At 37.4% G+C, this 72,089-nt stretch overlaps 1 protein-coding gene across 1 annotated transcript; it reads left to right on the forward strand.

Moving 5' to 3' along the window:
* The first annotated feature begins 14,294 nt into the window (after positions 1-14,294).
* Positions 14,295-49,729, forward strand: Plppr4 (phospholipid phosphatase related 4). Its single transcript, XM_051185605.1, has 7 exons — positions 14,295-14,579; positions 34,829-35,014; positions 41,080-41,209; positions 43,740-43,935; positions 45,386-45,443; positions 46,161-46,334; positions 48,319-49,729. Exons 1-7 carry the CDS (start codon positions 14,358-14,360, stop codon positions 49,645-49,647), a joined length of 2,295 nt encoding a protein of 764 aa, XP_051041562.1. The 5' UTR covers positions 14,295-14,357; the 3' UTR covers positions 49,648-49,729.
* The last annotated feature ends 22,360 nt before the right edge of the window (positions 49,730-72,089 follow it).

The following is a 72,089-nucleotide window of genomic DNA, read 5'->3' on the forward strand; positions in this document are numbered from 1 at the left end:
ATGGGTGGACTCAGTTAATTGATATGGGATAACAAAGTATCAATAAAGGTATTGAATGTTTCTCAGTTAATAAAATGTTTTTAAAGAGTTACAATTTTCAGTTTTGTATATTTGCATTATATTATCACTTAGTTTTAACTTTTACAGGTATGCTTTCTGAAAATGAGATGTTATGAATCATTGATTATCCATATCTCTTTTCCCCTGACATCTGAAATGGGCATGCATTCCCATTAAATCTTCTACCTAAGTGAATGGGGGAAAACTGCATCTTAGGCTCAGATAGATTTTCTGCCAATACTTAAATACTACTCAGAATATTACTAAAAATTTCTCAAATAAAACATGCTCAAGAAATAAAATATTTCCCTTGACAAGACACATTGGCACAGACAAGGAGAAAGAAGTGTCTTTACTCAGTGCATATAGGGACACTAACTGGGGCAGCCTCTATAAAAACCATTATGAGAATGTCTCGAAAAACTGAAAATAGAACAACATGACCCTATAATTTCACTGCTCAGTATATGCCACTGAAGAACGTGTTAGTCAGAATACAAGAGATAGTTGGTAAGAGTGACAGTTTCCAGACAGAACCACACTGGACCTTCTGAGGCTGTGGAAATACTGTAGGTGTGGATCCTAATTATGATTTATACTGACCTAATTTTAGCTCTACAAATAGCTCCTCCTTAAACATCCCTGTTGTGAGTTACCAACCTTGTCACTAACCTGGAAAATCTTTTAGAACATACTAACAAAATCCTGTGTTCTACAAACCGAAAAGGTTTAGTGCATCTCAGACCTATAGCTGTGACTTGCTGGTTTTGTTGTAACCTGCCTGTGTCTTGTTTCCAACCATGTATTTAAAAGTTGGTTTAAAACTTTCTTAGCTATGTTTCTATCAGTCTTCCATCATATTCTTACCATGTTAGAACCTGTAATTTGGGGCAATCTGATTCTGTGCTCCTAGGCTGTGGCCACTCATATTTAGCTCAAGAATAAAGTATCTCTTATGAGCTTTGAGGTGAGAAATATGTTCTTACATTGACTTTGTTTCTGCTATAGTCAGTAGTCACAGTGGCCAAGTCATGCAATCAATATCAGTGAGTACAAAAAAATGGATAAGGGTGATGGGGAATGTTCTTCTGTACATATGTTGCTCTTATTGGCTGATGAATAAAGCACTGCCTGCCAATAGGGAAGCAAGATAGGTGGGATGAGGATATGAGAGGATCTGGGAAATGTAGCCAGAGAGGAGTTGTCCTGCGATCCCAGGAAATGACATGGCTGGTCAGAAACTGCGACTAGCTAACCATAGAGGTCTGGATGTCTGTATAGACAGGCAGGAGGTGATGTAGCTGGGCAGTAATAGTATATAAGCAGAACAAACAGGAAATCATGGTCTGCTCCATGGAGACGCTTTGGAGATAAGGTATGTAATGGCTTGCACCTTCTTTCTGATCTCAGCATTTCCCTCTATATCTGAATCTGGTCTTTTATAATCTAGACTAATTAAGGACTCCATTTACAAATTGGCGCCCATGAAGGGAGTATGGTTATGTAGATCCAATGGAGTTTTATATACCATAAAAGAATGAAGTTATGCCATTTGCAAGAAAACAAAAATGGTGATTATCATACAAAACAAGTAAAACTCAGAAAGACAAACAATACATCTTTTTTCTTATATGTACAACCCACATTTAAAATTACATGCATTCAAAACTATAAACATATATGTGTGCATGTGGGTATATTTATATGTGCGGATGATATAGTTTCCAAAAACTATAAAAGGGGTCAAGAAAAAGAAAGAGATTTTAATGCAGATGGAAAACACAGATGGTCTATTACTTTATATGCTCACCAGGTAAGAATAAGAATAAAAGACAAAAAAAACTAAAGACTGTTAGCTGAGTGTGGGGATGTATATCTTCAATACCAGTACTTGGGATTTGGGGCCAGTGTACCCTGCAAAATGAGTTGTCAGCCTGGCTTGGGCAATGCAGATAGATATAGATATAGATATAGATATAGATATAGATATAGATATAGATATAGATATAGATATAGATATAGATATAGATATAGATATAGATAGATACACACACACACACACACACACACAAGTTCACAGATTACCCACAAAATAAACTTGGTGGAAATAGTCAATTGCTTATTAAGAATAAAAAAAAATTGTGAATTTGGGGGGATAAAGCAATGTGCTCAGCTTGGAAACATCACTCCATATCCATTACAGTTTGGCCTTGGCCCTATTTGTAGATGAGAATGCTAGTGACTAATTCAACATTCGACTCAAAGTAAGAAATTAGGACTAAAATATGATGTATTTGCAGTGTGTGTGTGTGTGTGTGTCTGTGTGTGTGTGTGTGTGTGTGTCTGTGTGTGCTGTGTTGTGTCCTGAATGCACTTTTAGGATCATTGAAAAGCTGCTGGAGAGCTAAAGATAAATTATTAGGCCAAAATTAAAAGAGGAATAAGAACTCAGAGGCATACTTGAGTATAAGCACTACAGTACTTGTAGGGCACAGGCTGATACCAGAATTCAGACCTATTTAATGGAAGCCCATGACAGCAGAGAAAGACTCAAGTGAGGCTTACCATCCATCCCTCTCTCCCCCAAATCTCAGCTACAGGAGACTACATCCCCAGGGTCAACTTGAACCAGAAATAGAATGTCCTTGCATGTCATTGCAGACCTATTTTAAATTAATTGCCTAACAAAGAAATCTCAACTTGTAGTTCAGCTGAGAAGATTTCAAGTGAGCAGTGCTGCCCAGCAGAAGGAATAATACTTCCACGTGGCAGAACTTATCTTAAATATAAGCTTGTAAGTCTATTTCAAAAATGCCAGTATTTCAATTGCAGGGCCTAATACACTGAGACAACGGTTAGCTCAGTTGAGTCTGAACCACTACAAGGAGAGGACCACTCCAAACAGTAAGATTTTCTGCAGGGTTTCAAATGATGGGATTTTTTCAAGGCAGATTATAAAGTATCTGATTTTCAATATTTAATGAAATAAAGAGAAAATAAAATTACTAAAGGAATATTATTCTCCAACAATATGAAGAAAACAATAGCTAAGTCCTGAAGGCAATGGTGGTGGTGATGGTGGTGTGTGTGTGTGTGTGTGTGTGTGCGCGTGCGCACCTGTGCATGCTTGCGTCTACCACAGAACATATATTTTTTTCTGTTGTTTATACATAATGTCTTTTGAAAAGAGAAATGGATATATGTGGAGATTTTTGCGGGCAGGGATCTTTTGTGGGATGCGTTGAGTGGTTTTACTTATTTAATGCAGATTTCCCTGAATTTACTGACAATCCTCCTGCTTCAGCCTTATGATTCAGGACTACAGGAAAGAATGTATCTCCATGACTGCTGTCTTCTTCCACTGCTTGTAAGTCCAAAGCACTCACCTGGAGGATAATAACCAGCTATAACTCCTGGTCAGGGGAAACAGTGCTCACTGCTAACCTTCTGCAATACCAGAGACACACATAGTGCCATACATGCATGCAGGCAAACCACTAATACAAAATAAGATGAAAAAAATCTTTTTTAAAATTCAATGTTTTATAAAATTCTTTAAAATTTTACTTTATCCCAAATTTCATTAAATATGCAGATTTATACACACTGAAATGTAGATACCTCTTTCTTATATGTACCTGTATATTTATGTTTGAATATATGTTCACATATATCAAAAATACCTACTTTTAAAATTGCATTATGTTATAAGGGCTATCAATGCAAACCATTTTTATTTCCATAAATCAAATTTCCTTTCTCTGATCAATACAGCAGTTGGTTTCAGTATTCAGATTGCATGAAGACCAAGGTGCCATCTGCCTTTCTTGAAATATTGGTTAATTTACTCTGATTAACATGCCATTTTACATAACTTTCAAAGAACTCAGCACAGATTGAGCAAATTAAAGATATTTGTATAATGTGGCTTTTGCCATTTTATGACATTTTAAGGCTTAAAGAGTCTCTCTGAATAATATTTGCAAAGGCAAATAGATGCCTGAAATTTAAATGTCACATTATACATAGCACCCTATTCAATTTACAGCTTATTAGAGAATATTCTTTTATTTCCATCAACTTTGATAAAAAAAAAATAGCTTAGACTCTATCTTGTACCCATGTTGTTTCTATATGTCTGAAGTGGTGTCATAGTTTCACTGGGTTCAGTGAATTCATACCCAGAGAGTGCTTTAGTCAGGCCAAGCTCTAGACATCTAGACATCTAGACATAAGCTTAATTAAATGTTGCAGAAGACTTCAGTCACAACAGATATGTTAGAAATTGAGTATAAGGGAAAGGTAAGGATTCATTCTGGAGACAGTAAGATCAACCATAAGGGTGTAGAGTAAATTCAGAGTAAAATCAGAGAGGGCATCAGAGTAGCCATTCTAATTCTTGTGAGCTTGTAATCTGTGTCATAGCTATTTGACTTAGTTGTTAGTACCCAAACAGCCTTGGTCAGCACACACAGGAAGGTATAAATACAGTAGTGAGTGCTTAACAGTGCCATTGAAAAACCAAGAGCTTTGGTCTCTAGGCTGGTGCTAAAACATTGACCTTCCCAATAAGACCCCACAATAGCTTACTTACTTACTGCTCAAAGTGTTCACTTCCAAGACCAAAAAGAAAATAGAGTATTGAAAAGCTTCTCCCCACATATACTGCTCCTCCATGGTTCAGTAGAGGTTAGCTTGAAGCTGCTGTGACTCCCTTACTGACTTACAAGGCAACATGGGTTGCAGCATCAAGAATTCTTATCTTTTAGCTTAGAAATCTGTCATTTTATCATTCAACATGCAGAATAACAGATAAGCAATTTTGTTGTAATCAAAACTTCATGAAATCATTCCCAGAACATGGTGGAACCTGTTTAATCACATTCTCATTCATTCTCAACACATGACACGTCAAGGGGTCCAAGTGCAGAGAGCCATTAAACTCAGTTATATATTCTCCCAAAGCCAATCATTCCATGACTACCTACATCTTTGGATTGGGGTCCTTTCGCTGGTTAGATTTTTGTTAATTTGACACAAACTATGTCTTCTGGGAAGTAGGCTTTTCAACTGAGAAATTATCCCTATCAGATTGGTCTGTAGACAAGACTGTGGAGCATCTTCAAGATTAACGATTGGTGTGAGAGGATCCTTCCTACTATGGGAATGATATCCCCAAAGGGTTGGTCCTGGGATATATAAGAAAGCAGGCTGAATGGCCTACCAGGAGTAAGCCAGTAAGGACTGTCCCTTCATGGTCTCTGCTTCATTCTCCAGGTTCTTGCTTTGGCATACCCTGATAATGGACTGTAATATGGAAGTGTAAGCAAAATAAATCTTTTTCTTTCCAAGCTATTTTTGGTCATGGAACTTTAGTACAGTGATAGAAAGTAAACCAATATTGTCATCTTGACCCCCAAACCCCACCTCTGTTGTGGTTGTTTTTAGTGAGTTTTCCTTTTCAATAATTTGCCAGCTCTTCCCAGGAGACCTCTTGTTTCAGGCTTCATTAGATCATCTATGAATTCCTTTAGCTTTTCAATCAGTAAAATTAAGATTAGAGTCTGGGTCTTCTCCATAAAATGGTTAGCTTTTTATAAGACAAGTTCATCTCTCCACATACAGGGAAGATAAACAAATTCCTGGAATACACATAATGTGAAACCTTTTGGGAAAGTTTGAATGAGATACATATTCTATAGGCTCAGGTATTTGGACATGTGGTTTTCATCTGGTGGTCCTATTTGGGGATGTTATGATACATTTAGGAGGTGGAGATATGCTGAAGGAATCACATCTCTGGGGTGGATTGGAGTGCACATCATCTGCCCCATTTCCAGTCACTCTCAGCTTCTGGTATTATTAAATATGGCCAGATAATTTTCTGTTCCAGACACCTACTGATATGTCGTCCCATCATGAGAGACTCTAACGCTATGGTACTATAGACCAAAATAAATGTATTCCTTACCTTATTTTTGGTCATGATATTTTATCAAAGCAACAATCATGTAAGTGATACTCACTTCCTTAAAGATAGTAGGACCCAATTATTGTCATTTGACACTTTTATTATGATCTGCTCAAAGAATACTTATCTTTTAGCTGCTTAAAGGGTACTGTTATCCAGGTGCAGAGTCATCTTCTTCATATGCAAGAAGCCTTTTCTGGAAATGCTGAACATTCTAAATTCTAAGCTAAATTTTTCAAAATGTAAATGGAGTCAACACTTCCCATCTTGATTCCTTCAGATTGCTAGTGCTCAACTGATACATGTCCATCCTAGCACCACTTTTTTTTATGCTTATCCAACACACAGCGTGCACAATTCACAGATAAAACACAGCAACTACAGTTATCCCCACTAATTAGATGGAGTTCTATAGTTACTAAAGGCACATGTTTGATGGATATCCTTATCATCACTCTTGTCTGCAATTTGTAGGTGACACCAAATTAAGCACTAATATGTGACATGCATTGAGGCTTAATGTGCAGTCTAAGATGACACATCACAGAATGGGCTGTGGCTGGAAATCAGATGGCACTGACTGCCAATACCTCATATATTATTCGTACAGAGAAACCTTTACAAGTTCTTTAATGCTGCCTATATTTGTGTTTTTTACATATTGTACATTATACAGATATTCTTGGTGATGAGTGGCATGAAATCGAAAGATTGTAACATTAAAAATTGTTAATGGAAGAGTTTACTGATGCACACAGCTGAGCCTCAGGAGTATCTGTGTTGCAGCTCTGCTCATAAATAATTTTATTCAGGTGTTAAAACTGTGGTATCACACACCTCTTATCCATCCTTCCAGATTTATGACTATTTTCTTTTTCTTTTTCTTCTTCTTTTTTTTTTTTTACAAGTTTTATTCTTTTGGTGAAGAAAATATGACCAATGGGCAACTTAGTGGTAACAACTGCACAGTCTTGACACCAAAAATAGAAGACTGTTCTTCCCTTCTGATGACACTTGTGAGAGGCTACACTGATTTATTTTATTTACCTCCCAACGTGCAAGGTAGCCATGAATGGCTGGGAATGTTGCCAATGTCTGTCCTCTCTCATCCTGGTTTACTTAGCTATTGATTTCTGACGGTGGAGGTTACACTGATTTTATAGCCATCTCTGAACAAAGGCACATGTCCATTAGATATTGGCACTCCTATAAGAAGCCTCATTCAGTTATACTGGAGTCCATGAGCTCCCCCTTGTTCAGGTCAGCTGTTTCTGTGGGTTTCTCCAGCCTGGTCTTGACCCCTTTGCTCATCACTTCTCCTTTGTCTGCAAATGGATTCCAGGACTTTGGCTTGGTGTTTAGCTGTGGGTGTCTGCTTCTGCTTGCATTCAGGTCAGTGCTCATTCCCTTACTAGCTCTGTGAGTTCTAACAGTTGTCCCATTTTCTGGGACTTGTCACTCAGTATTTAGGAGCAAGTTCTTTCTACTCAAAAAGATTTTGTGAGTAAAAGTTTATTCAATTGCAAGTGTATTACACACAGTTCTGTGTGAGTGTGTGTCAATGAACCTGAGTTAAGTAATCACTGCCTCCACATTTGCAAAAAGACACAACAGATCCTAACTTATGTGACTTGACTTCCAACTGAAGTCAAATCTGTGCAGCTTTGGTCCATGAAAATAAGTCCTGCCAGCAGTTTCTTTTCACCTATAAATAAATTGCTATCAATGGAATAACTACAGATAAACAGTGCAAGCATATACTTCGAGGTATTTGATATCTTGTATTATTAAGTCATTAGGCTGTTGTATAATGAAGGTAGGTGATACTGACTTCAGAATGATCTTGTATCAGCTGCTTTCACAAGACCTTCTAGACTGTGAACATACAGCCCCAAATACACCTTACCACCCCAACAGACCTTCTAGGACATGCTGCAATAACAGAAGTGGATGAGCACCCACGAAACTTAAGCACTCCTGCTTTCCATTGCCGTAACATGGCCATAAGGTCATTCAATAGTACTTTCTGAAAACCAGCTGAACTCTCACCCCTGCTTTTTGTTAGAACTGGTTATGACACATAATGATTATCACCTTGACATTCCGGCAAAAAAATAAAACATGAATCATAATTTAGTGTAAAAACTAAAATAAGAGTTGCAGCTCAAAAAAGAGTGAAATGGTTAAGTAATCTACAGGTGGTAAGATGTTAGGAAAAGCTACATGTACACATGGATACAGAGATTAAAGGAACTAAATGACAAGTACACTAGAGAAATTATTTTAAACTCTCATACTTTGAAGACAACCCTGGAAACTTTCATAAAGCAAGTGAATCCTCAGTAGAATTTATGATAATTTTCATGACAATATTTAAGAAAAGATGTGATGGCTAGACACTAGGAAGTGAAGGGAGGGCACAGATGCACTTTATTACAACGTATTTCTCAGCAGTTCCAAAGAGATGCTCAGAACTTTCATGCAGGACTAATTATAATCCAACCTCTAACTACCAACCCATGGATAATTACTGAAAGATGGAGAGAACAGGAGCCACTCTGAGCTAATTAAAACAATTTCTCAGTTGCATATGTCAGGCTCTTACAATACTTCTTGTGGGAGTTAAAAATGCTCACAAAGACTTTTTGGGGGTTGGAAAAAGAAAGTACTTATCCCAAGAGAATAAAAATATATGAAAACCTAAATTAATCAATAATTGTTCCTTCAGAATTACGATGTTATACAAATCAATGTGACAATTCAGGCATGATCAACCTGTGGTATATGGTCAAATGCATCTAAGATAGCTATAAATGCAGCCCAACGCATTTGTAGAGGACAACATCTTATCCCAATGCCAAAGGTATTGATAGCATATCAGAGGGTAGAAATTATGGAGTTTATATATTCAATGAAATGTGGACTTAGAAAAAGTATTATGATAATGCTTCAAAAGAAAAAATGAATTAAATATTTTTCATATTGACAGGACACAAAACAAGGCAGAATGAAATAGAATTTACCAAAGAAATTTCTAAAGAAAACCTTAAATACCACAGAGGTATGAAAAACCAAAGAAAGTCTATAAGGAAGTTTATTTGGATTTGAAAGTTAGAACAGAAAAAAGAAAGAAAAAAAAGAGCTGATGAAAGTTTTTAGTTCAAGAGAATAAGGCTTTTTCAGTATCACTTCTGTCAGTCTGTGCTTGCAAACAGAACAGTTGATAAGATGCAAAGACTGGAGAAGGTTAGGCTATGGATAATCTTACATACCAAACTCCTGAAGTACAATATCCTAGGTAATATAAAGTCACAGCACATAGTATTTCATTGCACTTATGTTTGTGTATTATAAGAGATTTGCATTATGTGTTTGTGTGGTCATGTGGGTAAAGGTATGCATTCTTGTATATGCACTTGTATATGGAGGTCAAAGGTCAATGATGAATATCTTACTCTGTCACTCTTCATCCCAATTTTTTGAAACCCAGTCTCTTCAGTGAATCTAAAACTCACTGATTGGTTAGATAGACTCTTGCTCAGGGATCTACTGGGGGAGGGGGGTCTGCCTGTCTCCATATCCCCAGGGCCATATTACAGATCCATGTTGTGATGCCTAGCTTTTATGTTGGGTCTAAAGATCTGAACCCAACTCTTCAGGCTTATACAACAAATGGTTAACTCACGGAATCCTTTTTGAACATTTTGCTCAAAGAAGCAACCTGGTCATTACTGAGCCTTAGGGAAATGTTCCTGGTACAAAATTACAGGCTTGATCAGAAAAGGAAAAATTGAAATCAGGGGATTTAAATAAATAGTTCTTACAGTGTTATGGAGAAGATAACAAATCAATATGACAAGAAAGGAAATGGAAAAGATGAGTTAGACAAAACAAAAATGGCACTTATCATTTTTCTAACTATTTTTTAATTAGAAGTATAAGAATATATATGGTAAAATAAAACAGTTCATAGTCAAGTTCCAAAATGTACAGTTGAGAAAAAAAGATAGTTGTGTTTAGAGAGATTGGTCCCTGAGAGCTTGTACAGAATGAATAGAATTCATATATGTGACATCCCAGTGTACTTCTGAGAGAATGGCATGTGGAAACTCACTAAAGCAAAATAGACCTAGGACACATATGGCTCAAAGAAACTTAACAGAGGAAAGGACACACATATACAGAGTGAAAGACAAGGAGGTGGCTGAGACAGGAAAGTCTAGTGGAGGAACTTCACAAGGCGGTGAAAAGGCTTGGAGCTAGACTTCTGAAAAAGAAAACCAAGGACTTTTAGTTTGATTTTGCACTTTTGTAAATTTCTTGCACTAGAAATAATTTAACTCTTCTCCTTTTCCATTACAACTCTGCCTGTGCTCCCATCCCCCTCTCAATCTCATGAATGATCTCTTCTCTATTATTATTACACATACATACTCAATACTTTCACTCATAACGCAATATATATTTTATATTACACATATAATACCTATATATCACATGAATACAATACATATAATATATACTACATATATATATGTATATAATATATACATACTATGCATCCTACCTTCGCTCAGCAGCTTTTGATCTACTGTAGTGCTTTATCTAGGTATGGGCCTTGCAAAATTTCCCCTACCCATGTTAGCATGTCAGTTGATTCTGCCATTATGTTGGAAACCAAATTATAATTGATGCCCATGAAAATATAAAGAGGATAATTCATAAAGGCAACACTTTATTGATAAGTCAAAATATTTGTGAACTAAGTATGAGAAACATTACTAATGATGGGGTGTTTGAACTGGCTAGATGTGGCCATTTATTACTTTAATTAGCTTCTGTTTTCTCCTCTCCAGTAAGGTGTATGGAAAACATCTGCATAATGTAGCAAAAAAAGGAAAAAAATATAGACCATTTATGTGCTGTGTTTCCCAGCACTTTCAACCATGAAGTAATAAATTAACATAACATTTAACTGCAAACTAAAAGAAAATTAGGGCCAGATATATAGAACTTGGAAGAAAAAAAATGAAACCATTTTTACAAATCACCTTCAGCATTGAGGCCACTGGGAAATATTCTTATGTTAAGAACTATTCTCTACCTGTTGTCCCCATGTGAATAATTCACATCTGGGACAAGAGAAGTTGCTTGAAGTAAGCTAATTTGAGATCCTCATCATAATAGCTGTGTAGAAGAAGTTTAATAAGCTTCCCAGAACTTGAATGTTTTCAGTAGAGATTGTGTTCCATTGAAAAAGGGCACCCAATGCAAAAGCAATTCTCTGACATTTCCAGCCAGAATATTTCACAGAACCAATAACCTGGAAAAAATTTCTCAAAATGCACTTGACATCATTATTCAGTCTGTCAGCTTTTTCAGCTAACAAAGAAAAAAGTCATTTCTACATTGGTTTTGAGTTCCTATAGCCAAACACAAAACTGTAGACAGAAGTTTCTGTCCCACCTTGTCCTGCAGCCCCTTAGTCCCAAATGAACATAGAGAGGCTGTTTGGCTGATAGCTCAGGCTTCTTACTTGGCTAGCTCTCTCTTAATTATTAACCAATTCACATTAATCTATGTATCTCCACTTTGTCGTGGCTTACTGGTGGTGCCCAGTCCTCTTGCTCCCTTGGCAGCTACATGGTGTCTCTCTGGTGGCTCCTCTCTGCCTTCCTCTTCCCAGAATTCTCCTAATCTGGAGCCCCGCCTGTACTTCCTGCCTGGATACTTTCCAATCAGCATTTATTCATCAACCAATAAGAGAAACATATATTCACAGCATACAGAAGAACATCCCCCATCACCAAACACTTTCCCTTTCTTAATAAATATTCATGATGTATTTGTGTGGCACTTACCAGTAAGGTCATAAGGTTTATTTAATTTTTAATTAGAAATAATATTTCCAAGGCAGCAGCCTGCTCCACATCATTTGAAAAGACTGTGTGAGAATTGATTGCCTTTTTCTAAAAGAGAAAGTCTTAAAGAGAACTTGCCATATGGCTTTGGGAAGCAGGGTAGGTGCTGGCAGGAGAAAGTGCTCGGAGATGGAAATGAAATCCCCATGAAGTGTGGGAAGGGACATTTTAAATCAGTGACTCGGTTTCCTCATCTAAAAATGAAAACTTTAGGTGGGTGAAATATTGATCAATTACTAAAATAGTGGTAAGCTCTAAAAATGAAATAAAATAACAAAAGATTATAGAGGATTCTGCTCTTCCAGAGGTCCTGAGTTCAGTTCCCAGCAATCACATGGTGGCCTACAAACCATCTATAATAGGGTGCAATGCCATCTTCTGGTGTGAAGGCATATACATAAACAAAACATTCATATGGGTACAGAAATAAACCAGAAGAATAACAATAAGAACAAGAAGAGGAGGAATGAACGTCTTGGGTTTGTAACCATTACTTAGTACACCAAAGAAAAATTTGCCAAGCAACCACATTTTGAGAAGCATGATGTTCATGAGCAGATAACTGTACAAAGTTGATGGAACTGCATTTGTGAACAAATAGGTACTGTAAGTACAAAGGTTTTGAGTCAGTGAGAAGCTAAACTGGGTCCCCTCACCTTCAGTCTCAGAACAATTAGTGAAGCCCAATAAACAGAATGACCATCAAGCTTCAAGAGAAAATAAAGAAGGACAGTCATAGAAATGAAATGAGTGGTTACTTTTTAGAAAGTCAATTTTGGCTACTGTATGAGGGTAAAAAATGGCTTGAAATTATAGGGACTGATTTTTTTTTTCTGCCAATTAAACAAGACATGTTAGTGGCTGTGGGAGGTGGACAAGTACTCCATTTTGACAGATAATATTGTCTTTTTTTATACAGCTTCTATTTTCTGAGTAAGTTAAAGTCAATGGACTATGGTGGCCATTGATAAGGTAGATGGAAGTATTGATGGAACCATGGCCAATGAATGGAAACATGACTAACTAAGAAGGAAACATAATTGTGGGGTGAGGAGACTTAAAGCTATGTCCCAAGTCTCGATGAAGGCAAGATCACATTATATTTTCATTCTGCTGTAGTTCGCTGTTCAGACAGATACCTGGTTTACCTGGAGACAGAGTGTCACTTGAATATGGTGCATCTGGATGAGAAATGAGCAACTGCTACAGGACTCTTAAACCTAATTCTGGCAGAATGAGTAGGGGCACGACACTGCATGGGTAATGTAGCATGAACATCAGTGGATGTGGCCCCTAACTCACCAAAAGCCCCACTAGAGCAGCAATAGAAAAAGCCAGCTGAACACTAGGCTGGGGATTCAAAGTCATGTGACTGACTGATAAAGAGACTTTAGAGGTGTTGGAAATTACCAAGAATAGTTACCCAAATGGGTGATCATCTGCATAATGTGTTATTTTGTGTTCATTCGGCGTTTCTTTTCTTCTTTCTTCTCTGTCACTGATTCTAGTGGTTGCCAAAGGACTCACAAAGGTGAGACCAACCTTGGACACACTGTCAATCAAGTAAAGAGCTTTACATAGACCCTGGTGTTTGGAGTCATGCTTCCATGGTTATGGCTGTGACTCCCTCTGTTCTGGAGACTTAAGTGTGAGATTAGAGAGAAGAGGTGGGGAGGGGGGGTTGGGAGAGGGAATGGAAGAAGAAGAGAGAGGGGAAAACTGCTGTTGCAAAGTAAAATAAATGAATATTTTCTTAAAGAGTGAGGATAAACCCTTTCCTGACCTTTGTGGCTCCTGATGATGCCCCTTCACCTGGTCTCTTCCTTTGCAGGAAGCATTCACTTCGTTCCCCAGCTGATCCAAGCTTTTCTCAGTGCTTCCTGGGGGTTACCTCTCTAGAGATAGGCTGACTGAGCTATCTGGCTTGGGTAGCAGCAAGCTAGCAGCGGATTCCCTGCATGGCCTAGTTGAGTGTTAATTCTGCACAGGTTGAGGTAGCTTTCCTTGCTATGGGTCTTGGTGTTGGGGAGGTTTCTGCTCTCCAGGCGGCCAGGAGAACACCAGATAGGAGACCATCTGATACAGGGTGCACAGGCTTCTCAGCCTTGTTTCTGCAGAAACCAGGAGTACTCCCCCGTCCCCTCCACCCCCCACCCCTCTATTCTTGACGTCAAGCTCCTCCAACAGACAGCAGAGGAGCCTTTCGCCTGGGCGGTGAAGAGAGCGGGGAGAGTGACAAGGAGGGGAAGCCATAGCAGCAACAGCTTGGAGGAGGGAAGTAACTATCCCTTGCCAGCACAACCTGGGTAAACGGAACGGAACGCAGTGCTGAAGAAGGAGACCTGCGGGCTCAGGGAACTGCCGGTTTACTGCAAAGAGGGGCGGGGAGAAGGCGGGGGCGCTGCATGCAGCGCTCTGGCTCCAGCGGTGCCCGCGGGGAATGTGACATCAGCGGGGCCGGGCGCTTGCGGCTGGAGCAGGCAGCTCGCCTTGGCCGCACGGTGCACACCTCGCCTGGGGGAGGACCCAGAGCCAGGCAGGCAGCGGGGATGTCGGCGAAGGAGAGGCCAAAGGGTAAAGTGATCAAGGACAGCGTCACCCTCCTGCCCTGTTTTTATTTCGTTGAGGTGAGTTGGCCCAAGGCCCTGGCATAATGCAGATCTTTCCAGATAGCTCCGGAAAGAATTTGGGTCCTGGGTTAGATTGGTGAGCACACCAGAGGGGAGGGAGCACCAGGGCGTATTCTGTTTCTATCCCCAAATGCTGGACCCTCTCCCTTTCCCCTAACAGGTTTTTCTCCATATCTCCCCTGAGTCTGCCTGTGGACACCTGCCAGCACCAGCTGGTTATCATTAAGGGTGGCTTACTGGGTGGCCTTAGGGGAAGGGATACCTGTGAGAGTATAGGTCTAGTTTTGGCCCTGTAGCCCTTGTGTGTACAGCGTCCATAAGTGCCCTACAGGGACCATGATGCCTATATTTTAGAAATTTGTTATTTTAAATTTGTTGATGGGATCTAGAACGCTATAAGATTTTGGTGGGAATTTAAAAAACATACAACATTGCTTGAACTATAGACTGGAAATATTTATGTGGTTTTAGGATTACTGATGATGTCTGTTAACCCTCCCAAACCCTTCTCCTACTACAGTTGCTATGGTACTTCATCTGCTTCTAAAATTGGGTCATTTCTAGATGTCAATCATCAATCCACTGGTGTTTTGCCATGGGTTGTGTGGGTGTGTGCACAGACATATATTCAGATATATGTATACAACACAGTGTACATACATACAAAAATGTGTGAATATATATATATATATATATACACATATATATATATTTAAATGAATGACATCATCTGAGTTCACATGATTGGTATTTATGATTTTATTCTGCCCTGAGCACTATTACAGTTAAGAAATTAAGATGCTGTTGCACTCAAAATGAACCTCTCTGACTTACCTAATGCAGCATTTTAGGGAAGAATAGTTTATGGGAGGGGTGTAAAGATTGACAGGTACAGGATTCCATGTACTGTGATCCATTGCATTCGGAAGACATTTTAAGCAAGGGAGTTATTAAATTACAGGTGGAGAGGGGATGTACTGCATACATTTAGGAAAAAATCTAATAGTTTTAAGTGCAAACCTGTGCTTCTTGTAATTACATCTCAGGTTGAGTAGAGAATTTTGAAACTATTGCTGCATTATAATTAGTCTTCCTTCCTTGTCTTCTCAGCCAAACATGGAGGTTCTCACTTCTAAGTACAGATAGCAGATTCTGTATGTGATGACTTACATGAATTGGGCAATAGTCTTGAAACTTTGAGAAATTTTGTGTCAAGCCTGCTCTTAGAGATAACTATATATCTGGAAGTTTCTTTTATGTGCCATACAGTTTTTAAAGATTCCAGTGTTAAGGGAGGTGTATGTGACTTGCCTAAGTTTCAGAGATATGACCTGTGACTCCTCTATCTAGAACCTATAGAAAAGAAGCAGAGAGAGAGAGAGAGAGAGAGAGAGAGAGAGAGAGAACCCTGTTTGCTTAAAATCAGTTTCATTTATTGTCCTTCTTTTTACAAGGAATCTTGAAGCTATTACTTGGGCGACTGAAAACTGTGGGCCCAGAAGATTCCATGGACAGAATAAAGGAGTAGGCAACCAGGCTGCCTGACTTCCAAAATCACTGGCTAGACCACTTGTGGCATTGCTAACCCATTCAGTGGTGTTTCTTGCTAAAGCACTTTTAATCACATCTAAATTTATTATATTTATTGGGGAGAAATTAATGAATTGTTGGGTCTGTTTCCAGGAGATATTCACTTAAGAGCCCCTGGAAACTGACCACACGAGAATACAGCTGTATTGCTTCCAGAAACACTTTCTGAATGAGGGTATAAGCCAAAAAACTTAATTGTTCCCTTAAATAATAGAAATACAGAATTTTGAGAAAACTTTTAAGGAATACATGCCCTTTAGGATTTTAATGGTAAAAGTGTTTATAATTCATGGGAATACTGTCCCTGGGAACAAATATCTTATAAAGAAATCATTACTTTCACTTAACACATTTTGACATCCTGAATTCCTTAGCTGAACAAATTACAGAAAGATCACTTGAAGACAGTTGTTGAATTTATTTTAAGATTTGTTTTTTGTATTCATTTTCTTGTTTTTCTTTTTGTTTGTGTTTTGAAATGGGATTCCATAGAGCCCAACCAGTTTCAGACTAACTAGTAGCAAGACAGGCCTTGAATTCCTGACCCCCCTGCCTCTCTATCTTCCACATACTGGGGTAACAGGCATGTACCACTGTGCTTGCCTCATAGAGTTTAATTGAGCATCTATCTATAGCACTGTATTTGGAGGTAATAGATTTCTAATAGAGAGCTATAAACTTGCATTGTAAATTATCTCCCTCAATCTTAAATGCATGATGAACCTCCAAAGAGACTGCAGAAGATGGGAGAAAGCATCAGTCTCCCAACTATTTAGGAGTTGGCAGGAAGCACTACCCAGCTCCTTAGAAATGACTCATTTTGAAGCTAGTGGGATGAATCTTTGCAAGATGAGGCTCCTTTGTGAGATGAATAAACAGAGCTTGAATTAACATGTCAATAAAAAGCACTAGAATAATGGCACTTGACCTTGGAGCATAGTTCCCCAAGATCACAGGGATTAAGATAGAGTGGCAAAATACAAGTAAATCTCCTTCCCTTACATATTAGGCCCAGAGCCTAGATATCACAATTGAAGTAACAAAATGTGTATGAAAGGGCCAGTATTTGGGGTAGGGAGTATAAGAGTATTGTGATGGTGGGTACAAAGTTGTCACTCTTCAAGACATTTGACTGCTTTAGATTGTTATTTACAATGCCATGGGACACAAAATAACTTAATTGGGAAACTTTTGACTTGGACCAGTGAATGTTAAAATCAACTTAGATGCAATTCTGGCATGAAAATAGCAATATTTGGTTGATAGGGAACAAAGTAGACCTTAAAGATAGATTGACTTGGTTCAAGCATCAGTAGTGCTATGTAGTGGATAACTTTGACTGTGTTTGCTCTCCCGATCTACATCTATTTTAATGTGATAAAAAAAAAAAAAACATGTAGATGAAATGTATGAAAAGTATACATACATTCACTTATAAAAGAAAATAAGATTCCTATTTCTTAGCTATACAATATACTCTGGTTAAAGCAACAGGCCTGTGGACATATTGTGTTGATTCATTTCCTCTTTTACAATTGTCCTTGACCAGAAGTGTATTCTTTCACTGCTAGGCTGAACAAGAGCTCATTTATTCCCCCTCCCAAACCATCTCCTCCCAAGTTTCTAGAAGGGGTTTGAGTTTCACAGGGTCATTTTGGAATCAGTAGGGACAGTGGAGTGCTCTTAATTTTGTATAGGAAATATGACCATTAGTTATGAAGCATTTAGAAGAGGATGTGCCTTCTTGCTCAGTCTTCAGTGATTTCGTTGTAGAAAGAAGACAATAAGCCAGTGGCTCAAGCCCAGTTACCTGACTTCATTTTCTTTCCCAAAGCAATTAACAGCAACCTTACAGGGCTGGAAAGATGACTCAGCAGTTAAGAGCAGTGGCTGCTCTTGTTAACGTTTTAGGTTCAATTCCCAGCACCCCACATGGCAGCTCATAACTCCATTTCCCGGGGGATCTTTAACAACAGTTCCAGGGGATCTGACACACTGTTATAGCACACACATTGTACACAGACATTCATGCAGGCACAGACTTCAGTCCCTGGCAACCACATGGCAGAAGGGTTAGAAGGAGAGCATAGACTCACTCCCACATTTTGCCCATTAACCTTTATACCATAATATGTACCATATATACATACTGCATAAATACATATACACAAATGAATAAATTAACTTTTACATGAAATAGATCATTGTTACCTAGATTCTTAAAAAGAAATAGAAATAAATAGCATAGCCAACTTTACAAAGCAAAGGTTGAGGCAGAGTGTGTACAAATTCAGACTTCATTTCACCATCACCTTACTGAGAGAATACACATACAGACAAAATTACTCCTTCTGCTTCCTCTCTAGTAACACCAATAACGCACTTGGGAGGCTGGGGTGGGATAATTACTTGAGTTCAGGAGTCTGAAGACAGACTGACCAATATTTTTGAGACCCTGGCTCAGAAGGAAAACAGCAGATAAACAAACAGCAACCAAACAGGAAAATGTGGTAAGAGATGAGCACATTGTCAGAAGGAGAGCTCTCTCTGGAGGAAGACATGCTTCCTCAGCTCAGTAGTCCTCTGCTGGAAGACACTCAACAAAAGGCTTAGCAAATAGTGGTCAGTCCCCACTCTGTCTCACTAGACAGCTAGTGTCCCCAGGATAGACAAGGAGCAGGAATGCTCCAGCCCACTTACTCTGGCAAAGTAGCTTTATAGTCCTGTGGATATCAGCCACAGTTTTCACCTTCTAAATTCAAGAAATGCTGTACATATTAATTACCACACTCAACAGTGAATTAATGGGCAGAATGTTTCCTCTTTTATCTTTGGTTTAGTGGAGAAAGAAGATCATGGTTGACAGCAGCATCTTGCAAAACAAGATGGCTTCTAGAATAGCACCCTACTTTATGGATAAGTTGGATAAGTCAGGTTTTTTTGGTGTTCAATGTGAGAAAAAGGTCAGCTGTGGAAGGATTCGCACACAAGCATATATCCAAGGAAGCCTTATTTTAAACCAAAAGTAAACCAACGTTTTCTTGTGTTTTAATTTGCAAAGCCCTCTCCAAGTGATAAGTCTATGTTGGTAATTGCAGCTGGGAGCATAGCTATTATTAGCCAAAGGCTTTGGAGGCTTAATCACCCAGCATTACATTCAATGAGGCTTGTAGTATGGGTGCATCCCCTTTATGCTAAGCACTATAGCAAACCCCCTGTTCTCAGACTCATAATTTTTTTCTCATTAGTCACACTGCTTAAAGATCACTCAATATGTAGTATGAGCACATGATAAATCATTTGTAAAGTCCCAAAATTAGAAATTTTGAAAATGAAATAATTGTATCACTTATATCTTTTTATTTAAATGTTGTTCAAATTTGTATCATACTTTCCAATCCCTGAGATAATATTTACTTGTGAAAGTAGAAGAAATTATATCTTCACATGTTTTACAGGGATATCCGTAAAAACAGGTCTGAAATATTTTGTTTCATGTAAATACATACACATGCTCAAACCTCTGCACAGAGATGTATGTAAACAATGATGGTGTAAGAAAATCACAGTTCTCCAGTTGGCATATAAAACAGAATCGGAAACATTATGTAACCACAGAATTTTAACTTCAGAATATATGAAATTATTTGCTAAGATTATTTTCAAGTAATTTACATATTAATTTTACCATAAATTTTACGACATTTTTGTGTTCCCCATTATCTTTTCTCATGTTTATATAGATTATTTGATCTATCTGTGAAATCTGGATTTTTACATGAACATTAATATCAGCAAGAAAAATAACTTCACAACATTTCTGCATTTCTATGTTTCAAAATAGTAACTGTGAATTTTCCCTTCTTTTCTGGATTGGATAGAGACATTCCCTTCAAAAACTACTTTAAAACCTGCCAAGTGAGATGAGCTGGCAAATCTCCCCTCCCCAGTTAGTTATGATCCATAAAGGAAAAAGTCAAGAGACAAGAGAATAGATTTCTAGTTATAGAGACAGGGTTAATTGAGGACACTTCTGCAATCCCAAGTATGGATGGAGTACATAACCTCCTGTTAGTGACTCCTCCTCTTCTCTGAGACACAAGCTCTTTCTCCATGAGTAAATAACTCCTACATTTTTATATCAGGAAAAAAAGTAGTTCAGGGATTTGTAATGGCAGTGCTGATGATGGTGGTGACAGTAATCTTAGTCATAGTGATAATAAAGTATAGTGAATTTCAAGTGTTCTTTATGTGCCAGAAATTCTGGATACATTATCACTGGTCCCCAGAACTGCAGACCAAGGAGGTAGTTTATTCTTTTTTGTGTGTGTGTTGTTTTGTTTTGTTTTTGTTTTTCTATGGTTTTGTGACAGAGTCTCAAGGCCCAGACTTGCCTCAAACTTGGACCCTCCAGCCTTAGCCTCTCAAGTTCTGGAATTATACCTGCCCTTAAACAAGGCATTACTATCTTTCCATTTTGAACCAGAATGTTATAGCTCAGAAAGATATGTATCTTACTAGATACACATTACAATAAATGGATGAAGCCACGATTTGCTCACACACCGTATTGAACTGTGTGCATCAAGCATGCTTCCAGCAAATGCTGGATTTAGTGATGAAGTAGAATAGAGACCCTCCTCCCTTTCACGTGGCCAGCTTTGCAGTCTTGAATCTCATGTGCTTAGATAAGTCTGCTTGGTATTTTGTCAGAGCTGAAGAAGGATTTTGCTGTATATTTAACTGCCGAATTTGGCTTTGTTCATACATTCCTATTCAGTGGTAAGTGATTTCCTGTTGGCATGGATGTTTTATGAAACTATGATGGTTGTTCATGAATCATTTCCTTTTGTCAAGAACAAATGGCATTCATCAGGTGCCTGTGGAAATTAATGACGAGCTATGTACTAGGTGGAAGGGAAGCTTGGAGCTCAGAGTTTAAGGAAGTGAAATGGATGAGTTCATGGAGCTAGAGAAATGACTCTTGGTAAATAGAAACAAAGTGAGGTTAAGCCCAGCAGGCTTAGGAGAGACATCTTAAGAAAATTGAGTATAGGAATGAAGTGCACTTCAAATCATTGGAGACCTACTGTGTGAACAAAATTTGGAGACATTTTTGGGGACTGGACCTGTCCAAGATGTCTTGCATCTGGGGCACAATGTTTCTTTCTTGTCAGTAAAGTGTCACTAATGTCATTTACAGGAAATGTGGTCTCTTGGCATGAGTATGTATTACAATATGTAAAAGCCTAGACTTTCTCACAAGTAGGCATAAGTACAAAATTAAGGACTGTTATTATAAAAATTAACTCCATAAGCTAAGAACATCTTGTCTGAGTGGATGCTGTCAAGTAAAAGAAAACTGTTTTAAAAAGTTAGAGTTAACTACAATATGTATGGTTAAAATTAGAGGAATAGCAGCAGTTCTCCTGACTTCTGTTATAGTGATCTTTCATAATTTTTTTCTGATTTCTAGAATTCTTTTATTATATTTATTTTAATATAATAATAATTTATATTTTATTTCATACATGAATATAATATAATATAATATAATGTACTTTGATCATGCCCACCCCCACTACAATTCCTCCTAGCCACCTTCCACATCCCCTTCCTTACTTCATACCTTTAAAAAAAAAAAAACTGATTTAGTTTGTCTTATAAAGATTATAAGCAGCTTACTAGGGGCTACAACCTTAAAGAAAATTGACTAAAATTCCCTCAGTGACCATCAATAGTCAACACTCCCTCAGCTAGGACCTAGTGAGCAACTCCTACAACCATGCTGGGATTTTGGTTGTCTTGATCCTGTACAGATAACCACAGTTTTGGGAGCTCATGAGTGAATTGCCCTATAATGTCTAGAAGATACTTCCTCAGTAGATGTCCCCAACTTCTAGTTCATACACTCTCCCTGCCTCTTCTTCCACAGTGTTCCCATTCTTTGTAAGAGAATATTCTGACCTGAATAATAATCCATGCAGGTCATTCTAATTCAGCATGCAAATGAACTGTGCCTTTGGTTCATACCAGTTTCTCAGTGTCTTTCATGGTATCATGTTAAACAGCATGTTACAGCAGTCAGCATTGAAACTGTTGCTTTCCTAAATTGTTACCCTTTTTTGGAGAAGCATGTTTGACTTGAAAGTTACTAAGGATTATATTTTCACATCCTATTGCCAAACTGTTCATATATAATTTCACAGTTTCTTCACTTATGAATGAAGTCTCTTACAGAGAGGAAAGAAAACACTGGAAGAAATAAGAATGTGATTAAAAACCATATTTATAAAATATCTGAATTCTCCCATTATCCTTTAATGTAGTTTTTGAATATATTGTCATCTTATCTAACTTTTAAATACAAGTTAAGAGTAGATATTAACGCTTAATTACTAGTTAAGTAACTGACACTAGGAAATCTAGAAACCTGCTTAAAACCCAACTATAGGATCTGAAGAGATGACTCAGAAGTTGAAACATTTTTGCAGCAAGTGTGAAGATCAGAGTTGGATCCTCAGATGCCCAAACAAATGTCAGGTAGCATTGGTGGCCAGCCTATAAGGAATTCCCTAAAGCAAGCTGGCTAGCAAGACTTTCCATATCAGTGAGCTCTAGGAGTGTATGAGATCCTGCCTCAATTAATAAGGTTCAAGAACAGTGGAAGATGATTCTCAATAGCAACCTCTGGCTCCCACATGCAAACACACCAATACACATGCATCACACATGCACATGCATACATGCCTCACACACACACACTGGAAAAAGAAAGAAAAAATAACCAGTGATGTTCTCTCATCTTGTCATAAGGAAATATAAAGTTCATATTTAAACTATGAACTGACTTAATTATGAGATCCATGAGCATCTCAGCTTTCTAAGATACATTCCAGAATAGATAGGAACTGAAATTCCAGATAATTATACAATGAAATAATTTCTTTGTGGTTGAGAGATTTTTGAAAAGTTGAATGCCAAGTATAAAAATGCTAATCACGGCATAATTGATGCTGAGGTGTTTTTCTGTGAGCAATTAGACCTTGAAGTCCATTACTGTTTGCTTGTTTGTTTTTAAGTCAGATAACAACGTCAATCAACATATGGAAAGATAATTACTTATTTGTTATAACAAAATTGTTTCTGACTACTCTAAAGCTGGCCAACCCAGTAGGCCATATTATAAAGAAGAAATATGTGTGGTTAAAATAAATGTAATTTTGGTAAAAGTAAAGAAAAATATCAGTATACTTAAGAGACAAATATTGTTGAAAATTGGAACAATAGAAACATGCAAGAACAGATTGTCAGCAATTTAATAAGGCACCAAAAGCCCGTTCTTCGAGACTGGTTACAGGTGAGCCACCAACTCAGAAGGTCGTACATTCAGACATTGGTTCCTCACACATAGAGTCCCTATGGGACCAGTTATACTCTGTCAAATAAGAAATGTTAAAATGGTGTTCTGGGGTTGATTGATTTTATAATTTCATGATCATCTACTTAACCATTAAATACGTTATTTACACATTCCTTATGTTGTGTCTCTTTGTTAGTTGGATGGAAACAATGTCTAAGCATTGCTGGTGTATTTACTATGAGGAAGGAAACTTTCAGTTAATTGTTAGTGAATATATGAAATTTTGAAAAAGCTAATAGAAAATTTTGCTTTTAATTTCACTTTTTCCTAGTACTGAGATAGAGTCCATGGTCTTGTGTACATCTATGCAAAAGCTCTACCACAGAACTATATCTCTAGTCAGTTGTTTTTTGTTTGTTTATTTGTTTGTTTTTTGTAACAGTCACATTTAGTCTGTGTGAACATTTTTAACTATAAAGTGAATGACAGTGAATGCAATATCAGAAACACTGCCCTATCTTCTAGATTATTGAAAGACCGGAGATTAATGCCAATGTCCACATTATCCTTCATTTTAAAACTCTCCTTAGACTTATTTTATAATTTAATGGGAAAATGCTATGGGCTGTTTGTTTAAGACAGAAAGAAAACCATGGTTTCTCTCTTGAAATGAAATCAATACTTAGAAATGAAAATGCTACTCTATCAAGTATATACTCACTTATTTTTCTTTAGAAGGTATCAAGAATTTGTTCAACACCATCCAGCAGATGGTATATAATTACTCAGTGATTGCTTTCTAAGAAAGGAAAATATATATGGTCATTACAAATATGCACTCAGGAGCAAGATCCCTGGAGTTGGTAATCCAGATACCAAGCTGAATAACTTTTAAAAAATCATGTAATTTTTCCATGCTCTGTTCTCATATACATAAAATATACATAATAGTAGCCTCTTCCTAAAAGAAAGAAAGAACATTGGTGATTGCCTAAATGAAGCATACAAAGGCCTTTAAATAGTACCTGTCAAATAATAAGCATTAAATTGCTGTTAGTACCATATTTTTGAAAGTCAGCTATATGTTATAGGGAAAGCAAAATTATGCCCATAAAAAAGGGATTTATAAAGCAATTACTTTCAACACATGAAATACTGGTCCCTAGCCTCAGGTATTCATCTCTAATTTGGTTTCAAGAACACAATTTTTTTTCCCAAGACAATACACAGACTTCAGTGTCTAATCATGTATGACAAAACAATCTTCAGTGCCAGGGGTTAGGGCCAATGATCACAAAGCCCAGCCCCCGAGCCCAATGCTACATCAATATTCAGGTAATAAAACAGCCACTACATGTTATGTCAGGCTTTGCTATTAAATTATTGAGTTGTTGTCAATAGTGTTCTTAGAGCTATAGACATATAGCTTATATTCAGGCATGAAAACATAAAACGGATTTTTTCCCCTTAGATGTAAAATATATACTAGCTATGATAACTATCTTGTATTAAATTGGGAAGACCCAATTTAAGTCTCTTATGCTCTTGAATTCTAATAAAATCATTAGAACTTCAAAATAGGATATATTTCTGTTGATGTGTATGGTTGATTAAATAAAGATTTCAAGTAACAGATTTTCTTAACTACACTATAAGACTACTGTGTGTGTGTGTGTGTGTGTGTGTGTGTGTGTGTGTGTGTGTGCGCGCGTGTGTGTGCATGTGTTTACTGCAGGAACAATCTACACATGTGTCATCTCTTTTCTGATCATCTACATAGGCACTAACTTGCTCTTCACTGAAGACAAAGCAATAGAATAATAACAGAGCAGTTTCTGTGCTCTAAAAGACCTTCTTTTTTCAACAGAAATACCAGCATATGAACAATTTTTATCCCAAATAATTAATGATGACTGCTGTAGTCCAGACAACCTCAGAACACTGCAGTGTTCCTGAAGTAGGAATCCTGGAGTAGTACCAAAGGCCAGAAATCCTGTAGAGCCTTAGATATGCCCAGTTTCTGATATATTCAAAACAATTCACCAAGAAGACAAGATCAGCCCAAATCCTAAGTATTTAAACTCTTAAGTTATCACCAAAATAAGTAAAAGCAAGGTGGCTTTGGACACACTGCATATAGAACCTCTAATACTGAACACTGAATTAGTAGGACTGCACGTTGAAACTGTCTAACATCCCCCATTCTTGTTACTGCTCAAGCCCCTTGCACACATGGCTTGCACACTCACCTTCTATCCTCTGATCTGGCATGGCTACTGACTCCTGGGGCTACTTTTCCTGGAAAGCATTAGACAAGTGCCAGATGGCTACATGTGACAGAACAGCAGTAAGATGCAACGGGGGGCACATGATTCCAGGAATTATCAGAGCATGGCCCAATTATTCATCCTGCCACACAGACATCAACCACATGGTTTAACATATCAGGGACAGAGTCTTTATCCTAATAATATCCTAATAGACTAATAATAATCCCATAAAAATCCAAAGGAAGTAACTGAATTTAAATCAGATGAGTAGAAGGAAATATCTAAATAGAAATCAGTATCCACACCTTTCTCTTTAAGTATGAGTATGCTCAATAAACTGTTTTAAGTCAATTTATAATGGGATCTAGAAAGGACAGATCATAGACTTGAGCAACTGAAACATTTGTCATGATTAGGTAATAAGGAAGAAGTGAATATAGAAAGTGTTAAAAGGAAAAATATGGCCCTTTTTTCAAAGTACACAAGTGTAGTTAGAATTTTATTTGGACCACCAATCAGCTCTGAAAAAAAGACATGGAGACTTATTATTGATTGTGAATGCTTGGCCTTAGCTTAGCCTTGTCCCACTAGCTCTTTTAACTTAATTTAATCCTGTTTTTATTCATCTACCTTTTGCCTTGTGGCTTTTTTCCTTTCCTTATTCCATATGTCCTACTTTCGTGCTTCCTCTGTGCCTGTCTGTCAAGCTCCTGACATCTCTCTAGTGTTAATTTTTCTCAGGCCAGAGCCTAAATTCTTCTTCCTACATACTCTCCATTCAGTTTTTTATTAGACCAACCAGGTGCATTAGGCAGGCAAGGTAAACAAACAACACATCTTTATATACTTACACAAATATTTCATAACATATACAAATGAAACACATCTTTGCATAGTTAAACAAATATTCTGAAACAAGTTTCCTACAAGGCTCATTTCTATTTTGAGAAGGGCAGTCATTCTTACATACCATTTGAGGTGGGGGACAACCTGAAACTCATAAGCAACTTCCCTGGACATAGGCATCTGTGCAGGAGTCTGGTACTGACTTTATGATAGCTGTATAATTTATGCAACTTATCTGTACTCCAGTTTTTCATATCTAAGTTGAAGATGCCAACAAATACTTAGACTATGTAAAATACAAATTCAATATAGCAATTTATTAAGATCAGCACAGTACCTGGCATAACAGCCTAAGTCCTAACTACATACTAAGTATTGTAAACAAATTTTGTTTCCACTTCCTGATAGTAACCTCCTGGTTTCATTCAGCTGAATCCTGCATTTAGTGATCATATTCAAAACAGAGATTTATATAGAGATCTGACTTTCAGATTCCTGCACTTAAGATGAAACTAGTAAGATACAAATATCTATAATCAATAATAAATGAACAAGTGTCTTAATGAAGCTATGTATGAAATATAGGAAGTGGGAGCCTAACATCTGAACAGAGGGCAGACAAACTGCAGAGAAAAAGATACGAAAGAGTGCTTGTTTAAAAAGAAAACAATGAAAATGTACCATAAGTAAGTGTTATAGAGATCTTGGAAGTATTTGTGGAGTGTGTAGCATATAGACATAAGTCAACATATTTTTTTAAGAGAAAATGTCATACACAGAAGTCCATGAACGTCATTGTAAACGGTCCTCACACACTTCAGTATTACCAGGGTGCTCTAAGTTGCATCGTCAGATGTGAATTCTATGAAAATGAGCCTGTGAAACCTTGTGGAGGGAGAGGGAAAAGAAACTATGAAAAACAATAGACAGGAAGCTTGTCAGCTTTTATTTAGGGTGGTGACACCGGAAGGAGGTGAGAGCAGATGCTCCTTCATGACGTTGCATGTGGAAGAATTTAGAATCAGAGAGCTGTGGGAAATCTCTTTCTTTCACTGGTAACAAACAAAGCCCTAACAGGTTGAGGTCTTTTCAAATCCTCAAAACTGTAGATTAAATGAAGGAAGAAGATGGCTTATCCAGGCAGCTCTGAGGCCAGCACTTGTTTCCCATGTTCCCACTGTGCTGTTTAATTTGTATCTACACACCCCATTTCATGCGTGACAGCAACTTCAGATTTCTGGACCTTAATTTACTAAATATTCATTCTGACCTGCCCTTTTACTGAGAATAAAAATGTTGGTTTGTTCTCATAATAAGTTCTTAAGTTTCATTCTTACTCATCTGAATATGCTATAATTAAAGAAAACTGGTTTTGGAAATCATAAAGCTTTATACTATATTTTGACACTGTCACTGTCAGTATTTTGGAAAAAAAAAACATTGTCTACACAGAAAAAGAAATGCCACAGAATTTCATTAAACCTTGTACAATAGGGAAGAGAAAATGTCCTCATCAATGTGTTACCTCTTGACAACCTTCTCAGTGGTCAGTCCTTAATAAAACTATTTTGACCTATTGACCTTTTTCTATTTTAATATATGTATTGCTATGTGAGATTTCACATTTTGTGTATATGTTTATCTGTGTGTGAATATGTATGTGCATATATATGGGAGCTAGAAGTGCATATCAGGTTTGTTCTTCATCTATACATCATTGTTATCGTGTGTATGTGTGTGTGTGTGTGTGTGTGTGTATGTTTGTGTAAATACAGGTGCACATATGCCTCATTACTTGTGTGAAGGTTGGAGGACAGCCTCAAGTTTGAGACCTTGGCTAACAGGCCTGAGAACTTCTGGGGATTCCCCTGTTTCTGCCTCCCATCTTTCTATCAGATCACTGGAATTTGAGACTGGAATTTCTACCATCAGCTTTCTTGTGGGTTCTATATGGTTTTATGAGACTCAAAAAGGTTCACCACTGTGAGCCTCATGGTGGCTGATCAATATGCCCAGCTTTTCTGCTTTACTTTCAAGACATAGTCTCTCACTGAGCCAGGAGGTAGACCAGTCATCAAAAGGCATCAGTTCCCCCTGGCTCCTCTCTCCATTCCAATACTGGGATTACAGCAAAAGCCACATTGGGTTATTTTTCACTTGATGCTGGGGATCCAATTCAGGTACTCATATTTTCAGCACTTTATTGGCTGAGCTATTGCCCCAGCCCTGAGTTCACCATTGTATATGACTTTGGGATATCTGTCAAAATGACTTTTAGACTTCCCATTTTATATTTCTTATTAATCTAAAAATGTACCTTTGTAAAATTCACATAATTATATTCTTTGACTTCTTGTGGCATTACTCATAGATAAACCAAGATAACATTCAAATTTTTGTGCAAATGTAGTTCTTCAAACATGAAGATGCTGCTTATGTTTAAACACTTGGAACTTTATCCCTCTTCTTTATAATTTTTACCCTCCAAATAACACTTTGCCATTTGATGGACAGCTGTGATTAAACAACCAAGAGACATCCCAATTTGAACAGCTATAAAACAGAATCCTTGATTACTTCCTACCTGGTTTCCCCCAGCATTTCTCTTCCTGCTGGCCCTACTGCTTGGATTGCAAATCCCTGAAACCAATCTTTATTGTTTTCTCTTCTTCAATGACCACCCACTGAATCCCTGTCATGTCTCCACAACTACAACCATAACTAGTAGGTTCTCTATAGTTCTAGTTCTGATCCACATAACAGCCATCTCCTCTCTTAGCTGGAAATCTAGATCTACCCTTACTTCCTCTACTGTAATTCAAGTCACTTGAATTGGAAATTTCTTCCCTCCACCATTTAATATGAGCTGTGCACTTTAAATGTTTCTTTGCAACTGTTATATGTGGATACACATTTTGCTTATAGATATTATCTTCCTTCCTTATCTACAAAAATAATCTATGACATTAATGTCTCTGTTTAATAGTAAACTGGACACTGGGTTGTGTGATCAGGCAGGCTATCAATAGATATTTATTAAAGAAAACAGTAAGCAAGTCACCCAACCATGCTGTGTATATTGAGTGACCTTTTGGGGAGATGGTACTACCACCTCAAGTGGATCTTCTAGGTTTCCAAATCCACCATGACCATGAAATTGTCTCTAGACAGGGACTAAGGTGTGTTCCACCATCTGGAGAGCAAAGTAAATGTGCCCCAATGGAGAGGAACCATGTCTTTAATATCACCATGCTGAAACACATGCAGGTTATCTGTCCTAGATAAGATGACATAGTGGATTGCATAAATATGTCACTAAAGATTTGGATTTTAAGAAAAATCAACATTACACAGCAAATGTGATCTCTGAAAATAACTTTCCCTTGACCCTATGTTTCAAAAGTTACCATTTTTTTTTCTTTTAAATTGTTCTATCATTCTCACTCACAAGTTTCTTAGTACATAGTAATTATAAGAATCAATATGTTCTTTTCAAAAAGCATTTTTCTGCTGTTCAGGTAATTTCCTTTCTCAGTACTACTGAAAAGAGCCTGTTGGCTCATACTGTTTTCTTACCAACATCACAATTAAAGAATAAAATTTCTATACTTGTCTATTACACAGTTTTAAACCCTCAAGATCTCATTTTAAATGCTATCAAAATCTCTGTAACTTTTCCTATTATGTGAATATAAAATTCTATATGTTTTCCCAAATTAGCACATCTCGTCTGTTAACTTTCTTAAATTCAAAAGCAACTTCTGTTGCTAAGCATCCAAACATGAAAAGACACTACTGAAGACAAGCATTATATAAAAAAAATATGATTTAATCCACTGCACGTGCATGGTAAAAGACAAAAGTTGATGAAAAGAAAGAAATGAAATGACCTTTTAAGTAATAAATGGAGACACTGATGACAAAGGGGTTGAAAATTGTTTCTAATTTTGAAAACAAGTAAAGTATTGAAACAGACTTCTACTGGAACATAGATTACCATTATACAGCTACAAAAGTTGGCTAATGTAAGAAAGGTAAAAGGTCTAGATTATAGTAATACAAATTATTTTAATTCACTTATTAACATGTTATCTGTGTGTACCAATGAGTGTGCATCTATTTGGAAGTAGTTATCACATAAGTGATAATTTAGAAAGGCATGATTTAGAAAGGCAATTTAGAAAGGATGATTATGTCACAGCCTGAAGATGTCAGTTTGGGAAAGCATCAGATCCATTCTATGTATCTATTATAGATAACTCCAAGATAGATAGATAGATAGATAGATAGATAGATAGATAGATAGATAAATCCAGCAATAATTTCCTGGAAAAACAAAACAAACAAACAAAATAAACAAACAAAAAAGGGTGCTAGGAAATTAAGTTGAGACTCCAAAAGTGTAAGAAGTATATCGCCAACATTATGCAACTATATTGGGCAACTTTAAACAGCAGCTATCTCTTATTTGCAGATAAGCTTATCTGGCCCAAATCCAAGAACACTTGAGGCTTATGACAAAATTTAACTTAGGAATTAGGCACAGGAAAAGACTAGCAACTCTAATAATAAATCTGGATATTTATCATGCCTTATAATAAAATATGTTTTAAGGTTTTGAATATTTATCCATAGCTTTTCTACTTGATATTTTTTAAGTCACAAGTATCTGAATTCATAAATAAAAAGAAATTGTGAATAAGGAAACAAAGTACTAATCCCTCTCCCAGGAACTGGGTCATTTTGTTTACAATTTCTTCTTGTCAACTGACCAATGGTGATGAGTTCCCCAACATAGCTAATTTTATAGATAAGGAAACTGAAATTTAAGGAGCACTTCCAATATCATCTGTGGTACAAAGGGACATGCTGGGACTAAAGCCACTTGGCTCTGCTGGTTCTACTGTATTAGCAAACATCTAAGTGTTCTTTCCCCTTTTCCCATGCATGTGTACTGGAAATAATATTTCATTCTTTGGCTATGTCTTTGCTAACACAGTTGAGCATGGGCTACATATATTCAGACATAAATGTCCAATTGGGGGAATTTGTCTCTGCTAAATAAGCCCAACTTTATTTTTAGATGAATTTTATTGGTAAAATTTTGCTCACTTTTAATTCATGGGCATTTAAAAGGGAAATAAGAAAGCATCTTCAATAAGTGGTGCTGGCATAACTGGATGCTGATATGTAGAAGATTGCAGATAGGTCCATATCTATTGCCATGCCCAAAACTTAAGTCCAAATGGATCAAAGACCTCAACATAAATTCAGCCACACTAAACCTCTTAAAAGAGAAAGTGGGGAGTACCCTTGTGAATTGGTACACTGATAACAACTTTTAGTAAACGGGAACTCCTGAAAACTGAGAGAATTCTGTAAGGCAAAAGACACAGTCACAAGACAAAACTGCAGTCCATAGAATGGAAAGAGATCTTCACCAACCCCACATCTGACTGAGATCTGATTTCCAAAATATACAAAGTACTCAAGAAGCTAGTCACTGACTGACTCCATCCCACTCTTCAGGGTGGGTGAGGCCTCCCATGAGGATCATCAAAAGTCTGACACACTTTTGGGGCAGGGCCTAGGCCCTTCTCTGTGTATCTAGGCTGATAGAATATCCCTCAATAGGGAATGGTCTCCCAAAGCCTATTTGTGCACTAGGGACAAATACTGGTTCCACTGCCAGAGGCCCCATAGACTCCCTGGGCTTCCCAACTGACACCCATATTAAGGGGGCCTGGTTTGGTTCTATGTTGGTTCCCCAGCTGTCAGATTGGGGTCCATGAGCTCCCACTTGTTCAGGTCAATTGTTTTTGTGGGTTTCCCAACATGGTCTTGACCCCTTTGTCCATCACTCCTCCCCTCTACAACTGGATTCCAGGAGTTTGGTTAAGTGTTTAGCTATGAATCTCTGCTTCTGCTTCCATCAGCTACTGGATGAAGGTTCTAGTGTGGTATTTCAGGTATTCATCAACCTCATTATAGGGGAAGAGCATTTAAGGTAGCCTCTCCACTAATGCTTAGATTTTTAGTTGGAGTCATCCTTGTGGATCCTTGAACATTAACCTAGTGCAGAATTTCTCTTCAAACCTATAATGGCTCCCTCTAGTGTGGTTTCTCTTTTCTTGCTCTCCTCTATTCTTTCCCCAATTCAATCTTCCTGCTCCCTCATGTTCTCCTAACCCGTCCTCTTCATTCTATCTTCCTCCCCTTCCCCCATGCTCCCAATTTGTTAAAGAGATCTTGTTCCCTTCTTTGGGGACCATGTATCTCTCTTAGGGTCCTCCTTGTTTCCCAGCTTCCCTGGGGTTGTGGATTGTAGGCTGGTAATCCTCTGCTCTATGTCTAAAATCCATATATGAGTGAGTACACACTTTGTTAGTCTTTTTTGTTGCTGGGTTACCTCACTCAGGCTAGTTTCTTCTAGTTCCATCCATTAGCCTGAGAATTTCAAGATTCCATTGTTTTTTCTGCTGAGTAGTACTCCATTGTGTAAATGTACCACATTATCTGCATCCATTAAGGAGCATCTAGATTGCTTCCAGGCCCTGGCTATTACAAGTGATGCTGATATGAATATAGTTGAACAGATGTCCTTGTGGTATGAATGTAAATCCTTTAGTTATATGCTTAAGAGTGGAATTTCTGAATCTTAAGGTAGACTGATTCCCAGTTTGTTGCATGGATAGTTGGGATTAAATTCAGATCCTCACATATGCAGAAAAAGCAGGATATTGACTGAGCCACTTCCCAATGCCAAACTAAACATTTTTGAATGATACATAAGTCTTCCTTGTTAGCTTTGGCAGGACTACTATTGAGCAAAGAATTCACATTTTCTTAAAACTGGGAGTACCTCACTCCATAGGTCTTTCCCCCTGGATGACCAAGCATGCATCGTGTTCTCTTTATGATACCTAACACCTCTATAGTAAGAACCTGGAGCCTTATAGGTTGAATGAAAGATTAATTCACAAATTATATAAAACAAAAGGTTTGAAACTACATTGTGATTAGTTTAAGGGTAGCCAAACAGATGGCCAATAAACTTAAAATGTCAGATAAACAATGAATAATTTTCAATGTATTTCTCAATCATTGAATGAGATAGTCTTACAATAAAAATTAGTTATTGCAATATGAAATTTTTATTTCAGTGGTTAGTGTGCATTTTTATTTGCTAAATCTGGTAACTCTAAAATACTTACCATAATACATTAAGGTTTACACCTTTATTCAGTTAATCATTTATTGATAAGTGGTTATAGGTCACTAAATACCACTATATGATGTATTGGATATTATCATGTACATGTAATAATTTTATACTCCAGTGACTCAGCAATAAATAAATTTGACAGATTCTTACTTCCTTAAGTGTTTATTGCAGTGGTAGTTTATAGACGATGATAACTAAATATGTTAATTACTAACTTTCCTAGCATAATGTTAATTCACAAAGTAATTTTGGTTAATAAGTGCCATTGAGAAAAATCAAGCTAGATGACAAAGTTGAGGATGGATCATAGGCCACCATGGCTAGAAGATACAGGGCAGTCCCATTAATGGAGGAGAAATGTCCCTTGTGAAAAGAGTTAAAGAAAGGATATGAAAGAAAAAGGAGCCACAGATGCAAAGGATCTTGAGCAGGAGTAAATTTGACTCTCATAAGACAAGCATCATGAACCATATGCGTGTGGTCAACAAGAACTGAGTCATAGAAGTATGGCACTAGAAGAGTCAGACTCTTGAACAAAGACCAGATATTGAAGAAAGTTCCATTCCATGGTGTAACTCTTGGATTTTGTTCATGTTGGACATTTGGATTTGGTTCACGTGAGAATGGTTACCAAGAGGATATTTATGGTGGGGAATGAAGTCAGTTAGAATATTTCCAGAAATCTCCTTGTGATGTTAGTGATGGAGGAATGGATGAGAGGATTGGTAAGTGAAGTGGAAGGGTGATAGGGGAGAGCGGTCTGGAAAGGTAGATAACTATGAGGCAAGCTGTGAATGTCATACCCACAACACATTATGAATGCATTTTAGTCTGCCCCACAGAGGGGCCATGACAGAAGGGGAAAATTCCACCAGTTTCAAACTTCAAGATGTACTGGTTTTATTTGTCCTATTTACAAAAATAGACTGTCTCCTGTGTCTTTCACCCTCAGCTGCCAATATTGGCATCATCGGTGGTTAGCCTCTATTTCCTGGAACTCACCGATGTCTTCAAACCTGTACACTCTGGATTCAGCTGCTATGACCGGAGTCTTAGCATGCCGTACATTGAGCCAACCCAGGAGGCCATTCCATTCCTCATGTTGCTTAGCTTGGCTTTTGCAGGACCTGCAATTACGGTAAGAATTGACCCCCAAAATTTATTTTTTGGTCCCAGAGAACAAAAGATGATCAAGAGGCATGGGTTCATATCCCACTTCTGACACCAGATTTCATGGAATAATAAGGATCGGGAAAAACAGATAGTCTGAATAGATGCTTATTCAAGAAGAAATAACTTATAACAAAGACAGATGAATGCTAGCAGATTCCTGTCCCAAGGATGCCTCCAAATGCTCCCTGATGCTCTCTATCTCCATTCAGCAAGCAAGAGCGCTCTAAAGTCCCTGCCTCAGACCTAGTTCCTCCGGATCACATCCACACCTATTCCCACTTCCCAATAGGCATGGTGACGGCAATAGGTGCGGACAGAGTGAATATCTTACTACACTCCAGTTTATGTAACTAGCAATTGTGATGACAGATAGATAGGTAGATAGATAGATAGATAGATAGATAGATAGATAGATAGATAGATAGATTGACTAACCCTTGGACTGGGAATAACTTGTCTTTGGGATATATTGTATATGTTGACATTATCATGTAGTTGATGATTTAAAATTGTTGGCATTTAAAGTTTTTTTTTAAAAAATTACACAATTTGCAAAATGATCTGTTTCCTTTTATACAGCATTATAAAAAAAGGTTTTGTAATTAGGCAATTCTTCTTAATGGATACTATCATATTGCTTATATACTTTCAACTGATGTGATTTTCACATTTGTTTACTATTTGAGTTCCAAAAGAGTTGAAAATAAACAATTATATACCCAAAAGATTTTTCCGCAAAAATAATTTTAATAACATTAATAGGTTCAGTTTTACTAAATTAGCACTTTGTGCTAATATAAGCATACCAACTGTAAAGAGCTCTAAACTCACCTTCTGGCCATAAATGCATGCTTAATACACACACAAACACACACACACACACACAGAGACACACACATGCATGCATGTCTGTACATGAATAGACAAACAAAGAATGAGATCCTTCAGATTCACAACAGGCATTTGCATTTTAAAAACATAAAGAAATACCCCAGTCTACCAGAAATTAATTAAAACATGGTTGTTTTTAGTTTTAAACTTTAATATAAAAACGTTGTAAAAGAAAATTGTATATTAAAATTATCCGCATCAAGGACTCAGTGAGTTTCTTTTTGTTTTGTTGTTGTTGTTTGTTTGTTTTCATGTCCACAAGTATTCTTTTATTTAATTAGATCTTAACAACAATTTTTATATCCTCTTTCATAATGAATGCATGCCCATTCTCTTCATTCAGTTCACGCTCACTCACCCCCTGGTATTTAAGTTTCTTTACTCTCTTTCCTGCATGACATACTGTACCAAATGCATACTTGTTTACACATGTGCAGGTGTTACTAACTAGACTCTGCATGTGAGGGAAAGAATGTGGTTTTACTTGCTGAGAATGTGTGACATTGCTTAATGTCGCATTCTAAGTTCATTTATTTACCTACACATCTTGTGGATGCATGTTTCCTTAGAGTTGAATGGTATTACATTTTATATACATATAGCTTTTCAATACCCATTCATCTGTTGATGAATGACTAAGCTGATTCTAATTTGTCACTATAGTGAATAAAGCAGCAATAAACACTGAGGTATAAATATTTCTAGGGTAGGATATGGACTTCTCTGGATATGTGCCCAGAAATAAATATTTGGGTCATATGGTAGTTCTATTTTTAATTTGAAAAATTGCCAAATTATTTCCACAAAGGCTGTATTATTTTTTGCCTCCACCAACAGCAAATAAAGTTTCCCTTCTCTCCACATCCTTTCTAATACTTCTTGCACATTTATTGATCATAGCCATTCTGACTAAGTAAAGATATCTTAAGGTAATTTTAATTTTCATATTTCTGATAGCTAGGAATACTAAGCACTTTTAATATAATTATTAGTCATTTAAGTTTCTCTTTTTGAAAATTATCTAATCAGTTCATTTGCCTATTCTATTTGTTCATTGACTGTGGTTAGCTAGACATGCTTGGCCTCTATGGTTATCTAGTGTCAAGCTCTATTCTCTGTGTTGTAATCCAGGAAAACCTGGCCCTGTCTCTCACCCATCTGTGCATGGCAGGTATATGTACCCTGGATCTTTAAAAGAAAATCTCCACCCACTTCCTTTCTCTTTCCTGCTTTCCTACTGTTCCCCTGGAGCAGAAAGGACACTTCCTGTCTCTCTCCTCTCTTTTGTTCTCACTAAGCTCTGTCTGCTGGGAATGTTTGTCCCCCAGCTTGGTCACCCATACCTGCCATGGAATCCGACAAGGATCCCCACACACTGTATCATAACACTGACCTAAGACGGGCTTTATTTATATAAGCAAGATATCACCACAATTGGCAGTTTTATTTCTTTGGTATTTAATTTCTAAACAGTTATTTTAAACATCACAGTTCTTACTGCACATCACAAATAGCATGTTTTAAGTAAATCATTAATAAATAAGGTGAGAAAACTCTGCTGCCATTTCTTCTTTAACCATACTACTAAAGGTCAAGAAACATGTTTCCAGGGTAGCATTATTTACTTATGCCAAAAGAAAACTTTGCTCATCTCTACTCTTCCATTACACTCATGAATATTGAACAAGTGTTATTAAATTAAAAGGCACACTTAAATGGGTCTTTTATAAGATCCTCTGATGCACTGGTCTTTTTAGTTTGGTACATCAGCAGTTTTAAAAGACTTCTTCATAGCCTTTCTAAACTCTATACTTGAGGGTAACCATGACTCTGTATTCAAGTACCAACCCTATAGTAAATAATAATATGCTATTTATACTATAAATACATTTAATAGACTATTTGGATAAAACAATTTATTCACTTTGCAAATGGATGGTATTTGAGTTCCAGTGAATTCGGTACTCAATTAGAAGAATTTATGATGTACTTAGAAGCAGAGACAGCTTTTTAACTTGTGGTATTTCTTGAAATACTAACAGATTCCTGTCATTTTGCTTAGTCATTTGGCAACAGCAGAAAAAAATATATACCTATCACATCAGAAAATATTATTTCTTAGCCAGAATATATAGTATATAGATTTAATTGATACATCTGTAATAAAACGTAAAAAGTACTACATGGCTGTGTATGACTCTGGCAAAAAGACTGTATGCAATCATTTGAATAACTCACATTTTATAGTCACAGAAGTGTTTATTCACTATGCTGTGAATGAATAAAGCGAACAAATAAACACCGAGTCACTTGCAAAATATCTAATTGCTATGCACCCTATCAGGAACATTTATCACATGATTCTTCCTCTCCTGACATTGTTTCATGTGTTGGGAACAATGACCTTGACCTCATTGTAGCATTCTAATTTCTTTTGAATGCCTTGGGTTCTATTACAGAGTCTTAATTCACAGGTTAGGGATGCTTCCCTGGACACTGGGGCTTAAAGACCTGAGAAGTCAGTGAAGATCTACTACCTCTAACTCCCATAGAGCAGACATGAGGCCAGGACCACCTCCTTCCATGGGAGCATTTCTGTAGGACTTCCATCCTGTCATGTGCCTCTTAATGTAAAAAGAAGCAAATCAGGAATTGTTCATGTTTAGAGATGGACCACCATCCCTTGAAGACTTCCAAGGCATCAGTGACTTTTTTCTTCCACAGCAGTTTCATAGGCCTTGAGTGAACAACTCAGTGTTGAGATGAACTTTGTCAATGTTGACATATGGCAGTATCTAACACCTCTCTCTCTCTCTCCAAATATATAGAATTCTTCTGGATTTATTCTGATTTCATTGTTATTTCTAATTTTCAGGCTTTTCCTCTAAATAAGAACTCTTCTCAGAATTGATTCTATGGCATGCAGAGTCATTATAACCTTACTACAAAAATTACTTCCCTAACTCCTACATCCTTCCCATTTCCTAAGAGAGAAAATTAACAGACTCTCATCTCTGACCATCAAACATATTGGTTTTCTTCTCATCTTTGTAGCTGAATAAACTTATTACAAAATTTGGATCTTCCAGGGAAAAAAGGAAGCTCTATGTTCTTTGGGCTAGGTTTTTTTAGAGCATCCTGGTGTGAAGAGAGGGGCTAACTACACAGAATTGAGAGCCTAGGGCATTACCAGGTCTCCTTTGAAGTATCACTGTCTGAAAACATTAGTCAAAAAGCATAAGTAGTTCATTCAGCATTGAATAATGACATACAGGCCCCTCTATCCTTTCTGTACTGATTGGCTTTGAAGAGTTACCAATGAGATATTTATTTTTGTCTTATCTTCAGAGTTCATCAAAGAACATTATATCAAAAATTTGTGTACACATCGGGGTGGGCCTGAGCCATGCTCCAAATGGTATGACAGACTTTGGAGACTCCCAGTGGAAGGCCTCACCCTCCCCGAGGAACAGAAAGGGGATGGGATGGGGGTTGGGAGGGGACAGGGGAGGAAAGGAGGGTTCAGGAACTGGGGATGATATGTAAAACAAGCTTGTTTCTAATTTAAATTAAAAATTTGTATAAATAAAAAATATGTACAAATTAAGAGTCATTACAATTATATACATACCACATTACCTGCACAGCTAAGTTTAGCTAGGAGAGTTACAATTTTAAACACTTTGTAAAACAAATAAAATATTTTAATGAGCTTAGAAGCTCACCCAGAAACATTTAACCTTAACCATTGTTCAATCCTAAGTACATTAATAATCATCAAAGTGGCAAGATCTACTATATCTGAGAAACTATTAATCTCTTGAAACCCTACTTTTTCTCAGCTCCTCACATGTATGGAACCACTACCTAATTTGACAGAAATGTATTAGGGATAATACTCTTAAATATTTGAAATCTTTTTGATAAATAAAAGTCATAAATTCAAATCTTGCCTTATTACACAGAATAAGTAGCAACCCAGATTTATTGGGTAGTTAGCAAAGTAAAACTCAACAACAAAAGTCTCAAGTAAAAATGAGAACAACTAAGAAATGGCTCTTCTCTTGTGGGTCCTAATCTAAGGAGAGGTAATCAAGTGAATTTGCAGTATGCAATTCAAAAAGCTACTCAAAGAATAAGACACAGTACCAAGGAAGCATTATAGAAGGCGATAAAACTCATATAATATGAGTTATAGTATGAAAATTAAATAATGAAAATAAGTTCTTGAATAAATGACACATAATTCCTTTACTAATGTTGTACTTCTTAACGTCCTGCAGCAAAATCCACTGTCTATATCTTACAATACTCCTGATATTGCAGCATGGTACTTTATCTACTGTGAACTACACTCTGAAAGATTATCCCTCAGAAAGGCTACCTGTTTTTCCAGACTCTTTTGTTATCTGCATTGGCCAATAGATAACCATCCACCATGTGGCTTTTTCATGATTAAATTAATTCAGTTTACAAGTTTAATATGGTACAATTAACATTCAACATTAAATCCATTTGCAGTGCATATATTTTGAGTACTTAGCTGCTTCAAGTGAATGGTCACTACCATATTAACCAATACAAGACATAGTTCCATCCCTACAGAAATATCTGTGGAATGGCTACACTCAATAGTACGTCAATACTTAGACATGCTTTCCATGGATTTTCCCTTCTTCTAAATTGACAATTGTTTTGTTGAGCAAATCTGTTTGTCAAATGTTCCTGATCCTAACTCTATAATTACTTGATTCTTCTAAGACATCTTGGGATTGATGTCGTGATTCTCAAAGTTAGAGCAGAATCAACCATGGTGTGGTTGACTGAATCACTGGGTGTGATGCTCAAAATGCCAAGCACTAACTGTCGTAATCAAATTAAAATCCTGAGATATTTTCACACATTTGACCAACACACAGGAGTAGACAAGATACAGCCAGACCTCTTCACCATGCCACAATAGCTTACTTCTCACTGCTTATTAAATCCCCAGAATAAATTGCTTACATTTCTGAAGTGCCGAGAAAAAGGCATCTTCTCTTTGTAGAATTAGCGGTGTGTGAAGGGATGATGCATAGTTTATACTTGTTAGTTTGTAGGTATAGTGACACTCTTGCTGACACCATGTGACCTTTGCAGATCATGGTGGGAGAAGGAATTCTATACTGCTGCCTTTCCAAAAGAAGAAATGGAGCTGGATTGGAACCCAACATCAATGCTGGGGGCTGCAACTTCAACTCCTTTCTCAGAAGAGCCGTCAGATTTGTTGGTGGGTGTAAGAAGTCAAAAAGAAAGAAAATGCTTTTCTGCATGGAAATGCAATGTCTAATTACAGATATTAAACCCTCAAAGCTGTAATTTAGATGTATATGTTCACTATGTGATGACTTTTACATTATACAGGAAACTTTTTAAAAAATAGAATCTGGGATCTGTATCGAAAATGTGTTATTTGGAGTCATGGCTTGGTTTTGTGAGCTAGCACACCACACATTTCAAGGAATTTTGCCAAACTCCAGTTGAAGCATAAATTTACTTTAAAGTAGTTTCACAAAGTGTATGTTTTAAGCTTTTATTTTTTTTCCCTTGGGGAGAAGGAAAAAGTAAGCGCAAGTTGAGTAGTCCTCAAACTTACTGTGTTGCTGAGGCTGGCCTTGAATTCCCCAGCCTCCTTCCTCTACTTCCAAAATGCAGGATTACAGGTATATAGCACCATGCCCCAGTTTTTAATGGAAAATAAATGTCATCATTAATTGACAATGCTTCAGAAAATAATTTATTCACATAAGTGATTCTGTTTCTTGCTGTGTTTATCCAGAAGTCACTGTGCATGGGATGCACTCCTGCATCCTGGTTAATTTTTTTTTTATTAGACTTTTTTATCCCCAACACACACCTTACATTTTTTTAATTAATCTATAAGAAAACTACAGGCCTGACTAAGCAAATATCAGAATCATACTAATTCCTGAATCAAATTAGCAAGTTCATTTATACCTATAGCATGTCAGCATAAAGGAATTGGAAGCTTCATGTAATCTCATAAATAATCACATGAAATCTTCTCTCCCATGTCTGGCTCTGAATTATTCCCTAAACTCTGCTCTTTGAAGATACCTTCTTTTGTTTTGTTTTGCTTTTCTTTGTTTTTTCATGACAGGGTTTCTCTGTGTAGCTTTGGAACCTCTCCTGGAACTCACTCTGTAGCTCAGATTGGCCTTGAACTCACAAAGATCTGCCTGTCCTTGCATCCTGAGTGCTGGGATTAAAAGCATGGGCCATCACAGCCCAACTGAAGATATCTTTTTACCATTATATTGATATGATAGTAAAACAATAGTCCCCTTAACAACAATGAGGTAAATAAATAGAACCCCAAGATATAAAGTTGAACGTGGAGAAATGTTTACATAATAGAATAGAAACCTGTGGACAAAGAAGTGTAAACTCTGAAATGCTGTCAGCAACCTCATCCTTCCTGGGCCTAGAGGGTATTATTTTCAATTTCCAAAGGTAAAATAAGTTGACTCCCTTCTTTTTCATTCTTTACCTAGACCACACAAATCCACAAATATCAGATCACACTCCCTACTCTTTGTATCCAACACACAGTGATCTATGTTATAACATGTTAAAAATGAATCCTAGGGGAGCTGGAGAGATGGCTCAGTGGTTAGAGTGTTTGCTGCTCTTCCAAAGGACTGGAATTTGGCTCCCAGACAGAACCTGCCTTGGGCAGCTTACAACTGACTGAAACTCTAATTCTGAGTGATCTGACAAGCCCCCTCTGTTTGCTAGAATAGCCTCACATTAATGTGCTCACACACCTACACACACACACACACACACACACACACACACACACAGAGAGAGAGAGAGAGAGAGAGAGAGAGAGAGAGAGAGAGAGAGAGAGAGAGTCCTTATGCATTCATCTAGGAAGTGGAATGCAGAGAAGCTTTCCATGTCATGAATCCCTGGTGTAATTGGAACAGAAACTGAGGCTGTGATGATTCGAGCACAGCCATTAGAGAAGAAAAATGGAAATCAGTGCAAGCCAGAACTCTTGAACTGTAGGTGGGAAAGGGTGCCTCTCAGAATGATTTCTGTGGATGTCTCATGAGTCAGAATGCAAGCAGTGGAGTCAGAATGAATGCAGGGAGTCAAGCCTGGGAAGTGTAGGCAAGTTCTAGATCACCTGTATCTTACAAGGAACTACTCACAAGATGAACCAAGCAAATAATTCAAACAAGCAAAAAGCTTGAGGATTCTTAATTTAAGATTGGCCCTAGAATATAAAATTGAAAGGTCAGCAGGAGATATAAGAACACAATCACCAAATAAGGCAGCTTCCACAGTGACCAAGGCTGTAACTGCTATTTGGTTATTATGGATAAGCCCACCTTTCAACTTCTTTTGCTTTGTTGGTATTCTTAGCAGTATTGTGCTGTAAGGAGAATGAGAATGGATTCTGTAGGGTTTAGTAATTGAGCCTAGAATTATAGACCAAGGTGAAAAAGAGTCTTGACAACTCAGAAATTCTCAGAACTTTTAATTATATTTAAACTTTTGTTGAGTGACTATAATATATTACTAATCAGGAAATTCTCATTGTAATATTTTGCCCTTAAATAACTACTTAGATGTTTAGAAAAATGCTTTATTATCTCTCAAATGCTCTAAGAGAAAATGAAGGCACATTATAAGGTCAACATATTAGTACAAAATAAACATGGTTAACACTATTGTATTGATGCCTTTTGCCATCAACTTTGTAACAGTTTTTTCCATTTTGCTTCTAGGTGTCCATGTATTTGGACTGTGCTCCACAGCTCTCATTACAGATATCATACAGCTATCCACAGGATATCAGGCACCATACTTTCTGACTGTGTGCAAGCCAAACTACACCTCTCTAAATGTATCCTGCAAGGAAAATTCCTACATCGTGGAAGATATTTGTTCAGGATCTGACCTTACAGTTATCAACAGTGGCAGGTTGAAAGAGAACTTTATAACCATTCTATATCAACACCTGTATCCTGCCATCATTGCACTATCTTCACATGCCATTTTCAGTCTCAGTCCTCTGTATTTTACTCATATTTTCAATGCAAAAATCAATTCAATTACTATAACACAGGTTTGATAGTGACTTGTTCAAAATCCTCTTGAATTCTCTAAATTTCAGTTTCACATTCTTAATACAAATCTCATTTTACTGAACTCATATTTTGTATTTTATCTCAATTGGGTTAAAATAGTAATGATCCATTTATTATAACAGCCAGACAAATATTTATATTGGACTCACTTAAATCAAATACAAAAAAATCTGCTTTATATCTCTTCTTTATCATTTATTTTTAAATTATGTAAATTTTGCTTTTGCTCAAGTTTGCAAATGTATAACATCTGCTATGGCTGCATCTCTTTCCTTTGAATGAATATGGAAATGTTAAACAGCTCTTGGCTTTACATTTCAGAAAGTTAAGGACATGAAAACCCAAGAAACTACTAACATATTATTTTTTCAATCAACAAAGTAAAATAAACTAATAAGATGAGATGCTCAAAAAGTAAGTAGAGAGATGCAAAACACTAAATAATTATTATGAAAACTGGATTTGTTATTGATGACTTCTCAACAAAGCAAATGCCCATGGACCACTCAGTAATTTTGAATCTATGTTGAAGAACAATACCCTGTAGTCTTTCTCAATACTTCTACATTTTCTTGTCTGTGTTGAATGAATGGCAAGTGTCAAATAATCAGAAAAGCAATAGTACAACTGACTCTTTTTCCTTGTTTTTATTCCATTGAAAGAAATTTCTAATCCTTTTTCTGTGTGCCCTATTCTGTATGTGTTTCACTGGAGAGTGTTTCAAATGAACCTTGCCCCTAAGTTGTTTAACTTAAGAAAATTCTGTGTTGTTTTATAAGTGACAGTCATATTTGAATGGAATAAGTAGAGAAGCAGTTTGTTAAAGACTTTCCTATACAGTTTAGAGTGTAAAAGTACATTAAGGTCTACTGGTATGGGAAAATAATTTAATTACTTAATGTAATGAAACATTTTTGAGCATTAAAAAAAACGTTGAAAGCCCTATATTTTATGAACGTTAAAAAGGAATTGATATAATTGTAACCAAAATTACTTGTTTTCCCACTCATTTCAGACCATCATCTCACACATCTCTTTGCCAACCTCCTACTTATTTTCTCCTTCCTTTCATTTTCATTTTTACTAAAAAGTACACCACTGCTACTGTTAATGCTCATGGCGACTAGCAGTGCTCCTGAGAGTAGAAAATAACTCTGACTTTCTCTGTAAACTAAATAAAATTAAGGCATGGCTTCTTGCTTTATGCTACCAAGCCTTCTTTAGATGATGGCTGGCAGCCCATTTAAACTAAAGTGCATAATTTGGCTATCTTTCTTTGGCAGAAAGTCATTCCCATCCCAACATGCAACCCTTGCTGCTTTTGCTGCTGTATATGTGTCGGTAAGTAATGGGCTCCTTGTTAAATTATGACCTATAGAAAAGCCAAGGAATGAGTGTTTTCCCTGGGTGACTAATTAGATTATAACTTAGTTCTGCTTCCTTTTAATACGACAGCATTTAAAGCAATTATCAGATGCTACTTAATAAAAGGTAGTATCAAAAAATTTTCCAGTGAGTCATAATGCTTGCTTAACCTTAGATCATTTTCATGCATTATTTTGTGGGAAGATATTTATGAATACATGAATGTGACCAAAAAACAAAGGGCTTTTTTTTTTAAGTAAGTGTACAAAACCACAGACAGAACAGAACTTTCAGTAATTATGTAACCATAGAGAGTTCTAGGTTGCTGTCAATTTGGTAAGTGCTACACAATGAAGAGTCCTTGTATTTGATTGACAACACTACCTGAATAGTCTTTTGTGAGACAAATGTACTGAAACTGTGTGCTTTATGGAAGGGATATTAGGATTCTTAGGCTAAATCTATTATTTCAATGTTTTTCAAACTTTTCTGTGATTAAATGAGAGCTTTGCTGTTTATTTTGTGAATGTTGTCCTGCATTTCCCTCCGTGGCAGGTTGAGAACTTAGCCATGGCAAGGGGAATGGGTGAGAGTGTGTCAAGTGTATCAGCCAGAATTTTGAGTTGAGCCTTTTGTTTGCTTCTAACACAATGGCCTTTCTAGCATACTTAACTCAAGTCTTTCATTTTAAAGATGTACTTCAATTCTACGTTAACCGATTCCTCCAAGCTCCTGAAACCACTCTTGGTCTTCACGTTTATCATTTGTGGAATCATCTGCGGGCTAACACGGATAACACAGTATAAGAACCACCCAGTTGATGTCTATTGTGGCTTTTTAATAGGAGGAGGAATCGCCCTGTATTTGGTAAATAACATTGTTAATACTTGGTGACGTGCACTTTAATGTGTAAAGGCATGCATGTAATGTTTTGTGCAATACTAAGGTGCTCATGTTGTATTTTATATTCATGAGAAAATCTTAGCTTGCAACTTCATTCTAATCCAAATTATACTCTACTTCCAATAAAATGATTTAATGAGTTCTTCTTAATAGCCAAAATTAATTTAATAATTGTTATATTTCATTCTTAAAGAAAGCACACAGAGAGAAATACTGTGTATACTGAAATTTTATACACAAGGAAAATGGATATAAGTAAAAGGGGGGATAGTGAAGGTTTAATGAAAGTTGCTATAATTTTTGCAACAATACAAATGTAGCACTTTCTTGAATGTAGCTATGTTCCAATTAACAGTGAATCTTTTGCCATCTTTTTAAACTGTCAATCATGTTAAATATCTTCAAGATGAGTATCTGCATTATAAGGAAGCTCATGGTGCCTATTGAACTCAGTCATGCATCCATCCTTTAATTCATCTTACTTATTCATTATCCACTCATTGTTATCCACTATAAAGCAAAAGAAAATAAGGCGCATCCTACAGATGTTCATAGTGTAAAGACAAGCACCACCAGCATAAATGGTTACAACATGCTTAGTAATGTAATGTGGTTCCTTGAGAATAGGAAACTGCCAAGGGAATATCAAAAGGCTTTTCTAGAAATGATATGTTTTAAAAATATTTTAAGGCAAAGAAAGTAGAAAGCTCATTCAAGGGGACGAGAATGTTATTCAACGAGATAGACATGTGGGAGATCAATTGGATAGAAGGTAAGTGTTGGAATGAGAAATGATGATCAAATTTATAATTTGGAAGACTGGGCTTATGGTGACCACATTGGTGGATGAGGTAAATAATCAAGGTAACAGATTGCTAGATAGAAAGGCACTTGAGTTCATGACGAATTAATAGGCAATTGAGTAGTTGTGTCTGAAGGAAAGAAGAGCCATGAGTATTTTGGAATCCAGGGGCATTACTTATAGAAGTGTCATCATAGTTATTTAAGGTGTGAGGGAGTGGGAGATGGTACCTTGTGCCCTGAAATTGTAACATTGTCATTCCTGATATATGCTGCTCCTCAGTGTCAGACATTCTATAAAACACTAAAACCATGAAATCGTATTACCTAGACTTAAAAAGTTTGCCCAGCCACCTTTAGTTGAAATTATCTCCTAGGCAGACACCTGCTTCATGATCTCTGGAAATCCATCAGACATTAGATCTGTAACCAGGGTAACAAATATGAAACTGAAATTTAACCTTTTTATAATCTAAACCAAATAAAAATTGTTGGACTAGGTATGAAGACAAAGTTAAATAAAAGCTGCTCCACATTTGGTATAAAGCAGTAATTTAATCCAACTTTCCTACTTGAAGGTCAAGTTTAAAGCAGACAGCCAAGGCTGAAGGCAGTGTGACTTGCAACAATGTATGTCTCTGCCCTCATTTTTCAAACCCCACACAGTGTTTTTATGAATGATCCATTGTTCTATATTTCCTGTAGCTCCTCTGCCTGCCACCAGAAGGTATGATTGAATATGGAAGGGAACATAAATCATTCAAGCCTCTTGGGCTGTCACTCAAAAAAGAAGCTACTAGTCCAGAAAACAAAAATGAATAGCTTTGGAAAGCACAAGAAAAAAAAATGTCCTTATTTCTCTCATTGTCTATCTTTTCAAAACACACAGAGTATGACAACAACATCTGGTGGGACTGGAACAAATCAAATCTATTTTTAAGCAATTTGTTCAGTGATCTAGATAGTTACAAGCTACATCCCCTCCCCCCGAAGTAATTGTACTTTCTTCACTATTTTATTGGTTTGTGGCTTATGCACAATACCTACCTCAGCTGTGTGTTCCCTTGGGCCTTCTAAGAGAAACATGATTAATGATGTCTTCTAGTGTGTTAGTGTGTGATGTTTGTTGTTTTCCCTCGAACACCAGGGCCTGTATGCTGTGGGGAATTTTCTGCCTAGTGAAGACAGTATGCTGCAGCAGAGAGATGCCCTCAGGTCACTGGCAGATCTCAATCAAGACCCCAGCAGAGTTTTATCAGCTAAAAATGGTAGCAGCAGTGATGGAATTGCTCACACAGAGGGCATCCTCAACCGAAATCACAGGGATCCAAGTTCCTTAACGAATCTCAAGCGAGCCAATGCTGATGTAGAAATCATCACTCCTCGGAGCCCCATGGGGAAGGAGAGCATGGTGACCTTCAGTAACACGCTGCCCAGAGCCAACACACCCTCGGTAGAAGACCCTGTGAGAAGAAACGCGAGCATCCATGCCTCCATGGACTCTGCCCGCTCCAAGCAGCTCCTCACCCAGTGGAAGAGCAAGAACGAGAGTCGCAAGATGTCCCTGCAGGTCATGGACACTGAGCCCGAAGGGCAGTCACCACCTAGGTCTATAGAAATGAGGTCGAGCTCAGAGCCTTCGAGAGTGGGAGTGAATGGAGACCACCACGTCCCAGGCAATCAGTACCTCAAGATCCAGCCTGGCACTGTCCCCAGCTGCAACAATAGCATACCTGGAGGGCCACGTGTGTCCATCCAGTCCCGCCCTGGCTCCTCCCAACTGGTGCACATCCCTGAGGAGACCCAGGAGAACATAAGCACTTCACCCAAGAGCAGCTCTGCAAGGGCCAAGTGGCTGAAAGCTGCAGAGAAGACGGTGGCCTGCAATCGGAGCAACAGCCAGCCACGCATCATGCAGGTCATCGCCATGTCCAAACAACAGGGCGTGCTGCAGAGTAGCCCCAAGAATGCCGAGGGTAGCACCGTCACCTGCACCGGCTCCATCCGCTACAAAACCCTGACGGACCATGAGCCGGGCGGCATTGTGCGGGTGGAGGCCCATCCCGAAAACAACAGGCCCATTATCCAGATCCCATCCACCGAGGGCGAAGGCAGCGGCTCCTGGAAATGGAAAGCTCCAGAGAAGGGAAGCCTGCGCCAAACCTATGAGCTCAATGATCTCAACAGGGACTCAGAAAGCTGCGAGTCCCTCAAGGACAGCTTTGGTTCTGGAGATCGCAAGAGAAGCAACATAGACAGCAATGAGCACCACCACCACGGCATCACCACCATCCGAGTGACCCCGGTGGAGGGCAGCGAGATAGGCTCAGAGACATTGTCTGTGTCCTCCTCACGCGACTCCACCCTGCGTAGGAAGGGCAACATTATCCTGATCCCTGAAAGAAGCAACAGCCCAGAAAACACGAGAAACATCTTCTACAAAGGAACCTCTCCGACACGGGCTTATAAGGATTGAGCAATGGCCCTTCTGCCATCATATGGCTGACCACCACCCACCCTCAAGACCACATGTTTATTCTACCTGTGCTTTTTTTTTTTTTTTTTGGTTTATTTTTTGTTTTTTGTTTTGTTTTTCAGGAGGATTTGGAAAGCCTTCTTGCCCAACTAGGTTGCTCACCATCAGCCCAGAACTCTCATTGAACTACCACAGAAATTGTGGCGACTTTACACCAAGGGAAAAGCACAAAGTAAGACCCGAGTTAATTTCATTACCTGAAAGTTCTTAAGACCCGTCACTGAGGCATCACAGAGGGCAGTATTAAGGCAAAGCGGTTTCCTTCAATGTATACGATGTATAGTATTTAACTTTCTGAATGTGCCAACTTTGAGGGTTTTTTTTATTTTATTTTTTTTTCATTAAATTAGCTGTGGGAACCCAAAACACACAGGCATTCCCTACAGCAGAGGCCATGCAGTATTATATATTATTCATTGTTGCTGAATCTGCACCAGACGCGCAATCTGGGAGGTGCTGATTATTGCAGTGCATATACCTTGTAAACTCGCAAACTCTCCTTAGCTGTGAATTAGTGCTGTGCAACCCCTCGTCAAAGAAATGGTCCTTTATTCAGAAGATGTGATAGAATAGGCCATCCTCGGCTTCCCTGTAGTGGCTCTCTCACATTGAAAGAAAATGTTTTGAAAAGGGTTCTGAGCATTTCTTTGAAAAAGTGCATTTTTTAAAAACATCTGAAACTTTGTAGTAATGTTTTCAGTTAAAGGAAATAACTAGTTATCTGCACCATTTTTATGCTTTTTCTTTAAGTATTGGTAATGCTGATTTCTGGTATTTTTAGTGAGTACATTTGCATACTTAGAACAATGTTTTAGAGAATATTTTTAAATTACTGTGATTATAGTTTCCTTTTATGGCTTCTCCTTAGTTTACTAGGTGTTTTGAGATTATACATGTATTCTTCTATTTTCAAAAAAACATAAAAATGGCTCTTTACATTCCTTGTGCAAACTACATTGCTGTGAAATCATAAACAAGAATTCTGAGCCAAAAAAGTTGAGATTGTGGGTTCCATTGCCAGACATGTCAGTCAAGTTCAAGATATCTCCAACCTCATGAAGTAGGTTGTGATGTCAGTAAGTAATCACAAATTTTTATTTTGTTCCAGAACATTTCATTTTTGCATTATCATGATAATAAATTGAAGCCACAGTGGGGTGAGCTTGACTCTCTTCCCTGACATATTTGTAATGAGACACTAACAGTAAGAATCTAGGCAAATGCAATTGGTAAATAAAAGTATCTCACAGTATAAATTATCTTCAAAACATCAGACTAGGCACAGCTTTTGTGCTTAGAGTGAAATCAGAAGTTTTGGCTGCCTGTCTTGAATTTAAAGCTTTGAGCCTAAATCAAAGGGAACATTATGATTGGTAGCAAGAACACCAACAAAATATTGTGAAGTGTTTTTTTCCAAGATAGACATTTAAAGTGTGGAGAAATATTTGGTTATGCTAATTTGGTATTAAACATTTTTATGCCATATCTTAAGAACTATAATGTACACTTGGTTGCTAAGAGGGGGATAAAAAAGAAACAACAGAGCTGGTTGATCTGAACTCAGTGCAGTTTTCAGTGAGAACAACGCTGTCCAGCAAAAACTCATTCATCCATTATCAACTTCCATATGTAAAGGGCAGAGATTTTTAGAGAACTCAACCTCCTAAGGCATTAGGAATTTAGCTGAAACCAGCAGAATTGAAAACTCTGGCAATAAAATACAGACTCAACAGTAACCCTTCTGGCAATTCCCTTCTCAGAGAAGGAAGAGGGAGTAAAATGCTGCCTTCCCTACTTCTTACATCACCACCGTCACCATGTCCCAGCTGGCCTGGCCAGTTCCTAGAGGGAAGGGTGGACTGGTTTTAGTACTCTGAAGAAAATCCAAGCTGCAGTATTTGAGGTGCAGTATGATATTTCCTAATCTTTCCTACTTCTTAACTAAAAAGATTTTAAAGTACTTCTCTAGTCATTGATTTTTTTTTCTTTACATACTATTGATATATTCTTTTTCTACTCAAAGTGCCAAAGGCTACAGTTTTTAATGACTTAACAAATTGTACCACATTGTTAAGTAAATATGATAGACACTAGAATTCAGACCTCTGCATGTATATTTGATAACACATCTTTTGTAAAAAATAAATAATTACAAAAAATTTGTTTACATTCCACTGGTACCTTAATTTAAAACAAATCAGACTAGCAGGTGTTATCTCTCCTTAGTGTTCTATTTATCTTATTTGCTTTTGAGAGCAGTTCTTCTTTTGTTATAGGCTGTGCTTTATTGATAAAAATCAAGTATTGAATAAAGAGAGTTAATTATCTTTTTAAAGTAAATAAAATTATGAATATATAATATATATGAAGTATTGTGTTTAATAAAATGTTATGCAATGTTTTCCAAACTGATAAAGTTTGTAAAGTGCTATAAATGTATTTTGTTAAGTACAGATCAAAGCTATCGTGTGAGTATATTGTGCTAACATCATAGAAATAAAGATTAGATTTCTTCATCAAAATTGGGGTGTTTGGGTTTTTATTTTGGATAGAATATGAATTGATATTAACTTGGAAAAGGCTAAGGAAAAGTATACATATGAGTTGGTTAAATTCATAGTTGATGAGAAGAAAGAGCATTGCAAAAAGAAAGGAAGATTTGTCAAGGTCTGTGTTTGTTTGGAAATTTAATTTCAGGAGCCTGGAGAAGTTGTACAGTGGTTAACAGTACTTCCTTCTCTTCCAGAACCCCTGAGTTCAGTTCCCAGCACCCACAATTATTGGCTCACAGCTGCCTATAACTACACTTCCTCTTCTGGCCTCTTTGAGCATCTACACACATATGGTATATACATATACATATTTGGTTAAATAAAAATAGATCTTTTTAAAAAGAATTTTTGCATCATGCTTATTATGGGAGGTCTCTTGCACTTAGACACACTTTTCCACTCTTTATTACTATAATATGTTTTTAAAGTGAAATAAGAAATTCAAGTGGTCTTAATATCTAAAAGTAATCAATGCACTCTTCTCAGTTAGTGCCTTTCACACCATTGTAGGCAGAAATGTTGCAACTTTTCTTAACAATTGACTGTATTTTCTTTCAAGCTCTAAGTGTCCACTCTATGACTTTCACTGAACTATATAGCATTAGAAATAGTTAATAAAAGGTTTTAGACTACAACCAAGATTTATGCTTTAGTCCAACGATTTTAACTTCTATGCACTATGAACACAAAGTGACAATTTTCTAGAAATGCCACTAAGTTTGTGTAACTGTTCAGTAACAATCATTTTCATGGATACCAAGAAGTGAGATCATTACAGCTGCCTAAACAACAGCCATTGCAGACTACTATGAAATTATGGAAATATTCTAGTTTTACAAACAATACACAGACCACAATGTGTCTCAGTTTTAAACTCAATTGGTTCTTGCAATTTTCATTTCTAAATTAACTATACCAGCGATTTGGTACTTTCTGAAGTATATCCAACAACATTTTACCATTTTCTGTTAATTATCATACTATTTTACCCAGTAAATAAAACTACTGATATGGGACCAGAAAATAACTTTCTTAAATGTCTAATTAATATTACCCCTTTTGGTTACAAGGTTTGGAGAAATGAGCAAGTAGAGGACGCTGAGGGCCTGTGTCAACCATTTTTCCTTCTAATAAATCATCAAAAGAGATTATTTGTGTACTTAGGTCCCCAGAACAACGGAACAAGCGGCATCTTATCAGATGGTGGTGAGCACCTTCTGAACTGTACACCTGAGACAGTCATCACAGCTATGCCATTTCTTTCTTTTACAGGTTAGGAGCTTAATGGTATTGTATTCCATACCCCAGAGCAAAAGAAAAAACAAAAAACAAACAAACAAAAAAACCTACACATGCTGTTGCTAGAGTAATCTAGTTAATAACATTGAAAGCAAGCAAAAGGAATTGAGATGTTTTAGTATATTGGGGAAACACCTGCAAAACAAGGAGTGGAGTGTTTATGACCCTGCACTTCATTTTCTCTGGAAGTTGAAGGTGTATCCTGAATTTATTGGGTAGAGAGCTTTAAAATGCTCTAGGATAAAACATTCCAGTTCAAAGACAACATAGATTCTAGTAACAGTATGTAGCTTATGGTATATAAAATGTAGTTATAAATGCTCTTTAGTAACCATACTATCTACTTGCAAGAAAATGTCTAAGAAAGTCATTAATACAGAGAGGAACTCTTTCAGTACTCTGGAAATGTAGTCACAAGATCTTAGCTGTGTGTATCCATGCCTCATAGGTGATGTCATAGGTAGAGAACCAGAGTTGACCATGTTGCCAATCCAATTTGATAAGCTTAAGTGTGTCCATTCTACCTCATTGTATTGCTTATTTTAAGATCTTCTTGTCATTGCCATGAGAAAAATCTATCAAAAGTATAACGTTCTCTTTATAAAATGACAAAACATACATTTAAACTAATGAGTCAGAAAAAATATGAATGTGTTATCATCATACAAATTCACCCTTAATTACTTCTGGATACTCTGAAGGGTAGTAATGGCTACTCCCTTGTTGGAAACTGAGAGACTCTATCTTCCCTGTATGTTATTTTTCCACCTGCTAGATATCTAGCTAAGGTGTGCCACCTTGGAGTTTGGAGAAAACATAATGTATTCCACCCCCAGGCTAGTTTCCCCATTGTGGAACTAAGTTAAATAATGACAGACATTTCAAGAACTCTCTTGAAGAACTCAAACACTTACATATAAAATATGTAATTTTATGCTAGAAACAGGTGAAAAATATTTCAAATATAAGATTTTTGAATTCTGGTCTGCAAATATATTTTCCTAGTCTAGAGTGTGTCTTATCTTTTGAATAAGTGCTTTCCTTTGCACTCATCCCAGGGATGCATAGCTTATTGGTATATAATTTGTCAAATACAAATTTTGTGTGGTTAAGGTATGCTAGAGAATGTCTGATATAATAACACATATATAAGTGAAATAGTTACCATCTGGCCAAAAAAAAAAAAAAAAAAAAAAAAAAAAAAAAACAATGGTCTAATGATTCTGAAATGCAGTTTGGTCATGTCTTAGTTACTTTTTCTATTATTGTGACAAAACACCATGACAAAAGCAACTTATAAGTGAAATTTCATTGAAGGATGGCTTAGAGTTTTGGAAGATGAGTCACTGACCATTGCTGTGAGGAGCATAGCAGCAGGCAGGCAGGCTTGTCACTGCAACAGCAGCTAAGAACTTTACCTGTTGAGATAACAATAAGGATGAGAGAGAGCCATATGGAAATGGCATGTGCTTTTGAAACATCAAAGCTCATCCCCAGTGACACACCCCTCCAATAAGACCACATCTCCTAATCCTTCCCAAATAGTTCTACCAACTACAGACCAAGAATTCAAATATATGAGCTTACTGAGGCCATTATCTTTCAAATCATCACAGACAATTGTTAGGAGTTGTTTTCCCACTGGCCTGGTCCCAAAGCAGCACCAGCCCCAAATAACACACAGAGACACTGTATTAGATATAAAGCTGTTGGCCTGTTACTATTATTTCTTATTGACTAGCTTTGTCTTAAGTATTAACCAATTTCTATTGATCTAAGTATTTCCACGTGGTATTATATTACCAGAGAGAGGGTCCAGAGTTTTGTTCTCTCTGTCCTACATGTTTAATCTTACTGCCTCTTCCCAAATCCCCCTTGTCTCCTAGCCCTGCCTATCTTGCTTTCCTATTGGCTTTATTCATTAACCAATACCAGAAACATATTTACAGAGTGACATCTCCCATCAGACAATTTTTTTTCAAGCTAAACATATACTTACCATGTGGATCAGTAATTACAATTTTGGCCATTTAAAACATTCAAACAAAATTAAAGAAAAGCCACTTTGGCTTCAGAATGACATAGAATTAGCACCCATCATTCATAATATACCCATGGGCCTTAACTATATCACCTTGAAGCAAAGGAAGCTAATGGGTGTGTTTTTTAACCAATAGGCTTGGGCTCAACTAAAATTCTGTGTCTTCTCCAAGGAGGAGAAAGATAGGAATGGTACTGAGAGTTGTTCAATCCCTCTTGATGTTTAAAGTCTACATCTCAATCTTAGCTTGTAAGACCTGAGAAATCTCGACTTCTGAAATAAACACAGCAATCACCCATGTTCCACATGAGAGAAAACAGAATATGTGGGGGAGATAATTATTTATCTTCACAACTGTCATGTGTCAAAGGAACACTTGGGACAGGAACGTGGTCTTTGATCACATTTTAGTACCACTCTGGTCATTAGATAATTCCACTGTATTGGTCAATTAATTTTATCCTTTGTTTGTTTTGACTGAATCTTTGAAAACAATATTCAACACATTTCTTCTCAAAAGAATGTATCCAGCACCCCCTTTTGAGAATGCTAGAAAATCTCTGTTGCATGTGATCAGTATATTTACTTGATCATACAGTTTATATCATCAGTCATTTTGACAAATGAGGCATTTAACTTTTATCACACACTAAACTGTAAAGTCCTTATGAGCAGTTTCTACCACCATAGATGTTCGATAGGTAGAAGAATAACTGACTTGAATACTGTGAATACTGAAATCATTAATGTAAGTAAATGATATAATTTTATCTAAAGAGGAAATAGAGGGTTTGAAACAGACAGAAACAGATGTCAGAAGGGAGAGATGATTCAATGGCTAAGAGCACTTGGCGCACTTGTATAGGATCAGGGAGTATGGCACCATCTTTTTGTCTCCATGAACACCCTAGCATACACATAGACACAGTCAGAAATTTATATGAATGTAAATTAAATATGCAAAAAGTAAAGGTTAGAAAAATAAGATTTAGCACTGAAGTTCTACCACTTAGAAAATTCCACCTCCAAACTTTGAAGCTGAATTTGCACTATTTGTATATCGCGGTTAAATAAGGATCAGGATAAACAAATAGGCCGAATAGATGTTTATTCAGGGAGAAATAACTTACAACCTAGACAGATGAACACCAGGAAATTCAACCTGATCCTCTCCTGTCCTAGTCACTCCAGCAAGAGAGCCTTTCCTGGCTCTCCCTCAGACCTCCTTCCACAGGTCACTCCGCCCATGGCTCCACCCCCTAATGGGCATGGTCAGTGCCATAGAAAGACTATCTCACTACAATTTGTATTTGTATTTTTCTTTTCTTTTCTCATCTAAGGCATGTTTTAAATGGTGTTTACACAGTATAAATTAGAATTCTTGAAATAGGCTGTCTTCTTTCAGTGCTTATGATTTAGTTCCAGTTGTTTGTTCAAATGTTGCCACCTCCACAGTCAGCTTCATAGAAGTGGTGAGTGAAAGTAAGCAGAACCTTCTTACCTGCTGTGTAAAACACCAAACCCAGAAGACTTAGAAACCCAAAATTATTCTTTACCTCAAAATCAGACGTCCAAATGTGGAACCTACTGCTCTCTCTATAGTCTGATGTCTGCTGGATACACTCTACCTTTTCTGCTAGGACATAACACTAGATTTTAATACTTCTTAAATATTGGAGCAGTCTGCTTTGGCTCAGAATTCTTATAGTTATGGCAGTTATGAGGATGAAATGGGAAACTATGGATGACATGTTCATAATGTTGCATGACTCTCACTAAATTTTGTATAAATGTGTGTGTGGTATGTGTGTACACATGAGTTCACAGGTGTGTGTGCATGCATGTGTGGTGTGCATACATGTGTGGTGTGCATACATGTATGAGTACAGAGGATAGAAGTGATGGTCAGTGTCCTCCTTAATTGTTTCCCACATTACATTTTAGAGACAGAGTCTGTTGCTGAACCCAGAGAGGCCACTGGTCCCATTAGACTGTTCATAAGGCTGAGGGATCCTCCTGAATACACCCTCCCAGTTTTTATTTTATTTAAAAACAATAAAATTTTATCTTCCATGCCAATGCCAGTTCTCTCTCCTTCCCTCCCTCCCACTCCCCATCCCACCCCCCATTCACTCTTCAGAGAGGGTGAAGCCTCTCATGGGGAATCATCAAATTCTGTCACATCATTTGGGGCAGGACCAAGGCCCGCCCTCCTGAATCAAGGTAATGAGCTACAAAAAGCCAGTTCACACACTAGGGATAAATACTGGTTCTACTCCAGAGGCCACATAGACTGCCCAAGACCCCTAACTGACATCCACATTCAGGGGGCCTAATTCAATCTAATGCAAGTTCCCCAGCTGTCAGCCTGGAGGCAGTGAGCTCTTGTTCAGGTCAGCTGTTTGGATAGGTTTCCCCAACAGGGTCTTGACATCTTTGCTCATATTATCCCTCCTCCCTCTCTACAGGAGTTTAGCTCAGTGCTTAGCTGTGGATCTCTGCATCTGCTTCCATCAACTACTGGATGAAAGCTCTATTATGGCATTTAAGGTAGTCACCAATCTGATTATAGGATAAGGGAAATTAAAGTTTCCTGTCCACTAGATTCTTAGTTGGGATCATCCTTGTGGGTTCCTGGGAATTTCCCTAGTGCTAGGTTTCTCATTAACCCTGTAATGGCTGCCTCTATCGAGATATTTCTTTCCTTGCTCTCCCTCTCTGTTCCTCCCCCAACTCGACCTTCATGATCCCTCATGTTCTGCTCCCCCCTTCTCCCTCCTCTTTCTCCTCCTTCCTTCCCCTCCCCCATGCTCTAGTCTTTGAATTACAAGCAAAAGCATTCTGTATTGAAAGTGGTGTGTGTGTGTGTGTGTGTGTGAGAGAGAGAGAGAGAGAGAGAGAGAGAGAGAGAGAGAGAGAGAAGTCTGTACAAGGATATGAACTCAGGTCTCCATGCTTGTATGGTAAGCACTTTATTGACTGAGCCATTTCCCCAGTGTCAAGCTTCTATGATTTTTAAAATTTGGATTAATGTGTTTTATTTGTATACGTATGAGTGTTTGCTTACATATATGTATGTGCAGTGTGTGTATTTCTGGTGACTGTGGAGGGGAGAACACGGTGTGAGGTCTCTGAAGTTATGGGTAACTGTGAAGTGCCATGTGGTCACTGGGAACTGAACTTGGGCCCTCTAAAAAAAAAATACTTTTTGCCTCCTGGTGGTCTCTCCAGTCTCCTGTATGTGATTTTCAGATCTCTAGTCCTCTCTTCCCCCTAGCTGTCTGGATTCAGTAATACTACCTTGTTGATTTATATCTCTGCTTAAACATCTGTAACTATATCAGATTTCATACTTTTTAAATAGACTTCCTGATATAATTTCTATGCCCAAGTTTTTTCCTTCATAGACATAGCAAAGCCTCATGACCAGGTGCCTTTAATGCATTCCTTCTCATTACTATCCTCTCCCCAACCAAATCCTATCAGTTCTTCTCTCAACTGCATCCTAAAGATGCCCTCTTTTTCCTATTATAGCACAAAATAATTATGGATAAATAATAAATATGCACTATTCACTTTCATTGGGTTCATAGTTGAAATATGTTCCTTGTCTTAAGTTTTTCAACATCACAATGATAAGGAATGTCATTCAGAGACCTTGCAAAGCCTTCAGTTTGTTTTATTGAGGAAGACAAACCAGGCTGTGATAGAACCACAGCCTGTCAGAGGATAATATCAATGAGCACCACACACTTTTTCATAAACTAAGCATCTTCCAATCTTTGCCAGCAGGTATTAGTTGCAGACTGCTTCTTTGTTAGGGCTGTGAGTCCGTGGCTACATCACCAACCCCCCTCATTGCTAGCACCACATCTGGCTTGAACCTGTGCAGGCCTTGTGTATGTTCCTGCAGTCTCTGTGAATGTATACATGCATGAGTCCTATGGTATCTGGAAGACACCTGATACTTCAGTGGGCAGCTGGGAAGTACTGAGGCCTACCTACTCTTAGACTGTGTTGAGCCTTATTGTTGTTATTTCTCATTGGCTTGGAATCACCTCTCTGTTTGCTTGAATTCCACATTTTTCTTATGTCATCCACATTGTTCTTTGCATTCCCAGTGATGCTAAGCTGGTAAGTAGTTACTTCACACAATTCTCTCTATATATAGAAATCCCACCACAGGGTCACTAGCTCTCAACATTACTGTATTCTACATTTCTATTGTAAATATTCAGAAAATTCTATTGCCTTCACACCGCAGAGGAGACAAGACTCATCAGACATGTTCCCTACCCTCAGTTTTAGTCCTTTGATCATCAATTTTCAGCCAACTATCATACTAACCAGTTTGTAACCATAAATAAGATATGATCTTACATCTGAGAGCTAATGAAATTGTAGATAAGGAAGAGATAAGAAAAAAGGATCATGCAGTGTATGTGTATGTGGAATCAAGATTCACTGGGAACACAAAAATGGCACTGATTATCTTCTCTTAGAATAATTTGTATCTCTTAGAACCCAAAAGGTAATAGTTTAGCTCTCAACTAAACTATTTTTCCATGTAGTACTTCTTTTTGTAGCCTTGGTTGTCACCCAATTTACTCTATAGACCAGTCTGGCTTCAAACTCAGAAATCTGCCTACCTCTGCCTTCTGAGTGCTGGAATTAAAACCATGTGATACTATTTTTTTTATATAATAAGGACATATCTGAGGCAGTATCATTTAATTACACAAATGTGATTATCTCTCCAACTTGGCTGGTCTTTTTATAAAGAAGAATATATTATATTGTCCATTATTCTGTTGACTTCAATCAACTAGAAAATCAGAATCCCCACTATTGCTGAATAAGATGGAATTAAGACAGCCACAGAGAAAAAGTAACTAATTTTAACATTACATACACAAAATTATTGCAGTGAAAAGTCAACTTACTAAACTATACCTTGGAATTTTCCAGAAATTTTCAAAGATGAGCTTCTGAACCCAATATAAACTTTTATCTGGGTACAAATAAGCTGTTGTAGAGGAACAGACATGGGAATACACTAAATTTCCACATAACCTGAAATCAGGAACAATAGATTTCAAGAGTGTTTGGTTAAACAGGTATATTCACTTAGGGTGTCCCTGGGATATAAATGATACCCTTAAAGGATTTAACTAAAAAGAGTTAAAGGAATGTGAACAGTGTTATCAGCCAATGAGACAGAGCAAAACACAATGGAAGCTGTACTGTGGCAAATTACTGTGGACTAAAAGAGGGCCAACTGGAGTATTGCTAAAAGTTGGTTGTTGTCCCAGCTGGTGGAGGACGAAGAGCAGCATATTTATTGAGGCTCCATGTTGAGAGAGAGAGAGATTATTGCCAAAGAGAGATGTCTCTCCCATATTCCACCCAAACCCAAGTGCAGCACTCTTGACTCTTACGTTCTCCAAGACGACAAATCACACTGAGGCACAAGTAGCATGAGTCAGTAGTCAGAGCTCATTTTGGTAGGTGAGAAAGCGGATGTGGAAAGTAAGTACATACTCCAGAGAGGGTGCAGACTGAGCCTAGCAGCAGGAAGCATCAAGAGACTGCATCTGCGATCTGGACTTGTAAACCTTGGGCCACCATGTCTCCTCCCTTGCCAACTTCTGAAGCTTTCTGGATATGGTCTCCTTCTTGAAATAGGCAGAAGCTTTATTGGAATCCAGTCTTACTCAAATTCAGTCTGTTACAATCAACTTCAAGAATGTATATACAGGTACAACCCATGAAGTTGAGAATTTACTGGGGGAATGAGTAACAGTGCCTTGCACAGGCTCCTAGCTTGCAGTAGGGGAGGGTTACACAGGAGCTGGCTAGAGCCTGACAAGCCCTGCTGTGTTTTGCTCAGAGCTCTGTCCTTCCTCTTCCTTAGTTTAATTATCTCATACCCAGCAATATACCCCTCTGTGTTCCCAACCTTGCTGTTTTAACCTGAGCAGCCTGACTGTACTCTGTGCAATTTGCTGTTTTGGTAACATTTCTAATGAAATGAATTTTGTGTCTCCAAATTTCACATGCAGAGGACCCTTGACTTTCAGAATGTAACAGTACGGGGAGACAAAGTATTTGCAAAGATAGTAAATTAACATAGGTAAGAGAGAACCCTAATGTATATAACTGTGGAAAATTTGGACACAAATTTATATGGGGCAGGGAGTGATGATTTGAAAAACAAGGAAAGAAAATGGTCATCAATACAAAGAAGAAAAGTAAAGCAAGGCTTTCTTCTTTAGCCTTCAGAAGAAATCAGAAATTTTTACTTTAACCTCCATATGTAAACAATATAAACATTTAGTTTGGATATTTATGATATAGAAATGATACGATATAGATAAAATAGTTTAGATATTTAGGAAATGCACATACACAAAACATACAGAATGTAACAAAGGCAAGAGTTGGTTTCATTTATAAAAAGTAAAACATAATTGTTATGATTAAATAATAAGCATTAAGTAAATAATTTAAAGTACTAAATCAATAAAAAATCTGCATATTATGATATAGTATAATACATGAAGCTGTGGATCCAGTGAGGCAGTATCTCTATTTTTAACTTATACAATTACGAAATATTATTCTTTGTAACAAATTACATTGCTTGATAAAATTCTGGCAATAAACCTAATTCTCACCAAAAACATAACAAGAACATATGTTAACTTATTTGATGAGAAATTATTTCTTTTATAGAAATATTTACTTAACATATGTTTTTCTGGGAAGAGGGAAGATGGTATGACATCAGGGTCTTATATAGCACCTGGGCTGACTTCATATTCCCTATGTTGTAGAGGCCTTGAATCTTTGATCCTTATAAACCTTCATCCCAAATTCCGAGATAACAGGTGTGCAGCTTGTACCTCAAAATATCATTTTTTCCCTAAGCCTATGCAATGTTACCCTTATTCTATATTCTAAAATTTGCACCAAATTATTTAAGCAATTCTGCTCATTTTGCCTAAAATAACTATTCATATGATGGAGACTCTAAAATATTTCAAAAAATAGCTAAGAGAAGTGCATTTCTTCAAGCTTTCTTTGGCATTTGATCATCATGCATCTCTCAACTCTTCACAGCTTTATGAGTCATAGCAATCATCTAAACATACTATCTTGAGAAAAAAAGACCCTAAAAGAATCAGATATATACATATATATATATGTATATATCTATATATATATAGCCTGTGGTTTAAAATGTCAAATAATTGGAAAGTTATTCTGGTCTCCAAACACACAGAGCATCCCTAGCTGTCCTTCAATATAGAAGCAGCCATCTAACTGTAGCTGCACCTGTGAACCATGTACTGCATAGCAACACATATGCCTGATTCTAAGGCTCATCCTTAGCCATCCAGCACACAGCAGGTATTCACATGTGCACATTATTTCTTATTTCAATGTCTTCATTTTATAGCAAATAGGAAAATAGGGAGTGAAAAACACCCATCAACCATGTGTTTAACTCCTCCCCCCACCCCAAATCTAAAAGGTAAAACAATGTAGAAAAGGTTTAAGTTTCTGTTTTCTTTTTCAAGCTATGTTCACATAGTAAAGAAAAGAGGGAAAGGTTAACAGTGAATGACTAGATTTTAAATTATTTTATAATAGAAAATAGACTAAAATGGCAATATTTGCATACAAAATAAAGAAACTGGTACTCACAGTACTTTAACCCTAAGAAGAGAGACAAATATCTTAAACCCTGTGTAGATAGTTTGATAGCAGCTGTGGGTCACACAGTGGAAACAAGGGGCCCTGTAGAATGTGTATGTAATTACCCCACTCTCCACTTCCCTTGGTGCACAGACCCTGCTCAGTCATTCTCCAGAAGACGGTGTCCACTTGAAGAAATGGAGCAGGGATGTGTTACCTACAATGGAATACAAGCTTTAGGTATATGACTCAAGGCAAGGACATGTATAAATACGACCCTCAAACTTTTTGTTTCATGGTAAACTTTTTATCGCAGAATACCATAATTAGTTGACTCAGTGCTCTCTCCCACTCAAAAATGAAACTGAATTGTTTTTCTCTTGAAAACTAAATAGTTCTGTAGAAATTTTTCCCAAAGGCTGACATTTGGTGATCCTACTTAAAAATATGGCTTACTTCCAAGAGGGTTATACACCAATGATAAATATAACACACCCTATTGCGGGTAATTAAGGATCAGGATAAACAAATAGGCCGAATAGATGTTTATTCAGGGAGAAATAACTTACAACCTAGACAGATGAACACCAGCAAGTTCCACCAGATGCTCTCCTGTCCGAGTCCCACCAGGAAGAGTGCATTCCCAGTTCTTCCTCAGACCTCCTTCCACAGGTCACTTCTGCCCATGGCTCCACCCCCTAAATTCCAAGGGTAGGGAAAGGGGGCGTCGTTATCTTAAGGTTACTTCCTGCTGAAATGGGCAGCATGATAAATACCCCAAATTGTATCAATATACAAAATGTCCTGTATACAAGAAAAGTATACATACATAAGATATGGTAAAAAATAATGTGCATAAAACATCATAAGTGGAAAGATTTCACACAATATAACAAAATATAAACTTAATATTACATAGCTTACCACATATAAGAATATATAACAATGTAAGCTGTAAAATACTATCTCACTCTTACTCAAATTCACAAGAAAATAGGCTAATCTACCTATATCCCATCTAAACCATACCTTTCCCAACCATTCCCTATTCCTGTCTAAAAGATAAACCTGAGTGTAATCATCACCTTCCATACCCAACCCTAAATAACTGAAACCTACCCAAAGAAGATGACTATTATCCCAAAATTCCAAGGGTAGGGAAAGGGGGCGTCGTTATCTTAAGGTTACTTCCTGCTGAAATGGGACGATGATTGCTCCAATGGATCCTGTAGGAAGAAAATTTTTAGCAACCAAATTTCTCAGCAGAACTGGCTGTGACATATGTAGCTAGTCACTGTGTGGCAGAAAATGCTTGACTGTAGTTCTATTTGAAACTTTGGCCAGGGTGTAATAAGAAGGTGCACCATAACAGCTAGCTAGTCATGAGTTGTCTCGAGCAAAACAGTCTCAAACCGGTTTTAGGGTGATGTTTGTAGTCCAGATGCATCAGGTTGAGTCAAGTGGAAACAATGACGTGGGGCCCCATCTTCTTTCCGGAGAGTTCAAAGACTGCTGTTAGGAATTATTACTATTCCTTGTGGAAAACTTAAACATCAATATTAAAGTAAAATTTTCAAGTTTTAAGGTATGCATTAGGGATAGACAACAATAAGCATTAAAACGTATGTGAGAAAATTAGGATTTCAGAGAGAAAATTGCGTTTAAGAAATGAGTCCCCAGATTTTGTTTTCTTCTGCCTTACACCAATTGGCTTCTTGATTTAAGGCAGAAACCAGGAATTTAATCTTAACGAAATGCTTGAATTTAGACAAGGAAAGCCAAATCCAACTCCAAAGCCAGCATTGGTTTACATGAATTGGGACTTCAGGAATACTAGATAGTAGAGAGAAGTAGATTTCTGTATAGAAATAGTTTACTAGAATTAATTATTTTTACCATATATCAGATTCCGCTTCATTGAGTGATTGTTTCTGGAGAGCTGTGCAGGACAAGACCAGGTGGCAGGAGGAAAAAACCTTACTCTTTACATATGGTGCCCACGTGGCTAATAAGAACTTCCACTTAAAATTTAACAAAAGCTTAAAAAAGGGTATTTGAAACAAAAGAACACAGACAAGCAAGGTTTCTTGGTAGCAGCATTTTTCTTGGTTGGACTCTGCTTTGCCAGAGACAAGCAGAAAATTGTGTGGCTCCTTTAAGGGAAGATTCCTGACTCAGCATAAGCGACAAAAAAAAAAAAAAAAACCTCATGGCTTTACAAAAGCACTGCTAACAATTTATTGGTGTATATGAGATATGTCAATGGCAGCGACCACATCTCTAAGCCGGCAACCTGCTGCTAGCTGCCCATAGACCAGGGAAGTGACCACAGCTTTCATTGCTGGCGGTAAAAGTACCAGCCGCCTTCTTTGGTAAGCCGCAACTAACACAGCTATGACTTTCATTTTATCAATGTTGTTGTGTACCTGATAAAAGATTCATGGCCAGAAAAAGATAACGATTTACAGTAAAGAGAGATTCACATTAAGAAAAAGCGCTAAAAGTTTACAGTGTGTTTTAAAATATACATAGGCTTGGGAGAGAAAAAGAATAAAATGGTTTTAAAAACACAGAAAGGAGCTGGGTGTGGTGGCACACGCCTTTAATCCCAGCACATGAGAGACAGAGGCAAGCAGATCTCTTTTGATTTCAAAGTAAACCTGGTATGCAGAGTAAATTCCAGGAGAGATAAGAGTTACACAGAGAAACCCTGTCTCAAAAACTGAAAAAATAGAAAGAAAAAAAAGAGTAATAAAAGCCACATAAAGATGGAAAGCACAGAAAAACTGTGCATACTATATGCTGCTATTCTGTTGGCTGCTGAGGAAATAGCAACAACTGATAAAAGAAATACTGCTGGATTAATTCAATTTATATATTTTAAAAATGCTTTGACTCAAAAATTTAAGTCTAAGGACAAGTTACTGGGGAAAAGGATTTCTATGTTTGTTTCCACAGAAAATGAAAAGCTGTGGTCTGAGCAAGCCAGACCCCCTGAAACAGAGTACCAGGTGATCCTACATTCAAAACAACTGGACAAAAGCAGCCTTACAGACTACAGCCAGGATTTCTGCATCTTCTTAGGATCCCCATGACAGCGCCCCCTATCAGCAGGAAGTAGTTTGGAAAGAACGACGCCCAAATTCGCAAATAATGTTTATAAATGATTGTTTTCATTTACGTGGGCTTGGTTATAAATGGTTAATGATCACAACCAATATCTTTTTAAAGGTATAAAGGGAATTATGGTATAGATATGAATACTTTGTTTTGGAATGGATTTTCATTTATTGATACAAATTTAAATTCAATTTTGTCGTATGTATATTTCTCCTCTTATTTAGGTATTGTGTTTTTATGGCTCATTTAGAAATGCAATGTATAATTTAATGCAGATTATAGATAGTTACCTATAATAGTCAAAACATATACTTAAGTTAGTTAGGTTTTCTAGATATACAGAGATGTATTTGAGATAAATAGGCATTCTTCAAACCTTTCAAAGACCTATAGAATATGGCATTTAAAATGGTTTAGGGTTTTTCTTGACAACGTGACATAACTGCTCCTGGCAACACCACCTGCACCAGAAAGAAGAAAGGAAGATGGACATTGAACAAATGTGTTGTGATGTTTACTTCTAATATGGAAACACAAGCCATTTGGAAAAGATACTGCTCTTGTCTGGACTGTTTGACTTTATGCTGTATAAAATGGACATGCAGTACCCACATAAAAGTGACTGCTGATTCAAGATGGACATTACTATAGAGTCCCTGCTTCATGGAAGAGTCTGCCAGACATTATGCAGGACACAGAGAAAAGTGACTGACAAACTGCCTATACAGGTGGACAGTTTAAACTTTCCTGCTTTGCTGAAGAGTCTGACAGACACATTATGGCCCATGGGCTGAAGATGGAAGATTACAGAAGAACTTCAGGTGACTGACAAGGCAAGATGTCTCTGTCATTTCTAGAGTTTATATACTATCCTTCTGTGGTCTTTGAAGGAGTTGAAGACAGATAGTTATGGTTATAGTTTTCCTTAGTTAGGATTAAAGATAAGTTACATATAGGACTTTAGACTCATAAAAATAGAAGAGATGGTCGAATATTTTCTTAAATTTTGCTAAATGTTAATGAACTAAATATTGTTAACTGTGTGTATAATTTGATAACTGTTGTGTTATAAATTTTGCTATGTTAAAGTTAAAACCCTTCTTTTTATTTAGACACAAAAGAGGAGCTGATGGGAGATGTCATTCTGTATATGTTTCTCATACTGGTTAATGAATAAAGCACTGTTGGCCAGTAGGAAAGGAAGATAGGAGGGACTAGGAGACAAGGAGGAAAGAGGAAGTAGTAAGGAGGAGTCAAGATGGAGAGTCTAGAGAAAGCAGAATGCCGGCCGGCTTCCTGGTAAGAAAAGACCACGTGGAAATACGTAGAAATGGGTTAATACTTAAGACAGAGCTAGCCGATAAGAAACAAGTAACTGGCCAACAGATTATATCAAATGCAGAGTCTCTGTGTGTTAATTGGGGCTGATGTGGCGGTGGGACAAGACCAGGGGGTGGGAGGAAAAACCTTACTCCTTACAACATGCAAACACACACACACACACAGAGAGAGAGAGAGAGAGAGAGAGAGAGAGAGAGAGAGAGAGAGAGATGCATGTACTCATACACACACACACACACACACACACACACACACACACACACACATGCACCATGCTCAGGGATCATTGTGGAAAGGGGACATAAGGATCATGATAACAGAGGTCAAGGATGATAGCAAAGTAGTGTCATCTAAGGATGACATAGCCACAACACTGGCTAGCATGGAAGAGGGAGGAGCTCATAATCCCCAACCCAAACCAAGCTATTGACAATTGATGGCTTTTAGGGGGAGAAGGAGTCAATTTTCTTTAATGTGTTGACCATGTTCCAATGTATGGCCCCACACCCATTAGAATATGGGCAGCACAAATTGGACTTGGTGAGTTTTTTGTTTTGTTTTTGTTTTTTGTTTATTAAAGGAGGACACAAAGATCATAAGTTAGAAAGAGTGAAGAGCTTGGGGATGGTTGACCTGAACTTGGAGGAACTCATGTACACTAGACCAACAGCTGAGGAGTTTGCATGGGACCAGACCAAGCCCTGTGTATGTGGACAACAGTTTTGTAGCCTTATCTGTTTGTGGAACCCCTGGCAATGGGACCAGGCTCTACCCCTAGTGTGTGAGCTGGCATTTTGAAGCCCATACCATTTGGTGGGATGCCTCCCTCAGCCTTGACAAGGAGAGAGGTCTTGGTCCTGCCTCAACTGAATATGCCAGGCTTTATTGAATCTCCATTGGAGGAGTGAATGGGGGTGTGGAGAGAGGGGAAGGAATGGAGGGACAGGGAACTATGGTTGGTATGTAAAATCAATAAAAATAAGTATTAAAGTAAAAGAACAAATCAATCAATCAATATAAATAAATAGATATATTGTCTTCCCACAGTTTCTAATCTGAACTTTGGTGCTTCCCAATAAATATGAGTAAGTGCCTGATATTATAATGCGATTTTTGAACACTTCCACGTTGAAAAAAAATAAAAAAGTAAAACAATGCAAAACAAAATTTCATTCAGGAAAACTACAAAATTTAAAGGTAAGATTATAAGGAAACTATTTAAGGATATAAGACACTGTATCTACTACATAAAAGTATGTCCCCAAAATAGTGAAGAATTCTTGAAGATTTTGAAATTTAAAATGTTAGTGTACGAAAATTCCTTGGGAATTAAAGAGTAATATAGATTAAAAAGAGAAAGAGGAAGAAATGAGAGACACAGAGAAAGGATATAACAATAATAAATAATCTTAGGGACTTAGTCTGAAGAAAAAATATTTAGCAATATAAAAAAAATTACCAAAGCATATGTACATAATGCCTTAAACTGAAATTTTCTGTTAAACAGAAAAAATAAATGAAAATAAGCAAGTCCTCCTAGATATCCTGCTAAAGTCAAATCCAATGAGAATAAGGAAGAAAGAGATTGATGTTGTCATTCTTCTCTGCCACTGACACTGGGTGCTATGGGATAGAACAAAGACCACAAGTACAAAAGAATGAAAGAAAATAATTTTAACTCTCAATTTCATATCCCACAAAACTATCATGTAAAAGAGAGAATTTCAAAATAGTGCAATCTCAAAAAAAAAAAAAAAGTGTATTCCCAATATACTCCTTAATGTTTCCATCTACCAAAGTATTCAGTGGAGATATTTAATGGCTGTGTCAGTGTTGTGCTGGTTGCCATGCAGATTGGATTATAACAACTTCAGGGCATATTCTGAAATGGGCAACTTGGGAGGTTCCTTGTCTCACAATGTATCAGGGCTTTTTTTTCATTTTTATTTTATTTATTTTATTTTACCCTATGGTTTTGTGTATGTATTATGACTCCCAGTTTTGTGTATGGATGAGTTTGTCTCTGCATATACAACTGTTTATTGTGCATTTACTTGGGCTCTTCATTCTTTTTATTTGTTTTGTCCTATTCCATTTAGTATTTTGTTTTATTATATTATATTTATTATATTATTATCCCTTTCAAGCCTGATTGTTTCCTAACAAGAGACAGAAAGGAGATAGATCCAGATGGGAGGGGAGGTGGAAAGGAATTGGGAAGAACAGAGGAAGGGGAAACCATAATCAGGATATAATATATGAGAAAAAATTATTTTTGGTTAAAAATAAAAAAGAGCATTGTGTAATCTTGTTACATGTATTAAGTAGCTCAAGGTGACTAGAGCATCTATACAATTGCAGTGCCCTCTCCAACTACAGGAAAAAGGGCTGTCTTGCTGTTGGCCAGAAAGTAGACTGAGTGTTTAGACCTGGGTTCTAGAGCTATAAAATTATTTCAGATCATCGTTTCTAGCTCCAGAGTCTTACATTCAGGAGAAGTGTTAGCGTCTAGTGCTCTGTGAATAGCATGCTGCCTACTGACCCACTGTGTTTTATTGTCTACTTTGTGGAGTCAAGGAAGTTGTGAAAATTCAATTTACTTGCTTAGTCTTCACTTAAGGAACTGTCCTACTCTGTTTCCTCTTCTAGGGGACTGAGTTTATTTATTGACCCTACACTCTCCCAATAATGGCTATCCTAGGTGTGTTTTGTCCAGCTTCAGGCAGAAACTAAGAAGCCGAGAATGACATGTGTAAATATAAAGAGATACAGCTGAAATTCTAACAGGGTATATTTCTGTTGAGCCTAAAATGCCCAGACGCAAGGCCTACTGGAACTTCCTGAGCCTGGCTAGAGTTTGGCTGCCTGTCTTTGGCCTATCACTTTCACATAGGAGGGACTCAGCAAAACTTCCTCTGCCTAGCTACTGCCAAGGTGGTGAAATATCAATGGCCCTTATACCTCACCTCATCTTGAAGTCCCTACCCTCTTTCACAAAGTTATATAAGCACATGCCTGATGCAATAAAAACGAGCTCCTGCTTCTACAGGCTCCTGCTTAGTATGTGTTTTTCCCCCTGGGAGTGCATGGGTTGTAGGGAGGTCTGAGTATAACATGCACTATCCTACTCAGCCTGGAGAGGACACCGGAGGCCAGATAGACCTGCCCCTAACTGCTGGAGGACCCCGCATATTTCTTACTGAATCACTGCTCCTCTTCTTCTTCTTCTTCTTCTTCTTCTTCTTCTTCTTCTTCTTCTTCTTCTTCTTCTTCTTCTTCTTCTTCTTCTCCCTGTACAATGTTATTTTTAATTATTTTTGAGATTCCAATGTAATTACATTTTCCCCTTCCCTTTCCTTCCTTACCTGCCACATGCCCTTCCCCACTCTCCTTCAAATTCACGGCTTCAGTTTTTACTCATTGTTACCGCATGTATGTATGAATATACATATGCATATGTGATGGGAGATGTCATTCTGTATATGTTTCTCATACTGGTTAATAAATAAAGCACCGTTGGCCAATAGGAAAGGAAGATAGGAGGGACTAGGAGACAAGGAGGAACAGGAAATAGTAAGGAGAGTCAGGATGGAGAGCCAAGATGGAGAGTCAGGAGAAAGCAGTATGCGGCAGCTGGCTCCGGGTAAGAAGACCATGTGGAAATACATAGATTAACACAAATGGGTTAATACTTAAGATAGAGCTTAAGAAATAAGAAAATAGTAACCAGGCCAACAGATTATATCGAATACAGAGTCTCTGTGTGTTATTTGGGGCTGGCGCAGCTGCTGGACAAGAGTGGCGGCGGGTGGAAAAACCGAACTCCTTACACATATGTGCTTTTAAATACAGCCTGTTCAATCTGTGTAATGTTACTTTATGCATGTTTTCAAGGCTGACCATTTGGCTCCAGGAAACCAATTCAGGTGGTAACGGTGTTCTCCATAAGGTAAGGGTTACAGGTGAGAACAATTACCAGTTGCTGGAAAGAGGGATAAACATTGTTGGTGTTGGATACACATGCGACTTTAAAAGGGAAGTAGAGGCTATCTCTGCAGTGATGTCTTCTGTCATAATCAGAGAGTTTTCTCCCCTGTAGCTGCTTGCTGCTTCTATATTCTTGGGATGGTCCTTTTGAATTTTGAAAATTTCAGCTTCTTATAACTTGTTAGTTTTGTTTTCCTTCTGAATCTCAATTAGTTTAATATTTAACGAGCCTGAAAACATGAATTCACATGTGCCCTTCATATAGGTTTATTTTTAAGCTTTCTTAATCATTCATTTTAGTTCATAGATATCTTAGTGTTAGTCAAATTTTAACAAATATT

Source organism: Phodopus roborovskii, unplaced genomic scaffold (assembly GCF_943737965.1).
Source record: "Phodopus roborovskii unplaced genomic scaffold, PHOROB, whole genome shotgun sequence".
In the NCBI taxonomy this organism is placed as follows: Eukaryota; Metazoa; Chordata; class Mammalia; order Rodentia; family Cricetidae; genus Phodopus; species Phodopus roborovskii.

What these genes read in the sequence shown, in the direction of transcription:
- Plppr4 (XM_051185605.1), top strand. Translation starts at nt 14,358, where the DNA reads ATGCAGCGCTCTGGCTCCAGCGGTGCCCGCGGGGAATGTGACATCAGC. An exon ending in TTGCAGGACCTGCAATTACG is followed by an intron (nt 35,015 to 41,079) that starts GTAAGAATTGAC and finishes TGACCTTTGCAG; the next exon opens with ATCATGGTGGGAGAAGGAAT. An exon ending in ACAGTTATCAACAGTGGCAG is followed by an intron (nt 43,936 to 45,385) that starts GTTGAAAGAGAA and finishes TTTCTTTGGCAG; the next exon opens with AAAGTCATTCCCATCCCAAC.